Raw genomic sequence first — 72,089 nt, forward strand, 5'->3', positions numbered from 1 at the left:
ATTTCCAGACTTGTAACATAACTGATCCAGGATTTCGTTTTTGTTTAGGGAAAAATAAATGTAAAAATAGTTTCTAAATCTCTTTACCTGAATGGAATAGTAGTAGCTGTAATAAAGAGTGAGTAGCCATTTTGTATTGCCGCTGTATGGGATCAGTAGTTAATGAATGATGATACAATTTAAATAACTGCTGAGACAGCAGGTTCAGCTGATTTCCCTCTGGCAAAATCATGTTTGACTACAGGTGTAGAGGCACATGATATACAGTGCATTCGGAAAGTATTCAGACCCCTTTACTTTTTTAAACATTCTATTACGTTACAGCCTTATTCTAAAATGTATTAAATCATTTTCTTCCTCATCAATTTACACAATACCCCATGATGACAAAGCAAAAACAAGTTCGTAGAAATTTTTGCTAATGATCCACCAGGGAGTCCAGGACCCAATCGCACAGGGCGGGGGTTGAGACCCAGGGGATCAAGCTTAATGATGAGCTTGGAGGTTACTATGGTGTTGAATGCTGAGCTGTAGTCAATGAACAGCATTCTTACGTAGATATTCCTCTTGTCCAGATGACAAGAGGAATGAGATAGGGCAGTGTGATGGCGATTGCATCGTCTGTGGACCTATTGGGGCGGTATGCAAATTGCGGTGGGTCTACGGTGACAGGTAAGGTGGAGGTGATATGATCCTTGACTAGTCAGCATGACGCTGCCATCACCATGCTTCACCGTAGAGATAGTGCCAGGTTTCCTCCAGATGTGATGCTTGGCATTCAGGCCAAAGAGTTCAATCTTGGTTTCATCAAAATCCAAGCAGGCTGTCGTGCTTTTTACTGAGGAGTGGCTTCCGTCTGGCCACTCTAACAAAAAGGCCTGATTGGTGGAGTGCTGCAGAGATTGTTGGCCTTCTGAAAGGTTCTCCCAACTCCAATGAGGAACTCTGGAGCTCTGTCAGAGTGGCCATTGTGTTCTTGGTCACCTCCCTGACCAAGGCCCTTCTCCCCCAATTGTTCAGTTTGGCCTGGCGGCCAGCTCTAGAGTCTTAGTGGTTGCAAACTTCTTCCAATTAAAAATGATGGAGACCACTGTGTACTTGGGGACCTTCAATGCTCCAGAATTTTTTTGGTACTCTTCCCCAGATCTGTGCCTCGACACAATCCCGTCTCTGAGCTCTATGGACTATTCTTTCAACCTTGTGGCTTGGTTTTCGCTCTGACATGCACTGTCAACTTTCGGACCTTAAATGGACAGGTGTGTGCCTTTCCAAATCATGTGCAATCAATTGAATGTACCACAGGTGCACTCCAATCAGGATGTAGAAACATCTCAAGGATGATCAATGGAAACAGGATGCACCTGAGTTCAATTTCGAGTCTCATATCAAAGGGTCTGAGTACTTATGTGAATAAGGTATTTATGTTTTCTATTTTTAATAAATTTGCAAAAATGTCTAAAAACCTGTTTTCGCTTTGTCATTGTGGGGTATTGTGTGCAGATTGATAAGGAACATTTTTATTTAATCCATTTTGGAATAAGGCTGTAACGTAACAAAATACAGAAAATGGAAGGGGCCTGAATACTTTCCAAATGCATATACATCACTGGCTACATATACTTCTCTGCTCTTGAATTCATCATGTGTACATCTACTTATGACTTATGTCAATGGTACTATCATCAAGCTTCACACATACAATATTTGATTTGTCACTTATGAAGGAAGAAATGATATTTTATGGGTTAATGGCCTCTGGATGACTCATTATTTATAGCTGCCTGTATGTGTTTGGATGGATAGTGCAAAAGATCATCAAGGACATCAACCACCTGAGCCACCTCCTGTTCACCCCCCACTATCATCCAGAAGGCGAGGTCAGTACTGGTGCATCAAAGCTGGGACCCAGAGACTGAAAAACAGCTTCTATCCCAAGGCCATCAGACTGCTAAACAGCCATCACTAACTCAGAAAGGCTGCTGCCTATATTGAGACCCAATCACTGGCCACTTTAATCAATGGATCACGAGACACTTTATACAATGCCACTTTAAATAATGGCACTTGAATAATGTTTACATATCTTACATTGCTCATATCACATGTAAATACTGTATTTTATACCATCTATTGCACCTTGCCTATGCCGCTCGGCCATCACTCATCCATATACTTACTGCACATGTACATATTCTCATTCACCCCTTTAAATTGTGTGTATTAGGTAGTTGTTGTGGAATTGTTAGATATCTTGTTAGATATTTGTAACGCTCAATGAGTGAATGTGTGTGGAGTCAGGCGCAGAGAGCAAAGGATGCGGGGAAAACACGCTTTAATGTCCAAAATCAAAAGAACAGAATAGTATTTACCCAACACAGGTGTAACTATTAAAACAAATAGTTCCCTTAGGTAAAATACCAGGACAGCGAAAAAAACAACAACAAAATACTAACACCTCTCACAATTACAGTAGAACAAGGCCGCACAAACAGAAGTGGGCTAAACAAACTTAAATAACCCCACCCTAACAACCTTAACAAGGAACAGGTGAAACCAATTAGACAAAAACAAACGAACACAGAACAAAGGATCGGTGGCAGCTAGTAGACCGGCGACGACGACCGCCGAGCGCCACCTGAACCAGAAGGGGAGCCAACGTCGGTAATATTCGTGACAATATTACTGCACTGTCGGAACTAGAAGCACAAGCATTTTGCTACACTCACATTAACATCTACTAACCATGTGTATGTGACAAATAACATTTGATTTGAATTGATCAGCAGTAAAATTTCAGTTTGGCAATGTGATTGGGTCTGGCATTCCACCCATTTCCTCTGTTGTTATTTTCTTGCTGTCTGAGCGGGTGGAAGGTATTACAGAATGGAAGCTCAGGCGTATAGAGTCAGGACTCTGGGAGAATGGGAGCAAGGTTGGAAAGAGGGAGTGATTGGCTCTCAGTACTCATTTTTCTTTTGATATTACTGAATCTCTAGCTGTAGTTCTCAAGGAATTACAGAGTGTAATAATTCAAGATTTGTCTGTCATGTGAATAGGCTTATTGTGTAAAATGACTGAGATGCCTTTCACTGCCTTTTTCAGTGGTACAACATAGCTAATTTTGTTATGTAATAGGATGTTGGAGAGCTATATTGACAATGTTCTCTGTGAACTGAAGGGAGTCCGGTTTTTCTTCCCACAATGTGGGAAAGCTGTTGATACGAAATGGTAGGTTGCGGAAATTCAACACACACACACGAACATAATATTACACTTCTATAACCGTAGACATGTTTTTTTTATTTTATTTTTATTTAGAAAGAACTTGTACATGCCTGAATGATCTCCTCCTACCTGTTGATACGCAGGCTTGCAGATATGGGACACCCAGTTGTTGATGTGGATATAGCTAAGATGGGTATCAGGCAGTTCTTTGGAGATCAGAAGTTGATCTACAGTGAAGAAGTGGTCCCAGCAATACCTGGTGCCAAGGTTTACAAGGTATGAAGAAGACCATGCACTTCGGTTCGCATTCCTGAGGGCCAATCTCGTTTGCGTTTCCATCCTTCCATCTACTCCTTTTGTGGATCATTTTGATTATGCCTTAACTGAAACGTTCAGATGGAAAGCTATCCTTGTACCGGTGTGACCAATACAAATTCTCCAGGTAAAGATCATTTGAACAGTAACCAATTTCCCCGCATTTCTTTTGTAAAAGGGTAACATAATATTTTTCTAAAACTATTGAACGTTTGTTTTTTAAGTGCCATTGAGTCACAGAGGCTCCTTGGTGGCCATCAATCCACGGGACAAAGAAAAAGTAAGACCATGTGAACTGGACCTCCCTCTGAGATTCAACAGGAAAGCACAGCTTGTTTTGTCTGTAACGGGTATGCAGCACTGATCACTGATCATGTCGTCCGTGGACAAGGACTGACAATACCTCTTGGACACTTAAACAAACAAAAACAAAAAATCTGAATAGTTCAAAGGTAAGATCTTCCCCTGAAATAACAGCTCAAATGATATTTGTCTTCCATTTGTTCTAGATGCACGTGAGGAGCATATTTATTCAAACATACAGTAGAGTATGCGTGTAGTTTATTAACCTTCCATTGTTATTCGTTAACACCTCTCTATATGTCCTCCATTTTATGTGCCTTGTGTAAACAGACTTTCTGGTGAGTTTTATTAATACAATTGTGTTTGTCATTGATAGTACCTTTATTGATATTCCTTTGTATACCTGTCATTGAACTGAATTTGATATTTAACACAAAAACCAATTGAGTGAAATATGAGAATATATTGTAGGAGAGAATTGTGGCAAGGTAGTTGCACAATATTCATTTGATTTGATACGTATTCCAGGGAGGAGTTGTGATATACAGTCTTCAGGTGCTCTCCCAAGCGTGAAGGATAAGGAATGGGGCTTGGATGTCTTCATAGAGAGAGTTCATCTCTTCACCCCAAAGGCCTCATAAACATGATGTCAAGGGCTTCTCTGAGAGGACAGGGAGAGATGTCTGAGCGAAATAGCGCATTGAAAATGATTGTCAGGATATTAGATGTTCTGTGAAGGTTAGCTGTTGTTATTAGCTTTGTTGACAGTTTGGAAATGACCTCATGTCGAAATATGCCAAGTCAATTCTTTCATATGGGAAGTTAACTGAATTTACAGTGTTTTTGAAATGTCTGGCATTTAAAATAAAATGAAATATACCCGTGTGCCTTTGCTTTTTATTATTTGTATCATAGATATTGTGTCCTGTTGAAGAAGAAAACAATTCTCTACAATGAAAGCAAGGAACATGCATTAGATACTCCACAGCAATTGTTATAATAATTCTGACCTGTCTTGAAATGCATAGGTTCCTCATTGTTAACCAATACATTGGATTCTGCACTTCTCTTTGTTCGCGTGCTGTCACGTTCTGCTCCCCACTAGACACCAATTTACTGTTGCCTAGATACTAGGGGTGCGTTCGTAAATTCACTCTGGCTATCTACTCCGATTTAAGAGCACTTTCGTCCGAGTGTGCCAGAGTGCAGAATAACTGATGGATTTATGAATGCTCAACACCCGTTGAATATGGACCGTGTCAGTAAACGTCGGCAAAAAAAAGCATAATCAATTGTTGCCAACAGCACAGTTACAGTCAACAACGCCAACATGAAAACATAAAAAGCTCTGCTAGGGCGAGATAAATGGGCAGAGAGGTGCTATCTCATTTGTGTCTGGAAGAAGACAGCAAGATGTCCAGTTAGCTTGGGTGCTTGACAGCCGTTGTGAACGCTGGGGTCATCCCTACTCCCAGGCCAGAGCGTCCACGCTCGGAGAGCGAAACGCTCGGAATTTACCAACGGTCAATCTAACAACGCATCTGACAACGCTCTGAATTTACGAACGCCCAGTGTGCACTCTGAGCGTCCTCTGAACTCATCTTTCTGAGCGCACTCTGACACTCCAGATTGAATTTACCAACACACCCCTAGGCCTACATTTTTTGTTAACAAATCGGGGGAGTCAGGGACGAAGATAAGCGTTATTTTATAAAGTAGACGTGCCCGAAGCTACAAAAGAAGGAAACGGTAAGTTTGTAAAACGTGACACTGTTGACATAATGTTGCCATTGAGTTTTTGTGAATGTTACAATGTAGCAATTGTACGATGTGCCACAAATAGAACAACAAACTGCCCGAGAGGGCTCGAATGCAACGTTTTAACAAAGCGAGCACGTGTCGCTGCAATAACGACGCTCACTCGTGAACGTGTTAACGATTCATTTTACAGTAATGACAATGGTTATTTCATATGACTAGATCAGCATACATCCACCTGGGCAATGTGTCCGGGTTGATGAAACCCAAGCCCTTGAGGTTAGCAGGTAACAGGCAGCTACAGCAGTAGCAAATGTTACAATCTTTTCTGGACTTATTTTTGTGCACATATTTTATGCACTATTATTTGGGTAGGTGTATATGCATGTATTTTTATTATTATTATTTAATTCACTTATTAATGATTATGGCAGGTCAGTTACCGCTCAGCAAGACTGGAGGGGATATATACTAATTTGGTTATTATTAAGAAGATGCTTAGAGCCAATGCGATTAGCAGTTAAAGCCTATATTCAGAATAATATATGTACGTAGATTATACACCACATCTAATACTTCCAGAAATTGTGTGTAGCGGCCAAACCTCCTCCATGCACAAAACATTTCACCTACTGCGCTAAACTATCACTTTAAGTGCTTTATTTATACAGCAGACGTGGCACTGACCTATAAAGAGGCAGTTGTATGAGGTTAGTACCAAACACCACAGAGTGGGGATTTGACCTTTGCGACTGTATATTCCAGAGGAGATGTTGACTCAACAGAGGCTACTGCTTTGACAGGCAGTACTGTTTAACCAGCGGTGGTGGTATAGTATATCAGGGTTATTATAGGGTAACGTGGCACCCGGTGCGTCTGCATCTAGGACCAGAATAGCTCTTATGACCTTAGTAAATGTCTTTTGAAAAAAAAAATGATGAATGAAGGAATGATGATGTGACACAAACCCAGATTCTGTGTTTTACTAGCACCTTGAAATAGGCTGGCTGGCTGACTGCCTGAATGAATGGATGGATGGATAACAGTACCTTTGTCTCGTGAAGATGGTGCCGACAGCAGTAAACATAAACAAACTAGCTGCACCAATCCAACTGTAGCATTTTTAGCTCTGTTTTTCAGGTAACCTTTACCTTTACCTGGCTATCTGCTCAGTCTGTCCCAGTGTCTGTACAGCTTCTTCTACTACGTTCATTAGGAAGGACCCGAGGGGTATCCAGGAGGAGGTAGGGCTCCTGCTGCGTTCCCCACCCTCAGGAACAGGGTGGAGGCCACAAAGGACAGACCAAAGGTGTGGGGGAGGGCTAGGGTGGTGTGGGTGCGTGCGTGGCTATCTATCCACTCCCACATTGAATGTTGAGTGATTTCTATGTTGCCGTAAAGAACCAAATGGTTTGGTTTGGAAAGCCATCTCTGCTTGAATGATGTCTAGCTTACCTCCCATCCCATAGGACTCATAGGACTGATTGAGACAGATTTAAGACTTGTCAGATATGAGTGACAGGATGTTTAATGTCAGCTCCTATCATCTGACAGACAGTTCTGTAAGTAGTTTGAGGTTTATTGCTGTTATGCTGTCAGGTCCAGGCCAAAACAAATTCATTAAAAATCCTACAATGTGATTTTCTGGATTTTTTTTCTCATTTTGTCCGTCATAGTTGAAGTGTACCTATGATGAAAATTACAGGCCTCTCTCATCTTTTTAAGTGGCAGAACTTGCACAATTGGTGGCTGACTAAATACTTTTTTGCCCCACTGTATACTGTATTTTATAATATTTGTTATTAGAATTACTTTTGCTGGTATTTTAATATAATTTATTTTCTCCTTGCTTAAAACTCTTTAGGGCTGCGATCCCGTTAACGGGATGATATGACAACAGCCAGTGCAGGGCGCCAAATTCAAAACAACAGAAATCTCATAATTTAAATTCCTCAAACATACATGTATCTTATACCGTTTTAAAGGTAATCTTGTTGTTAATCCCACCATGATGCCCGATTTCAAATATGCTTTACGGCGAAAGCACCACAAACGATTATGTTAGATCACCACCAAGCCACAGAAAAACAGTCATTTTTCCAGCCAAAGAGAGGAGTCACAAAAAGCACAAATAGAGATACAATTAATCACTAACCTTTGATGATCTTCATCAGATGACACTCATAAGACTTCATGTTACACAATACATGTATGTTTTGTTTGATAAAGTTCATATAAAAAAATTTGAGTTTACATTGGAGGTTACGTTCACTAGTTCCAGAAACATCCAGTGATTTTGCATAGCCACATCGATTCAACAGAAATACTCATCATAAATGTAGATGATAATACAAGTTATACACATGGAATTATAGATATACCTCTCCTTAATGCAACCGCTGTGTCAGATTTCAAAAAAATTTCTGAGATGGCGCCAGAAAATTAATCAAATTAGCCGCCATGTTGGAGTCAACAGAAACCCGAAATTACATGATAAATATTCCCTTACTTTTGATGATCTTCATCAGAATGTACTCCCAGGAATCGCAGTTCCACAATAATTGCTTGATTTGTTCGATAATGTCCGTTATTTATGTCCAAGTAGCTGCTTTTGTTAGCGTTAGGTACACATATCCAAACGCTTGTGCGTTTGGACAAAAACTTCGGGCAAAAATTTCAAAAAGTTATATTACAGGTCGAAGAAACATTTCAAACTGAGTATAGAATCAATCATTAGGATGTTTTTATCATAAATATTCAATAAAGTTCCAACCGGAGAATTCCTTTGTGTCTACAGAAGCAACGGAACGCAAGTCGATATCATGTGGAATGCGCATGACCAGGAAATGGCTCTCTGCCAGTAAGCTGACTCATTAAGCTCTTATTCAGTCCCACAACATAGCAGAAGCCTCATTCAAGTTTGTAAAGACGGTTGACATCTAGTGGAAGCCCTAGGAAGTGCAACTTTATTCATATCCCAATGTGAATTCAATAGGGCCTGGGTTGAAAATATACCAATCTCAGATTTCTCACTTCCTGTTTGGATTGCTTCTCAGGTTTTTGCCTGCCATATGAGTTCTGTTATACTCACAAACATCATTCAAACAGTTTTAGAAACTTCAGGGTGTTTTCTTTCCAATACTAATAATAATATGCATATATTAGCAACTGAGACTGAGGAGCAGGCCGTTTACTCTGGGCACCTCTGGACACCTTTCATCCAAGCTACTCAATACTGCCCCTGCAGCCATAAGAAGTTAAGGAAATTCTACAGTATGACTCGTGTGATTTTGTCCTCCCACTGTAGGATTGCTCCTCACTCTTATGCCCAAACCCAAACAAATGAATATCTAGTGCCTAGGGAATAGGCACTAGTTTGGAATTGGTCCTCAGTCTTCTGCTTTTCGTCCTCTGACCCTGAGTAAGCTCGTGACCCAGCTCTCCCCAGTCATGGTTTCCCTGCTGCTGTATCCGCGGGAGGAGGCTCTTTACCTGTTCCACCGCAACAGACTCAAGAATCAGAGCCAGGCCACGCTGTGTATCCCAGAGACCCTGATGGAGGAGCTCAAAGAGCAGCTGACCTCTGTCAGGTAGCTAACAGTCACAGCACAGTCACAGCACAGGGAGGGAATAGCCCCATCCCAGGTCTGTTTGTGCTGTCTTTCTGTCTATGGCCATTGTCACTCCAATTGTTAGCAAGGCAGCACAATGACCAGGCTAGGGAATAAATATGTTCGCTATATCAGAAGGTTGAATGGAAGAACAAACTAGAGGTGTAAGAGACTGATAATATGCACTGGAAACATTCTATTGAACTTCTGAATATCTCTTGTACAGTGCATTCAGAAAGTATTCAGACCCCTTGACCTTTTCCACATTTTGTTACAGCCTTATTCTAAAATGGATTTAAAAAAACATTTCCCTCAGGAATCGACACCCAATAATGACAAAGCAAAACTGTTTTTTAGACATTTTTGCAAAGCTCTGTCAGGTTGGATGGGGAGCGGCGTTGCAAAGCTATTGTCAGGTCTCTCCAGAGATGTTTGATTGGGTTCAAGTCCGGGCTTTGGCTGGGCCACTCAAGGACATTCAGAGACTCATCCCTAAGCCATTGTCTTGGCTGTGTGCTTAGGGCCGTTGTCCTGTTGGAAGGTGAACCGCCGCCCTAGTCTGAGGTCCTGAGTGCTCTGGAGCGGTTTTCATCAAGGATCTCTCTGTACTTTGCTCCATTCATCTTTCCCTCGATCCTGACTAGTCTCCCAGTCACTGCCACCAGCATGTTTCACCGTAGGGATGGTGCCAGGTTTCCTCCAGATGGGACACTTGGCATTCAGGCCAAAAACTTCAATCTTGGTTTTTCCAGACCAGAGAATATTGTTTCTCATGGTCTGTAAGTCCTTTAGATGCCTTTTGGCAAACTCAAAGCGGGCTGTCATGTGCCTTTTACTGAGGAGTGGCTTCCGTTTGGCCACTCTACCATAAAGGCCTGATTGGTGGAGTGCTGCAGAGATGGTTGTCCTTCTGGAAGGTTCCCCCATCTCCACAGATGAACTCTGGAGCTCTGTCAGAGTGACCATTGGGTTCTTGGTCACCTCCCTGACCAAGGCCCTTCTCCCCCGATTGCTTAGCTTGGCCGGGCGACCAGCTCTAGGAAGAGTCTTGGTGGTTCCATTTAAGAATGATGGAGGCCACTGTGTTCTTTGCGACCTTTAATGCAGCAGAAATGTTTTGGTACCCTTCCCCAGATCTGTGCCTCGACACAACCCTGTCTTGGAGCTCTACGGACAATTATTTCAACCTCATGGCTTGGTTTTTGCTCTGACATGCACTGTCAACTGTGGGACCTTATATAGACAGGTGTGTGCCTTTCCAAACCATGTCCAATCAATTGAATATACCACAGGTTGACCCCAATCAAGTTGTAGAAGCATTTCAAGGCTGATCAATGGAAACAGGATGCACCTGAGCTCAATTTTGTGTCTCAGCAAAATCTGTAAATAAGGTATTTTTGTTTTTTATTTTGGATACATTTGCAAAAAAAAAAATTAAAACCTGTTTTCGCTTTGTCATTATGGGGTATTCTGTGTAGATGGATTAGGGGGAAAATGTTTTTAATTCATTTTAGTATAAGGCTGTAATGTAACAAAATGTGCCAAAGGGAATACTTTCCGAATGCACTGTATTTCCACACCCGTGAACTTATGTCTGTTATGTGTGTACTTTGATATCTATTTTCCTAGCTTTGGATTTCTAGGGAAGTCTCTGAGCCAGTTCAGCTGCACCACCCTCATGCACAAGGGAGCCAACAACGAGGAGGAGGAAGATGATGATGATGATGAAGACCCCGGCATCCATGTTAGAAGCAGTAAGAACACCGTCAACACAGCAGCCTGAGCCGTGCCAATACAGTCGCCTCACGGGCCCCCACAGAGGGAGTGTGTGACGGAGAAGTCCGTCAGTACACCAACACACACACACATTCATCGCGCCTCCCTGCTCCGTTATTAGCTACATTAACAAAGAGAAGTTAACTCTATCATAGTACATACATTTCACACTTTATTCTTTCCTCCCGTCAGTAACAGTTCATGGTATAAAGAATATACAGACAAGCGTTCATGTTTAATTTTAGCAGAGTTTATTGCACTTATCAATGTTATGGATGAGTGCATTGTTTGTTTGGTTCTGTTCCTCTCTCTCCGTCTCTGTAGCTTCCGGGTATGCTGGGATAAGGACCAGAGCTACGGTAATCGGGCTGGCTTTGTAGTGCCTGTCCCGAATGGCTCGTTCATGTGACTGAGCTTATTGGAAGACTCCATGTCAGTAGGGATGGGATTTTGTAAATGTTATATTGGTATATTGTATCATGAGAAATGTGTTGCAATGTATATCATTCATGATGTATAGCTGAGTGGGAAATGTAGGCTTTGATGAAGGTAATTGCTTAATTAATTAGTGCTGGGTATGCTCTGATGGGAGGGGCTTCCCCTACAAAAAGGAGCCTCTCTTTCAGTTCAAGGGGGGGGGCCATTTTGGATTGAGCTGTTGATGGGGCAGCATTGTTATTTAATTATTATTATTTTTTATTTTTTATAGCTGTCCCGTAATGGATACTACGGCTGATAGTACTGTTGTTTTTCTTCCGTATTCACTATGTAAATAAACACCCAGAAGCACAGAAGTACTTTTGCGGCGCCGCCATCTTTTTATTTGATAGAGGTTAGGTTTTTCAGTTTAGCCTTCTGGCCTACTCTACGTGACAGTGTGCCCTCAGACACAGAGTGATAGTATGTGCGCGTTTGTGTGTCTGCGTGTGTGTTTGTGTGCAGTGGGGGGTATTTATGATCGTTGTGTTTCATAATTTCCCTTCAATTCGCAAGTGGCTGAATGTATCTCACCAGAGAAAGCATCCAACTGAGCGAAACAGCATCCCTCTGTCTCAGTATGTCTGGCCAAAATGAGTATGACATTGTTGTCGCCTGTAGCATTGAATTCATTAGCGAGAGAAGCCAGCAAGCATTTGGACTCCCTTGATAATGTTTAAATAAAATAATAGCCAATCAGTGTTGAGCTAAACTGAGTGAGCTCTACTGTGAATGGTCCTGGCGCACCAAACAAAAGTGTCAAGTGAAGCCATTTTGGATTTGACTTCACACAAATCATATTGCATCAAAAGCACTGATAAAATTTTTAAACATTGTTCCATCTCGTTGTGAAGTTGTCCTCCGGTGGCTAGCTAGTTAGATAAAATTGTCCCTTTCCTAAATTAGCCATGGGTGGAGATAGGGATTTGGACTTGTGGACTTGGTGTAACAGCCAATGATTATAACGGCAATTCTGATCCAACCATAAAGTCATACATTGTGCCCCTGGCCTGAGAGGATGGAAGTTCAACATTTAACTAGATATATTAGGCTAATGTGAACGAGTTGGCTCATCGTCGGCCATGAAATTAGGTTAGGCTTGCTGGCATGCCTTTTAGCCTGGTAGCCTAGTCTAGGACAACAAAGACTAAAAGTAGGTTGGCTACTGTATGACAGAGAGGAAGATTGCATAGGCGTTCCTCTACAAGTAGGGAGAATCAACATGTTTTTTCTACTTGTGCGCGCACACACACACACACAATTTTGAGTAATCAAGGTGACAGACAGTGACACATTCAATACCCCCTTGCACACTCTTGCCTGCATCTAGCTGATCTAGGGTGTAATCATTAGTCCAACAGTTGCAAACAAGAGTTTCTGTTGGACAAATTCAGGTATGTTTATCCCCGTTTCGTTCCATTTGCTTTCGTTTAAAAAATGTTTTTCAACAGAATCGACAGAATGAATACACCCCTGAATACAGTTCACTTTCATAGCAGCCACATAAAAACAGCATGATCACTTTGCATGTTATACATATAATTCCTTCTCTCAACTGTCTACGGGCTCTCCTCTCACCTTTTCCCTTTCCTTGTGGACTTCAGTGCACAACACATTAGCTGTGTGACCAGGCGAAAAAACCTTTCCAAGCCAAACCATATCATGCCCTGTAACTGCTACACACAGCCTACATCTTTGTCACAACATAGTCAACATACCAGAACTAACGCATTGGTAAACCACCTACAATCATGCAGCACAGTGTACAGTCAGAAAGCAGTTTCGTAGTTAGTCTGGTGGCAATAAATTAATACCACCAAAAGCTTACTTTGACTTGGAAGAGGTCCAGTGTTGGATAGCCATAGCCAGCTGCTAGCTAACATAGCATCCCTTTCTGTTTGAGCTGGGTATTTGAGTAAACTAGGTAGTTGCATTCGCTAGCTAAGTAAAAAAAAAAATACAACCAAATATAGCTAGCTTTCTCTCTCTCTCTCTGCCTCTCTTTCTCGTTCTCGCTCTCTTGCTTCTTCTTAATTTTGGGAAGAAATTAATTTGTTAAAAACTGTTTTGTGTCAACTACTCACCACTTTGTATGCACTGCAGTGTTAGCTAGCTGTAGCTTATGCTTTCAGTACTAGATTCATTCTCTGATCCTTTGATTGGGTGGACACCATCAGTTCTTGCTGCAAGAGCTCTGAAAGATTGGGGGACATCCTCCAGAAGTTGTCATAATTACTGTGTAAGTCTTTGGAAGGGGGTGAGAACCATGAGCCTCCTAGGTTTTGTCCTTTGGCTAAAACATGGTGCTACCTTACAGAGTGCTGCTGAGGTAATGAACGAGTATGAAAGTGTATCTATAGGCTTGCGTTGTTGTTGTTATTATTAGCAGCTTGGGTCTTTTTTTTAACATCAAGGAATATTTCACTTTCTCTGTTCATAGGCGTAACAACATGAATTTGTGCTTGAGGCCGAAATAATGTGGTGCAACTCGAGTTTCACGGTCACCTCAGTCTGCTGCTCTCTCCCTCTGCTGAGATTGACCATCAGCCCAGTAAAATCAAAGCTAATTATTTAAATGTATGCTCACTCAGCTGTGCCTCACAAATAAAACAAGGGATCTATTACCGGTGTGATCATATAGCCTACCTCAAATGTTGAAATATAATGTTTTTAAATGTTCTGAACAACAATGCAGAGGCATGGCAATTCAAGCAAAGACAATATGCAGTGATAATGTATTGGGCCTATAGCTGACTGCACAAACCTCATTGCCATAGTACTGTTTTTAATTGGTTAATGTTGCATAGGCTTCCATTTTTTAAGTTGACTCAAAAAGTGATCTTGAAGTTGGTGGTGACCACCGTTCTAGAGTTTTCTCTGTTAACACTATCAACGTTTCCCTTTACTGTGGCAATTGTGATAGAATCAATGCAATATTAGTCACTTTCAATGCAACTTACTGAAACAAAACTAACTATGCAAGATATTTTGTTGTAGACAGAACACATCGGAGTAGGATTCTATTGCATTGACAACTCAGCCGTATTCTACACAGGCCGGTGCCGCGTAAACAATCAGAGCTGCAGTAGGCCTATATGCAAATAGATCCTTGCCATATGTGGATCTGTGCCATTCACTTTGAACTGGACTGTGTTTACAGCATGAGTGGTCGTGAGTAGATGTGCTTGTTTTGAGATCAAAGTGAGAGCTGCATGTAGCCAGGTGTCCACATTTTGTTCATATCCTTTGCTACTTAGTGAGTCCAATTATAGAACATTTGTAGTCAGCAATAGGGGAGTGATTGCTTCCAACAAGAGCACAAAAGGTGTACATTTCTAGAAATCTTTTAAAAGCAAGTCAGGTAAAGAGCATTTCTTTGTCTTAAAGGGGCAGTGTTGTATTTTGAGACAGGCTTGAATAAGCTAAGTAACCAATAGGCAGAGGGTATTATAATTTGGCAGATTCTCTGTATTAATGGTATGGGAATAATAATGCATTTTATTTTGTAAAGTGGTTTCTTGCATCACAAAACAAAACAACATTTTCAGTCACCTTGTTTGAAGGTGAAGTGGATAAACAGGTTAATGTTAAGCCCTGCATGTTTTTTCCCCAAGAGTCATGGAATGTAGGTCAACGTTGAACACCACACCATGGCTGCTACTGTAGGCTGAATGATAGAACAGTTATTTCCATGTTAAAGTGTTATAGGATGCATTTTCTCTATTGTTTTTGATGGTAGGTCACTCTGGTAGGTCTACATTAGGATCAAATAACCACAGTAGCCTACTTGGCCACTGTTAACACTAACCTAAAGTGGGTACAGCCTCAGTGTTCATAGTAAAGGCACGCTGGAAGTTGCACAGAGTTCAACGTTCAATTTTGAGCTCAGCAGAACAGAAATTTGCACCTGGCTATTGATTAATGAACAAAACAAGAACATTCTGCTGTTTGGTTTTCTTAATATAAGGAGTTTGAAATGATTTATACTTTTACTATTACTTTGATACTTAAGTATATTTAAAGCCAAATACTTTTAGACTTTTACTTTCACTTTTACTTGACAGTTGTGTACTTTTTCCACCAATGATTCTGCCCACTGTGTGACTGTTCTTTTCTTGTTGTCTTGGCCTTATATACATCACAGTGGGTTATAGAGGAAAATACGCAATTATCATAACAGGTTGTAAAAAAATATGATGGCTTTTTTTCCTGGCTAGGCTTAACCCAGAAATTTTACCCACACACTGCTACTCTGTGTGTGTGTTGAGTTTCACATTGTAGCCTTAAACCGAGGTGGAGAAAATTACAGACAATAGCTGCTTTTTCCCAAACATATGCCTGCAGGTTTATTTTTGTATTATTTTTCTCAACATTTAAGACTTTTGCCTCTGGGCTATCACTTGAAATATAATTTTTATATCCTGTTTACGGTTTCCCCCAGTAGACTGTCTAAATGCGTTTAGATGTTCGGAACTATTATTATTTGCCACCAGGTGGTGCTGTTGTTTGAGATATAAACGAAATGTGATTTCCTCTTTCAGTATTACTGTACAATCAATCCATCATTGTATATGGTTCAGTTTCAAAGCATATATAATGATCACAAAATACCATGGCATGTATTCAATGCATCACTATCCTCCATAAAATGTATAACTGTTAAGTAAATCTCATGCTACACTATGTAAATCCTGTGTCTTTCATACTGACTTATACATTATATCCATTTGACGTAAGACAGCTGCCATGACTCTTTCTCCCAGGGTGACTTGCATGTCTACCAGTCAGTGCTGCCTGTGTCCTATCCTCGTACAACACAGGGCCATAGCTTCTCAGCATGCTGCGGCTGCACCAGCCACTGTGGCAGAAGGGGCTTTGCCTTCACTCTAATTGGCTGGGTAATCTGGGATGCCAGAGCAAGAGCTCAGCCTGCTCTGGAGACTGGGGGGATGGGAACCAGAGTGCAGGGATGGAAGGGGCCGCTGGAGGGTGATCCCTCCATGGCTCCTCCTTTACACGGGCTGGATCCAACCGGGAGGGCATGATGGCAGGAGCCAAACCCCCTATAGATTTCATTCCACCAGCCTTGGCAATGGCTAGGTTGCGCCATGCTCCAGACTCTGAACACAGAAGATTCCCTTAAGAAGTAAGCATGGGGAAGGAGATACAGGGTCACACTTTATATTAAGTTACACAGATACTGTGGGAACAGGGGCCTTTTATTTATTACAATTCAGTCATTGTTTCCAGCCTGTTATCTGCAGTTACCACGTATAGCTAAGTAATGACATAGTGGTTATCAAAGATGATCAGTTTTATTGAAATAGTAGTAGAGAGAAAAATGACACACGGTATAGGTACTAAATACAGTGTGGCCATTCAACTTGTGGGCCAAATAGTTGCATGGCCGTATGCAAAGTTATCAAAAAAGATAACCCTAAGTTGGTCAATTCTGGTAAGCATTATTATGAGTTCAATATACTCACTCAGAGTTGATGGTGTAGTTAATCTTTCACCATAAAAGATCTTTGTCCTGATACATAATGTATTGGTTTCGTCTTGCTATAAAAAAGCACAACCACATTCAAGAACAACACCCCCAACTTGGAACTATACTCACTAAAAGTTTCTGACAAATAGTTCAATAAATTCCCACAAAGCCTCCTCTATTCTCCATGCATTAGGCCCTTGCTCTGCTCTTCAGAACGTTGCGGTCCTAAAGTCTATGCTCTCTGAAATAGTTTGCGGTTCACGCATGTCACCTCTTGTAAAGGACTAGTCATGCCTGTAATTACAATCCATATTCAACAATGACAGGGGATGTAAAGAGATTTCTGTTTGAAGCAGACGACCAAAAGCAGAGCACCCTGCTCGTGATTAGGAAAGAGGAAAACTGTGTTTCATAAAGTTGAGGGTTACACAGTGCTGACTACGAAAGGGTATAGGTCTATTATACTCCTAATTTAAACAGTGTTATGTAGAAATCCTCCTCAGAAGTTTGCCAGTGTCCTTTCTCAACCGATAGTGAGACTGAGCTGAGAGAAAAGTCTGGCAGCAAGGTGACAAGGATTCTGTTGTCCCAGACGTTAATCCCAACATGTTTCAAGCTGACCACCATTGTCCCTGTTCCCAAGAATTCCAAGGTAACCTGCCTAAATGCTTTGAAAGGCTGGTCATGACACACGTAAACACCATCATCCCAGATACCCTGGACCCACTTCATTTCACATACCGCCCCAACAGATCCACAGATGACGCAATCTCTACTGCACTCCACACTGCCTCTCCTCTTCTGTACTCCCTGTTCACCCACGACTGTGTGGCTACGCACGACTCCCAACACCATCATCAAGTTTGCTGACAACATGACGGTGGTAGGCCTGATCACCGACGGCAATGAGACAGCCTACTGGGAGGAGGTCAGAGACGTCCACATCACTAAGGACTTAACATGGTCCACACACACCTGCACAGTCATGAAGAAGGCACGGCCGCACCTCTTCTCCCTCAGACGGCTGCAAAGATTTGGCATGGGCCCTCAGATCCTCAAAAAGTTCTACAGCTGCACCATCGAGAGCATCTTGACTGGCTGCATCACCACTTGGTATGGCAAATGCACCACCCTCGACTGCAAATCGATACAGAGGGTGGTTCGGACAGTCCAGAACATCACTGGGGCTGAGCTCCCTGCCTTCCAGGACCTCAATATCTGACAGTGTCAGAGGAAGGCCCGAAAAATGGCAAATACTTCAGCCCAAGCCACAGACTGTTCACTCTGCTGCTATCCGGCAAACGGTACAGGAGCATTGGCTCTCAGACCAACAGGCTCCAAGACGGTTTCTACCCCCAAGCCATAAGGCTGCTAAAAATGTAAATTAAAAGGTTACACAGACTATCTGCATGGACCCTATCTTGCATTGACTCTATGCACACTAACAAGACTGAATCCAGTGCCCTCAGAAAGTATTCACACCCCTTGACTTCTTCCTCATTTTGTTGTGTTTCAAAGTGTGATTTAAATGGATTTAATTGTCATGTATTTTGTCAACGATCTGCACAAAATACTCTGTTAATGTCAAAGTGGGTAAAACATTTATGAAAATGTAAACATTAATACATCTTGATTAGATAAGAATCCCCTTTGGCAGTGATTACTGCTGTGATCCTTTCTGGGTAACTCTCTAAGAGTTTTCCACATCTGGATTGTGTAACATTTGACCATTATTCTTTCCAAAATTCTTCAAGTGCTGACAAATTGGTTGTTGATCATTGCTAGACAACCATTTTCATGTCTTGCCATAGATGTTCAAGCAGATTTAAGTCAAAACTATAACTCGGCCACTCAGGAACATTCCCTGTCTTCTTGGTAAGCAACTCCAGTGTAGATTTGGCCTTGTGTTTAATGTTATTGTCCTACTGAAATGTGAATTAATTTCCTAGTGTCTGATGGAAAGCAGACTGAACCAGGTTTTACTCTAGGATTTTGCCTGTGCTTAGCTCCAGTCACTAACTTTTTATCCTGAAAAACTCTCCAGCTTAACAATTACAAGCATACCCTTAACATGATGCAGCCACCACTATACTTAAAAATATGGAGAGTGGTACTCTTCCCTGAACAATCAATAATTTTGTATTCAGGACAAAAAGTGAATTGCTTTGCCACATTTTTTGCAGTATTTCTTTAGTGCCTTTTCGCAAAAAGGATGCATGTTTTGGAATATTGGTTTCTGTACAGGCTTCCTTCTTTTCACTTTGTCAATTAGGTTGGCATTGTGGAGTAACTACAATGTTTTTGAGCCATCCTCATTTTTCTCCTATCACAACCATTAACAGTTTGAAAGTCAACATTGGCCTCATGGTAAAATCCCTGAGCGGTTTCCTTCCTCTCCGGCAACTGAATTAGGAAGGACGCCTGTATCTTTGTAGTGACTGGGTGTATTGATATACCACTCAAAGTGTAATTAATAACTTCACCATGTTCAAAAGGATATTTATTGTCGGCTTGTTTTATTTTTTACCCATCTACCAATAGGTGCTCTTCTTTGCGAGGCATTGGTCTTTGTGGTTGAATCTGTGTTTGAAATTCACTGCTTGACTGAGGGACCTTACAGATAAATGTATGTGTGGGGTACAGAGATGAGGTAGTTATTCAAAAATCATGTTAAACAACCCCTGTATATAGCTTTATTCTTGTGTATTTTATTCCTCAGGTTACTATTTTTATACAAACAAGTTTTACTCGTTGGGAAGGACTCGTAAGCAAACATTTCACTGTAAAATCTACACCCGTTCTATTCTGCATACGTGACAAATCAAATTTGATTTGATTTGTGCGAGAAAGGCAATATTCAAGCATATAGTCTGATACAAAGTATGAATGCGTGGTTACTTGTAAGTTAGAAGCCATGTTTGCTATTCACAGTATGAGAATGTCAAACAATTGAAACAAAGTGCTCATTCAAGATTCAAATACTGTCATTTATGCTTGATATGATTGTAGGATTCATACCGTAGGCCTACTGAAACTGGATCCCATTTCATATCTCTTTAGGAGTGAATTATACCAGCAGGGGGAGACTTTGCATGGAAATTAACTATAGAAATGGACGGACTGGAACATTTCTTAAAATGATCCTCTACTGGACTATCGAGGCCATCAAGAAAAACAGTTAGTAGCACAATTATAATTTCAAGCTGTCACAGTCATTTCAGTAAAGTAATACGTTGTTAAAGGGGAACGATAAGGCCTGACGACATGACTGCAGTGATTTAAAAGATGCAGATAATTATAACCCACAATTTAAGGTGATACATTATATTATAGTTGACTAATGGTAACTGTACTTTTCTGGAACATTAAACAATATTTTATCATTATGTAAACTATTAAGTGATATTCTATGCATATCATGTCCCCGTGTATCTCAGTTGATAGAACTTGGTGCTTGCAATGCTACAGTTGTGGGTTCGACACCCATTTGGGACTTTACTTAAAAGAATATGCGCTCACTACTGAAAGTCTCTCTGGATAAGCGCGCCTGCTAAATGACAGGAACGTCGATTAAGTACATCTAGATGCAACCAATATGACATTTCATTTGATGGCAGTGCGTTGTAGTGATATACAGATAGGCAATGCTCTTGGCTTGAACGATGCACCCATATGGTCGGAGTAACTGTCAATCATTGCACTATCTGTCCTGTGTTTTCTTCCCGACTCTCTCTCTCTGCAAACTGTTGACTTTCTGTGAAGTGTGAAATGGCCGAATCGTAGCGAGTTTAACGGAACTGTACTATAAGTGAATAGAAGTCCGGATTCAACTGTGAAACAACCAAGTCAAATTTCCTACGCAGCAATTTGACTCAAAATATATATATATATATTTTTTTGGTAGGGGAAAAGTGCGTGGCGGAATAAGAAAACGCAACACGTATCCGGTGTTCCACTCTAGAGTGAGAGAAACGCAAAGGACCGGAGCGAGGGTGCAAGGGGAGAGGGGGATAGTCGCAAACAGAAGAGGGAAGGGAGAGAAGGAAGACGATTTGGTATTTTGGCTGTATCTACACATTTCACTGAAGGAATAATGAGGAACATTTGGATAATTTTGACCCTCGGCATGACGGCCTTTCTCTCGGGGGAAAGGGTAAGTTAAAAAAAAAGTGAACCATATCGATTTGCTTGCGGGTAACGTTAGAATGGGGGGGAAACAACGTTGAATCTGGGACCACTCACACTTGTACGTTATACTGTAACGCACTTGAACAATTGTGACTGTAGCCCATTGTTGTCCTGAATGTGGCACATTGTAGCCGGTCATATTACAATTTAGGAGCAATGTGAATTTAATTCCGGACAGAGCTATTTCTTGAACTGTAGTCAATGTTACATTTTTTTTGACCGGTCAAGTTTGTCTATGTTTCAACGTTCAGAGTTTGCTTTGAAGAGATACATCTTCTTCTTTTTTTTCTTCTTTTTTTTAAAACAGTTTGTCTAGTTTAATATCTGTATTTGAACATCTTCCCGAAACTATAATTTCTACGTACGTGGCAGGTTGCTGGTCAAAAATAGTGGAAACCTTTCTTGATGGAAATGACCAGAATCATTTTTATTTTATTTTTTACAAATCACTGCTTATTATAAGCTAACGTTACCTGTTATCAGTTGGCCTTTGGAGTTCATAAAACCCAGCCTGGTTCCATTTACGAAGCTTTTTGTCGTTTAGATGTAATGGCCAATTCATAGGTTATTATTGTGAAATGCAAATAAACGCTATTGCTGCATGCAGCCTTTCCAAAAATCATTTTGGCTGCGTAAACGTGCCTAGCCTACTCAAACACTAAGCCAGGAAAGTATAACCTAGTTATATACATCCTTATGCTACGTTATGTTCCGTTATGTGCCCAGCTCAGTTGACCGTTTTGGTTATCAGAGTGAGACACAACTCCAGGCAACCCAATAAGCTACTGTAATGCTCACAAAGACTTTAGTGAGAGCTAAATAAGTTGTTTATGGCAGTGTAACAATAGGTTGTTTACCTAGTGTATTACCCAAAAGGCTCAGACTTGTCTGTTCCCGTCTACACGGGCTCTATCCGTGTCTCATTGGACCATGACTCCGGCGTGGGGCCAAAGCCAGGCCACTGGTACTTTTCAGCTGGCATTTAGATAACAGTAGCTAACTGTGAGCTTTAACACCTCACACAAGACGTACTGTTTTGATGACGCCGATGCTGTTGATGCTGCTCTTCACTAGTCCTCAAAACACCATTTCCCTATTGCAACATAAGGGTGTTATACACTGTTATAAACAGGGGGGTTCGAGCCCTGAATATTGATTGGCTTAAAGCCTTGGTACCACGGGTATGACAAAATATGTATTTTTACTCTTCTAATTACGTTGGTAACCAGATTACGATAGCAATAAGGCCCCTCGGGGGTTTGTGGTATATGACCAATATACCACGGCCAAGGGCTGTAATCCAGGCACTCGGCGTTGCGTCGTGCACAAAACAGCCCTTAAGACTTAGTATGTTGGCCTTAGACCACACCCCCTTGGGCCTTATTGCTTAAGTGTAACACTGGTGTTACAGTGGAAAGTCAGCATTAGAGCCAAACATATTAGAGACATGTATGGAATTTGTTTTATTATAGATATCCAAACTTACTATTATGTGATCATGCGGTTTCTATATCCTCATGTTTGGTAATATAATTGGGGCCCACTGATTATCCCACAAATTGTCTAGAATGCTGGAATGGACTTGGAAAAATATAATTGAGCATTTGTGTCTTTTGTGTATTTGGGGTTATAACTGAACTCTTATTCAAAGTGTCCCACTGCTTTCTCTGTGGCTTTACAGGTCTTGTCACGTGGCTCCGTTCCTCTCAGAGTGGTTGTCCAATTAGCTGATTCAGCCACCAGGGTTTTAACGAGTCATTGTTTTGCATGAAGTCACCCCCAGAGGGCATGTTTTTAACAGATGAGCCTCAGATCCAGAAGCCCTTGTGTCTGCTTGACTCATAGGGTCACCCTCCATTGGATACTATTGGAGAGAAAGTCAAAGCTCACAAAAACACAAAAGTGGCCATGTTACTTTGTATTTTTGTTGTTTTGAAGAACATTGTCATCAGGCAGTTGTGAAGAGAGCCCCTCAACCTGTCATTTTCTTTGACCCCTTGGTCCTTTGGGCTGTAGCCTACCAAGGTATGATCCATGGCTTTGTGGGCATGGCAACGACACACATACATTGCAACAGCACCATGTATGTTTGACTATCATAAACCCCCTCCTTCTCCCTCCCCCTATCAATCTATCGCTTCTCTCTATCTGTGTGTACCCTGCAGCAGTGAGAGGCGTATATCCGCCTCAATGAAACTCGACGCGTGACATTGATTCTCTATGTTGGCACCCCTGTTGACATGGCAATCAAGTGGTTTGGCTGATAACCACCAGGCAAATCTATGTGTTAATTATAAGGTTGACGTTTATTGTCATGAATCTTGCCCTGGAGGCAGAACTGAGTGAATTCCGCTAGATGTGCCAGCTGCAAAGTCAAAATTGGCTCTATTGTTTAAATTCCTGTGGGGAAATTAGCTTTTTGGTCTTAATTCAAGGTTAGGCATCAGGGTTAGCAGTGTGGTTAAGGTTAGGGTTATGTTTAAAAACAGATTTTATGACTTTGTGACTGTGCCAGCTACTCTACAGAGCTGCCTACAGGGCAAGATTCATAACAAAAAATGCCAACCTGGAGTTAATTACCACACTCCTTCAAGCACAGTTATTACTGTACCCTTCAGATAAGACATTTCAGCTGGGGTCTTTGTCCCAAATTGTCTATTTACATTAACATTTTTGTCCTTTCGCAGACACTCTTATCCAGAGCAACTTACAGTAGTGAATGCATACATTTTCATACTGGTCCCACGCAGGAATTGAACCCACAACCCTGGCGTTGCAAGTGTCATGCTCTACCAACTGAGCAACATGGGACTAAATGGCAACCTATTCTGTGTATAGTGCACTACTTTCGACCAGAGCTCCATGGGCCCTCATCAAAAGTAGTGCACTACGTATCGGGAATAGTGTGTCAATTTGGACAGAGCCGTAGTCGAAGGTGATTTATAATGCCCGCTGGGATTTTCTTTATTTCCAGTAACCCGGATGCGAAGAAGGTTGGGCCCTAGCTATGTTTTGGGTTCCCGCTAGTTGCCAGATGTGGGAGCATGTCAATATTTGTCAGGTATTGGTGGGAAGCGTGGGTGTTCACCTCCTTTCAAATGGATGATTTATGTGAGGCTAGCACTGTCTCAGTGTCTGATGCAGGACCTCAAAGGAATAACTCAAAAAATGGAATTGGCCAAGGAATCTCGGGACATTCAAGGTAAATAAGTGGGAAAAACACAAAAATTCAATTCCACTTTTGAGGTTATCTATACACTTTGTATATAACAAAATATGTGATTGTTTACAAACTGTATATCATCAGGATTTACACATGTATAGGCACACCATAAATGCATACATACTTACATTAAGTTGCAATAATGCTATGAAGCAATAAAGCAATGTTTATGATGTGCTTATAGATGTGCATTGTATGCTTTATGATCCCGTGCCCTTAAATAACACTGGAACGTAAAACAAGGAGGTCAGGGGAGATGTATCCAAGGGTAGAACTCCACAGCACCTCATTTGTTCTATGTTCACTGATTTGAAGTAATGTTGTGCCCGAGTAGCACAGGTTGCTAGCTGACCGCTGGATCACCCTACACTCCTGCCAAGCTCCACACCTGAGGCTGTCTTTGGCTTCTGTATTAAAGAAGACAATAGCAACATCAATACACAAACTGCGTTCACTAGCAGACCCAGAACCACCGATGCCAGGCCTTTTTCCATTTCCTATTCCTCTAGATACGGTATACAATTTTCAACCAACTTTATTGATATACCTGTAGATTCTTGCAACTTCTCTGAATGTTCTGACCTGAATAGCTGTACACCCCGACTCTGCGCAGTTTTAGAACCCGACTCGCAGTCTCTTTTAAAGTGACTATAAGAGGGCTTTATCCCATACTCCTTTTGTAAAAAAAAAAGTGCATCATCTATCATTTAAGAAATATTGAACAAACAAGAATGAACAGTAAACATGTCGCCCCCCACAAATGATGCAGCGCCCCTGTTGGGCCAATCAGTGTAATTTTGTAAATGCCAGATCTCTATGGCAAGACTCATCATTCACCCAAGTTTTGTCAAAATCAGGCCAGCGGTGTCTGTGATATTGCGTGGGTTAGCTCGACTCATATCCCTGAGCATGTGAGCCAAATGTCATCACTCTGAGTCAATATACATTTTGTCCCGTTATAGCACCAGTTATAGTGTTTGCAACTGTGTTGTTACAATATGAATATCCTTGACTGATTTATATGCCAGACCAACCCCACGTTTATTGGTCAATAGTGGCCCTGTGGTTTTAGGTACGAGTTGGAAAAATATTGCATTGAGAGACCTTTTGTCTATAGATGCCACACTTCAAGTTTCGTGCAGATCAGTCATTCGTTGCCAGAAGAGTAGCGTTTTAAAAGTTTAGCCCAAAATTCTAAATGGTGGAAAATCCATCATGGCTGACCTTATGGGTCCCCGAGACATTTGTTCCTTGTAAGGAGAGGGACCTATGTACCTAATTTCATGATTTTAGGTCAAACGGGGTGAGGGGTGTTACCGTTCAAAGTTAGCATTTTCAATCTCCCTATCTGCCAAGCGTTATGCAATCTCTAATGGACTCTGCAGGCCCGGGCTCCTTGGGCCTCTGAAGGAAAGCATCTGTCCACATGCGCTCTTCTTTTGTCATCAGCCACGCACGCAGCCCTGCTTTGTCGACCCCACCCCCAAGGCTAAGACTCTGCTTGTCATTACCGCTGCGTCTTAAGTTACCCTGAGAACAGTTGCATTATTATTCCATATTGAGACAGCGGAAAAGTATGTTGTTGTTTTTTTTAAGACGAGAGATGCAGCACCAACGCTCTGCTTTGCTGACACTCAAGAAGGGAGTGTTTGTGTACGCCTCGCGGACATCTGCAGGACGTGTGTGTGTTTGTTTGAAAGGAACAGCTCCCTCCCCACCCTCTCTTCTCTTGACTTTTTGGAAGGGATTTTTCATGAGGCTGAGGTTGTGTGTGTGTGTGTGTATTAGTTTGTCTTTATTAAAGACAAAGTCCAGCCCTCTAGGCTTGGGGAAACACATTAGAGAGAGGCAGCACATGGACGGTGGTTTAACTATGGCCCCTGCCACCGTGCATGTGTAGACAGTAAGGAGCCACAATTTGACAAACTAGTGACTCCCCACCTTTCTTAACGCGAATGTCAAGTTTTTGTTGAAAACAGTAACTGTTTATAAAGCAGCCCATCTTTCTCTCTCTCTCTCTCTCTCTCTCTCTCTCTCTCTCTCTCTCTCTCTCTCTCTCTCACCCCTTAATTAGCTCAGCAAATGAAAAGTTCCTTCAGAGGACTGTGGTGGAGGTTCTGTGGTTGTGACGAAGAAAAGAAAAGCAGGGAAAAGACCCTGTGTTTAACCTGTCTGCTTCCTTCCTGTACTACCATGCCTGCAGCCTGGTTACACTTTAAATGAAGAGGAGAGTGTGAATTTGGTCTCCCTTTTGGCGAAGGGGGCTCCTTCTGTCTGGTGCTTTACTGCTAGGAATGCTAGAGGATGTCTGACTTAGGGGTGGGGGGTGGGGGGGGAGCAGACTTATGTGCCGAGCAGGATGGCGCTGGATTAGGCTAGTTAGGACAGTAATGAGAGTTAAGTGTTTGGCCTGAGCACATGATCCCACATCTGCCTAACACTATTCCCAGTAAGTCTCAGTTGCCAAGAGAAATACCCATTGTATTGGGTCAAAAAAGCCATTTCTGCTTTGAATCATTCCAATGAAATGACAAATGAATGATCCAAACGTTCAATTGCATGCTCTTATCTCCCGTTGATATTTGGAACGCTATTTGGACTTATTGTCATGCAACGCATTCGATCGTTGTTTTGAGTGAGGTCAGATGAAACCTCAAAATTGTATGTGATTGTCACGTGTGCTCCCTCTCTGGCCTCTTGGTCACCAGGCTGCTCGTTATGGCGCACACCTGTCACCATTGTTACACGCATCTGCACACAATGACACTCACCTGGACTCCATCACCTCCTTACCTGCCCTTTATATGTCCCTCCCTTTGGTTTCTTCCCCAGTCGTCATTGTTCCTGTTCCTGGGTCATGTCTGTCCGTTGTTTGTGTTACGTGTTGGTTTCATTTATTTATTAAAACACTCACTCCCTGAACTTGCTTCCCGACTCTCAGCGTACATCGTTACAGAATGACGACTCAATAAAGGGAAGCATCAGGGAGTGTTTTTTTTGTATTGGAGGTGATGTCAGGTCCAGGTGTTGGAACCGGAGCTACCTGGGAGGTCTCAGCCGGTTTGTCGGATTCCCATGCCTCAGCGGGCTTGATAGGCTCCCATGCCTCAGCGGGCTTGATAGGCTCCCATGCCTCAGCGGGCTTGATAGGCTCCCATGCCTCAGCGGGCTTGATAGGCTCCCATGCCTCAGCGGGCTCGATAGGCTCCCATGCCTCAGCTTGATAGGCTCCCATGCCTCAGCGGGCTTGATAGGCTCCGGGCTCCCATGCCTCAGCGGGCTCGATAGGCTCCCATGCCTCAGCTGGCGATAGGCTCCCATGCCTCAGCTGGCTCGATAGGCTCCCATGCCTCAGCTGGCTCGATAGGCTCCCATGCCTCAGCTGGCTCGACAGGCTCCCATGCCTCAGCTGGCTCGATAGGGCTCAGCCCATGCCTCAGCTGGCTCGATAGGCTCCCATGCCTCAGCTGGCTCAATAGGCTCCCATGCCTCAGCGATAGGGCTCGATAGGCTCCCATGCCTCAGCTGGCTCGATAGGCTCCCATGCCTCAGCTGGCTCAATAGGCTCCCATGCCTCAGCGGGCTTGATAGGCTCCCATGCCTCAGCGGGCGATAGGCTCCCATGCCTCAGCGGGCTCGATAGGCTCCCATGCCTCAGCTGGCTCGATAGGCTCCCATGCCTCAGCTGGCTCGATAGGCTCCCATGCCTCAGCTGGCTCGATAGGCTCCCATGCCTCAGCGGGCTCGATAGGCTCCCATGCCTCAGCTGGCTCGATAGGCTCCCATGCCTCAGCGGGCTCAATAGGCTCCCATGCCTCAGCGGGCTCGATAGGCTCCCATGCCTCAGCGGGCTCGATAGGCTCCCATGCCTCAGCGGGCTCAATAGGCTCCCATGCCTCAGCGGGCTCAATAGGCTCCCATGCCTCAGCGGGCTCAATAGGCTCCCATGCCTCAGCTGGCTCAATAGGCTCCCATTCCCCAACTGGCTCGATAGGCTCCCATGCCTCAGCTGGATGAACAGGTTCCCGTGCCTCGACCGAGGCAACCGGGGAGGTTTCAGCCAGCTCATCAGGTTCTCACGCCTCAGCCGGTACGTCAGGTTTCTGGCGACCAGTTCTCTCCAGATCCCCAGGTCCTGTAGCTGGAGCCGAACGCGCCAGGGACGGGGTACTGTCAAGTGTGCTCTCTCCGGAGCTCTAGGTCACCATGGTCCCGCGCCTCAGCTGGATCGACAGGTTCCCGCGCCTTAGCAGAGGTGACCAGTCCGCTCCTGATCCCCAGGATCGTCATCTTGGTCGGCGTCCTGCGGATTGAGAAACCTTTGGTTTCCTCCCCAGTCGTTATTGTTTCTGTTCCTGGGTCATGTCTGTCCGTTGTTTGTGTTACGTGTTGGTTTCATTTATTTATTAAAACACTCCCTGAACATGCTTCCCGACTCTCAGCGTACATCGTTAGAGTTAATTATTTTTATTTTACCTTTATTTAACTAGGCAAGTCAGTTAAGAACAAATTCTTATTTTCAATGACGGCCTAGGAACAGTGGGTTAACTGCCTGTTCTGTGATGGTGTACACATCATATTTTATGTGGCACGGAGTTACTCTCATGTCACTTAATTAAAAACAGAAACTTTGACCAACACTCTCCATCTCCTTGCTCGGACTTGGGCACACGACCGCCACACTAAGTTACAGAAATCTTAATGGCGCAGAGTTTCATAGTTTGTGGTCAAGCTTGTTGTGTATATCTGCTGCCCTATGAAACCTCTCCTTCTCCCTATTGGCTCTGTTCTCCTGTATAGACAAGGATCCGAGTGGGAATGTGCTTCATCTGTGGGGTGTTATCTACAAATGGGGGATATATGAAGAGGTCGTGATATCCTGCTCCCAAGATTGCGCTGGAAAACAACACGCCGCATTTCCCACGTCTGTTCTCACTCATATTTCCGAGCATGTTTTATCGGTTCTAAAAAAGCACCTAATTGAAATCTGTACTGTGCTCCGCCGAGCAGAAAAAATGCACTTTAATATCTGGTGTTTCCATTATAAACCCTGACTTGATTCAGTGCAACACTGTAATTTCATGTTGTTTTCATGAGAAATCTCCCAGATTCCAGAGGGTTTTGAGGCACTTCCGTAAAGATTCGTTAGAGGCTTTCGAAATAGCACCTCGCATCCAAATGCTGAGGTCATGTGTAAACGTTTCTACTCATTGCCATTGAATTTAATGGAGCAGTCATGAATATTCAGCAAAGAGTTGTGGTTGTCATAGGAACAGTTTGACAAAAACAGGAAGTACTTTAGTTCTCTGTCTAGGTACACCGTACCGTAGGGAAATGTTTTTCAAACTAATAATTGCCCTCCAAGGCACAGCTATGTTTTACTCTCTTGCTCTCCAGAAAAATGCAGCCTATTCAGATTTGGTTCAGTTGTACAATGACGTTTTAAACCTTTTTGTGTTTTGTAAAATAGCTACATTCAATTATCCTCAGTCTTCCTGCGTCTCCTGTCATGACTGAAAGGCCCTTTTCAGATGTGCTTTAGTTTGATTCTCCAGGCCAGTGGTGGCAGACACACTGTCCAAATAGTCCAGTAGATAAACTGGAAAATTGTTCACGCTGGTATAGAAGCATGAAAAACGGTACACTTGTATAACTTATAGAGCTGAACAAAACCTGATATAGTGCCATCTCTGACTCAGGTGTCCAGCCATGTCCAGTGTCCCGAAACGCTCCCGTTACCGAGAGAGAGAACGAGGGCACTTTTATTAAACGGGGGGAGGAGCCGTTAAAGAACCGTGTGAGATGGAATCCATTTTGATTTTAAATGCAAATGCCACTGACACGCTAATTTTCTCACTCTCCTTTTGAGGCAACGGCAAAGTCTTAATGGGTGGAACATTTCAAGGAAAGCCTCCAAAACAAACAAGACTTTTGTGGATGGCGTTCCACAAATTCTGGCCCCCAGTGACCTCATTGAAAATCCACTTTCCCAATCTGTCACCTTTGATAGTGTGTATATCATATCTCCGTTTTCTCCCATCCCTGACTGGGCCAAAGGTCATTTATTTTTTAATCTTGGCATTGTCATGCTATGCTTAAACCGGTTAGCCCGGAGGCGTGAGGCTTGATGACTTTGATGACAATAATTTGTTTAATCAAGTGATTCATTGGCTGGCTGGAATGATGGCCGACTTCCCAGACTCCAGAGCCAGGATATCCTCTAGAGAAAATAGAGCCTCGTGGCTGTCTCCCAGAACGCATCCAACACCAAGGCTTAGTAAAATACCAGACATGACCTACCCTACCAGCCAGTTGCCCGGGCCTGGACATTACGTACAGATATACAGTCTTCCGAACCTCCTCGGAATGTTCTGGAGTTCATGGCATCTTTTGAAGCAGTCTGTTACCCTTTTGTCTTTTTGTGTGGCTTCCCATCACTATGTGTGAGTTATTGACCACATAAGGCATCTTGACAGGTTTTGTTGGGGTCTAGGCTACAAATACTTTAAAGACATCTGTACTTGTGTGGGGTATAGTAGCATCTCCCCTTTAGTGTGGTGAGTACCACCACAATCTCTGCTCTCCAGCTTTTCAGCGCTCTACATATCTTCTGTTCCTGCTTAGAGGACCGCCATTTCAAAGTTGTTCCACCTACCAGCTACCGAGACCCATTCAAAGGCTCTAATGTTGTGTTTGAACTTTCTGGTAACCAATGAATACAGGCGCTCGGTGTGTCTCTGGGACCAATCGTAATGCTTCTTCTCCCGTATCCTCAGCACCTTCTGCCTGTCCATATGGAGGCAGTAAGACAGAGGGTGGAGCACGGGGTGACCTTGTGTTGTTTCAGGAACTCAGGGAGAGTGAGACGGCGGACTTCCGAACCGCACATTCCTCAGGAATTACAGCAGAGGGATGTAATTGGGCTGCGTAGCGAGAGTGAGGTTTGGCAGATACATGAAAGCTGTTTTTAGCCGCACAGTCTTGTCAGCGATGACTATCAGTGGTTCCCGACGGAGGACAAAACGGTCCTTTTTGGAAGTTCTGGCTGTGTGTGCGTGCGTGGGTATGTCTCTTGTCTCAAAAGTGTGTTTTATGTCTTGATAAAGTGGGCTTCTCCAAGGGGCCCTGACGGGGGAAAATGCTCTTTCTGCCACATAATCATTAAAGATTGAGAACGAAGCCAAGCCATGGTTACTCACACAGGACCTATTTCTGTAGCCACAAACTCAATTATTTACACAGAATGGAATATGAATGAGACCTTTTGCCTCATCTTTCTCAAACATGAGCTCAGGGCTAAAGCGCTGCTTTGAACAGTCACATAAAAGCGCCATAGAATCCAAGCCAACCTGCTTTTTTTGTAAAAGCCCTGATATTTACAGTCCGAGGGTAGCTTCTACGCCTATGGCCTTTGTCATTTGATAATAAACTGAGACCGGAAAAGGCTGGTCTATTGTGGCTGCTTTACAAAAGTTGTCTACATAATGTGTCGATGATATTGTCCAGAGCCTTGTGAGTCGTTTACCCCTTGCTTTGTGAACTAACTGTGGCTACATTGTTTTCCTGTTGACTCCCAGCAGCTGGGTTGCACATGTAAAACACGGGGAGGAAATGATGTCCCTTTTGTTGTGGAGCAGTTTGTTTCAACAAACGTGGAGACCGAATCGGATGGAGCGGTAGTGCTCTGTCAAGCGTCACACACACATTCAAATGGCTTCCTCTCTGTGGAGTGGTGTTTGATCTCTTCCTGTGAGTCGCTCCCTGAACGCTGGCTATAGCAGCTAATCTTCAGCATGTGCCACTATACCCCGGGTGACTTCCTAAACTGATAATCCACCCAGTAATTGTGTAACTGTGTGAAAGGGTAGTAGGTGTGTCCCCAGCACCGCATAGTTACCAAAACATATTTAAAGCTGTTGCATTAGAGAGCAGCTTTGTTCTACGAGCATCTGGCCATCGGACGTTTAGGTCAATGCTTTAATGTCTCTATGATGCACTGTTGAGCAGTCTGTGACTGCGCAAACCCATAAGGCCACTATCCCAGCTCCCAGGGCCTTGCTGGGATCATGCCTCATTAATCGGCTATTACATTAATATTGGCTTCCCACTCTTCATAAGTTGCCGCTTGACTTGAGCATGCCTTTAAGGTTGTTATTGTTTCCCATCTTAACTCATAGTACGGTCAACATTTGTAGCTTGCGGTGAGGTCTGGTGCCTCAGTGTGAAACTTTAGACCTGTCTCTGGATCAGTGTTTAAACGTAGCGACGGGGCATGGCTACCCCGACCAGGTAATTACTAACCCCCTGGTCCTGGATCACTGTTCTTGCAGGTTGTGCTGAGACCGGGTCGATGCTCCAGTTATTTTTTTTATGCCAGCGCCAGTTTGTGTCCTCTGCTGGTATTAGCCCTGTATACTGTGATCAGAGATCACCACCTGACACCCTTGCTCTGAGTCATCCGTCCCTCCCGTTACACCATTAGTGTTTCCTCCTGCTTCTTGTCTCCTCCCTCTGCCGGTACTGACTGTGTGTCCTCGCTCCCTTCATCAACCTCTCGCCATTTATTTTCCCCTTCCTCTTCATAGTCAGCATCATAGTCAGCATCATAGTCAGGATCATAGCCAACATCATAGTTAACATCATAGTCAACATCATAGTCAGCATCATAGTCAGCATCATAGTCAACATCATAGTCAGCATCATAGTCAACATCATTGTCAGCATCATAGTCAACCTCATAGTCAGCATCATATTCAACATCAAGGTCAACATCATAGTAAGCATCATAGTCAGCATCATTTTCAACATCATAGTCAGCATCATAGTCAAAATCATAGTCAGCATCATAGTCAACATCATAGTCATCATCATAGTCAGCATCATAGACAGCATCATCGTCAGCATCATTTTCAACATCATAGTCAGCATCATAGTCAACATCATAGTCACAGCATCATAGTCAACATCATAGTCAACATCATAGTCAGCATCATAGTCAGCATCATAGTCAACATCATAGTCAGCATCATAGTCAACATCATTGTCAGCATCATAGTCAACCTCATAGTCAGCATCATAGTCAGCATCATTTTCAAAATCATAGTCAGCATCATAGTCAACATCATAGTCAACATCATAGTCAGCATCATAGTCAACACAGCATCATAGTCAACACCATAGTCAGCATCAGCATCATAGTCAACACCATAGTCAGCATCATAGTCAGCATCATAGTCAACATCATAGTCAACATCATAGTCAACATCATAGTCAACATCATAGTCAACATCATAGTCAGCATCATAGTCAACATCATAGTCAACATCATAGTCAGCATCATAGTCAACATCATAGTCAACATCATAGTCAACATCATAGTCAGCATCATAGTCAACATCATAGTCAACATCATAGTCAACATCATAGTCAGCATCATAGTCAACATCATAGTCAGCCTCATAGTCAACACAGCATCATAGTCAACATCATAGTCAACATCATAGTCAACATCATAGTCAACATCATAGTCAGCCTCATAGTCAACACAGCATCATAGTCAACATCATAGTCAACATCATAGTCAACATCATAGTCAACATCATAGTCAACATCATAGTCAGCCTCATAGTCAACACAGCATCATAGTCAACATCATAGTCAACATCATAGTCAACATCATAGTCAACGTCATAGTCAGCATCATAGTCAACACAGCATCATAGTCAACATCATAGTCAACATCATAGTCAACATCATAGTCAGCCTCATAGTCAACACAGCATCATAGTCAACATCATAGTCAACATCATAGTCAGCCTCATAGTCAACACAGCATCATAGTCAACATCATAGTCAACATCATAGTCAACATCATAGTCAACATCATAGTCAACATCATAGTCAACATCATGCTCGCGTCATCACCCCTATGGCAACCCTATCTCCACCTCCTTTCCCCCCTCCCTATTCCTCGCAGCCCACCCTCTTCGTACTGCCCCCCCCCCCCCTCCCCCACCCCATCCACCAGAGTGCAGCGCCCTCCTGATTCCCCTGAACTCAAATCCTCTTAAGGGAAGGGTTGGATGGGAATTCAATTGCTGTGCTGTGAGGGTTGAAGTAGATCAGCCACTGAAGCAGTGAAATCGCCCCTCCCACCCGTCCACCCTCCCTCATACATATGGCTTTTATTTCTCCAGATAAAGGCCCATTTGCAGCAGTGTGGCAGTGAGAGATAGACTGAGCTTTGGCAGGTCATAATTTTTTCGGCACAAATAGATAAGTGGGTGGGGAAAAGGCCATATGTGTAAATGAGCTTGAGTGTGGGTGAAAGTGCATGAACTTTTCCACATCCCACCGGTCCATTTTTAAGTTTCTTACGGTAAATGAAAGGAATAAGATTGGAAATGACGCTAAACTCTGAATGCTAAATACATTTGGAAAATAATCTTATGTCAACACAAAACTTGCCTGTCCATGCCTATAAAATTGGATGTTTTCAATTAAAAAGACAAAAAAAAGTTGAAAAGACAAAAAAACTCAAAAGTCACATGCAATCTCCATTGCGCCTTGACTACCAAGAGACAAGGAAATCCCCCCCCCCCCCCCCATTGAGCCACTCTTCTGCTTTATGTTGTGAGGAAGACAATATGACATTGTGGTCAGGTCACCTTTGACCCATCGCTCCTAGAAGCTCTTTCATGTCACGGCCCTTCCTGGCTGCATGGGGTTAATGAGCTGGCTCTGAAGAACTCATGAGTTTCCTGTTAAGAAAAGGTTTAAAAGCCTGGATGGAAGCCAGACAAAGGCGCATACAGCTACTTTTTTCACCACTCTGGCCGAGGCTTAGAATCTGGATTCAATTCAACTTTGAACCAGCAGGTAATTTATCCATCACGCCCCCCTCCCTGGATGCCATAGCTCTTTTAGAGGCCCGGGGGAACCCGAACACAAAGGCTTTGAGCGATGCTGATTGAAGCCATGCCTTTATCCTGACACGCTGAAGGGGATCGCAGACTGTTTGAAGCGTGAATGAGAAGTGCCTTGTGACACGATGGCAACAGTGGCATGGATCAGAGGTAATTTAATAACCCTGTACAGTAAAGACCCATGAACAAAAATCGGAGTGCACACGCGAGGGAGCGCGTGTCCCTGTTCTTATGTACATGTGAGACCGCATGCCGCTTCATGTGTTTGTGCCTCTCCGCGTGTTTGGAGGTTTGTGTACCGTGGCAGTGCACTGTAAAGGTCTGCCCCCCCCCCCACGGCCCAGGTGTTAGCTCCTGTTTTACGTAACTTGTTTTCATGTGAACAGTTTGAATCGAGTCCTTGGAATATAAAGCTGAATATTTTTGAGAGGATTTGGTCCAGTCGCTGTTCGTGTCACAGTCAAAGTACACACCCCTCTTCTTATTCCAGCAATGCAGTAATCAGGAATGAATCTTTGGTGAAAAGTATCCATCCACATCCATTCCCTCCCTCTGGCTCATATTAAGATATAAGGAAAAAGCGAAGACCTGTTTTCCCTCTCCGAGAAGAGGACTTGGCAAGTCCTCTCAGCAGTCATCCTCCGATAGCTTTTCATCAGGCAGGAATGCCTTACAGTCGTTGACAGCTCCCGGCGGAACGGTACGGCGCTCCGAATCTGGACCACACGCGGGCCAGCTGAGCCTGGGAGAGCCCAATCGCGCTCGAGTGTTGCATATCAAGCCAAAGAGATGAGCGCTTTGAACAGAACCCAAGGCCTGTTTCCTGCAATATCCATCCTGTATACTCTGACTAATGTGTACAGGCCCCATGATGAAGAGCCAATTATACCTGCCTGGGAGCAAAAGTATTAATTTCCTTATTTTACCAGAAAAAGCAGTCCTCTCTTCCACCTGTAGGCTAAAAGCTAAGTAAGACAATATTAATGTGCTGCAGGAGAAGTCAGAAAGGTGTAATCTACGTCTTTGAGGCCAGAAGGCAAATTAAACATTTCCCCCCCAACCCGGGCCCCCAGGGATTTTACTACAGGAATGGAAATCCGATCTGTTTTATATTAAGATCAATGAGTCATGGGAAGGTTACTCAGACTTGGGGAATGAGCTCTTGGGAAAGTGCACATTTTCTTCAGCGGGAGCGTCTAGGGCCGACCGCGGGGCAGGCCTTCTCATTTTCCCCATGATTGAGATTGAAAGCGCCTCATCTTGCTTTAATGTGCCTCTAGCCAAAAGTGCATCAGTAGAGGTTTGGTCTGGCTATTAATTAAAGGTGAAACTGATGACGCCTGTGGAAATGTGTGTGTGTGTTCAAATGTCTCCTCATATTCCTTCTCTTTTGTGCTCTCTCTCTCTCTCTCTCTCTCTCTCTCTCTCTCTCTCTCTCTCTCTCTCTCTCCCCTCATCAACCTCTCTTTAGGTGATATGAGCCAATGATGAACTGGCTGGAGGACTAATTCAGTCTATATAACCTTTTAAAGTTCACATTTGTTAACCGCTCTTCCACTCTCGTCCTCATGCTCATTTCACTGGAGACGTTTGAGGACCAGCGGTCATTGCCTTGTCGCTGATAATGTGTTACATTTCGGCGAGCTGGAATGTGAAAGGAAGGACCGTTCAAACCTTTACTGAAACGTCCCTTTGTGAGAAGGAATGTGTTGCTGAGTTAGTCAGGGATGTGTGATATGAACACTAGTGCGCCTCCAACGTCATTCAGACAAGTCAGAACCGGCCAATTGGTGAATTTGCGAACACGGTACGCTACTTTTCCACTTCAGACGATATCAATTAGAGGGTCAGTGGTTTGCTGAGGATTGAAACTTTTCTAAGCCCCCCTTCAACCTTTCTCCCTGTTGAACAAGCAACATCCTTCCCCTCACAGAGCTGCCCCCTGAAGAGACGTACCATTCATGTTGATACGGGCACCATTTTGACTGGCCCAGTGGTATTTGTGAGGGTCGTGGACTTGATGTATGGTAGTCAAGCCAGAACCCCGTTCCTGGATGTAGGAATTCTAGATTACTGATACCTTTTTTTGTTATAGCTAGAGGTCTTAGGGCTACTGAATATGAGACTTGTTTTATACAGGCCCAAGCACTTAAAACTACCCCGTGCTTGTTTCTGTTCAGCCAGGCTTGTTACAGCCTCCTATTTCCACCATGACTTGAGGGAAGGAACCTGTTGTGCTGCAGCAAATCTTTCAGTTTCCCTCCTCACAAAAATGACTCGCAGGTGAAGCCCATTTCCCAGCGTATTGGGTTTCCGAGCTGACAAAGAACCTTGGGTTTCCAGTGCATATCAAAGCTGTTTAACGGGGCTGAGGAATTTCCCAATTCCCACCCGGGGGCAGGTAGTATACCGAACGGTGGATTTGGGAATCCGTAGAGGGCTGTGTGCAGAAAGAACTCTTGTCACGGACTACGGGATTAGATGCCACAGAGCTGAGGTATTCACTGAAAACTCGACATGTTGAAACCACATGAGCCACGTTGTTTCTTATTATTTTATGGGTGCTGTGTGTGTGTGGGGGGGGGGGGTTCACTGAAGGGTTACATTAACTTTATATTAGGCTCATCAGGTGCCTCTGCGGATGAGTCAAGTAGATAGGCTTTAATTGGTATTCTGGTAAACTATTTCATGGTCTGAGATGGAAGTAAATGAGCCATAATGTGTCGCAGCGTGTGAGCGCTCGCAGGCACACACCGAGACGGCAGCGAGATTGGGGCACATTGGGCTTTTCTTATTTTGTCATGCCGAACGGCGTAAATAGGATTGCACAGGTAGGGGTGAAAGCGAAGTTTACTCTATTGTCCCGTGGCCAAGCTATCAGTGCGCATCTGTTTTTCGTTGGAAACCATGCAATTGACTCTCTTCCACTCAGGAAGCAGGGGAAGCCATAGCTGGAGTGTGTTGTGTCTTATTGGGCGTCTGTAGGAAAGTATTTTGTCTGTCTCTGTGTTATCGGCTTCTTTATGATTCTTGCCTCACGTGTTATTTATGCAGTCTGAGGTAGATGAATTCTCAGTGTATGTGAGGAGGGAATTAGTCAAACTCTCTGTTCTCCTTTGTGAGACTGGCATTTTTGCCAAAACTCCCGAGGCAGGACTTATTTCAGTCAAACTGTAACAAATGTTGCTTATGCAGCTTGTGTTTGTTCACATATGGATGTAGTTTGAGGTGGTTTGAGGTGCTTGACTGGACTTGGACACGTTTGTTAGGATGACTAAATCAAAGCTTACGCTGAAACTTTTTAATGCCCCCGTGTCGGAACTCGAAGGCCCTTTTGAGGGTATCGAATGTCCTACCTTTTGTGGCGAACTGAAACGGGTCAAATAGTTCTGAAAGTACTGAGCGTATTTACCCAGAAGTATGGGGTGAACTGATCCAGGTCCATAGAGCAGCAAGGTCTGCTGTTTTTCCATTTCAGCGCAGTCTCAGACCGTTTACTCAATCTTTACGAGGACATAAAGATCTGCTAATGAAGCCGTAAATGTCTGCTCTCCGCCGTCCACAGCACCACAAAATAAAAAGGTAAACCCTCATGTCAACGCAAGTGTGGCACCGCTTTGAAACAGGAAAGAGCACCTCAGCTGTGTTTACCTTTCAGTTTATTACGAGTGATAACGGTGTGGATTCAAAAGGTATATACTGCATATACTGTCAGCACTCGTCTGTCGAGCTCCTCTCAACTGGGTCTTTCGTTTTCCAATTAGGATTTTAAAGTCTTTATATTAGAGGTCGACCGATTAGGATTTTTCAACGCCGATACCGATTATTGGATGACCAAAAAACCCGCTGCCGATTAATCGGCCGATTTTTTTTTACATTATTTTTTTTGTTTTGTTTTGTAATAATGACAATTACAACAATACTGAATGAACACTTATTTTAATTTAATATAATACATCAATAAAATCAATTTAGCCTCAAATAAATAATGCAAAAACAAAGTGTTGGAGAAGAAATATGCAATATGTGCCATGTATGTGCCATGTAAAAATGTGTGCCATGTAAAATATGTGCCATATAAAATAGCTAACGTTTAAGTTCCTTGCTCAGAACATGAGAACATATGAAAGTTGGTGGTTCCTTTTAACATGAGACTTCAATATTCCAAGGTAAGAGGTTTTAGGTTGTAGTTAATATAGTATTTAAAGGACTATTTCTCTCAATACCATTTGTATTTCATATACCTTTGACTATTGGATGGTCTTATAGGCACTATAGTATTGCCAGTGTAACAGTATAGCTTCCGTCCCTCTCCTCGCCCCTACCTGGGCTCGAACCAGGAACACATCTACAAAGGCCACACTCGAACCAGCGTTACCCATCGCTCCACAAAAGCCACGGCCCTTGCAGCGCAAGGGGAATAACTACTTCAAATCTAAAAGCGAGTGACGTTTGAAATGGTATTAGCGCACACCCAGCTAACTAGCTAGCCATTTCACATTGGTTACACCAGCCATTAGGCTGATAGGCTTGAAGTCAAACAGTGCTGTGCTTGCGAAGAACTGCTGGCAAAACACCCGAAAGTGCTGTTTGAATGAATGATTACGGGCCTGCTGCTGCTCAGTCAGACTGCTCTATCAAATCAGACTTAATTATAACATAATAACGCACAGAAATACGAGCCTTTGGTCATTAATATGGTCGAATCTGGAAACTATCATTTCAAAAACAAAACATTTATTATTTCAGTGAAATACGGAACCGTTCTGTATTTTATCCAACGGGTGGCATCCCTAAGTCTAAATATTCTTGTTACATTGCACAACCTTCAATGTTATGTCATAATTACGTAAAATTCTGGAAAATTAGTTCGCAATGAGCCAGGCAGCCCAAACTGTTGCATATACCCTGACTCTGCGTGCAATGAACGCAAGAGAAATGACACAATTTCACCTGGTTAGTATTGCCTGCTAAACTGGAATAGTAGTTATAACTATTGATTATGATTGATTGTTTTTTATAAGATAAGTTTAATGCTAGCGAGCAATTTACCTTGGCTTCTACTGCATTCGCGTAACAGGCAGGCTACTCGTGGAGTGCAATGGTTAGAGCTTTGGATTAGTTGTACGGTTGCAAGATTGTTGCAAGATTGTATCCCCCGAGCTGACAAGGTGAAAATCTGTCATTCTGCCCCTGAACAAGGCAGTTATCCCACCGTTCCTAGGCCGTCATTGAAAATAAGAATTTGTTCTTAACTGACTTGCCTAGTTAAATAAAGGTATAAAAAATTAAAATATATTTTTAAAAAACGGAAATCGGCGCCCCAAAATATCGATTTCCGATTGTTATGAAAACTTGAAATCGGCCCTAATTAATCGGCCATTCCGATTAATCGGTCGACCTCTACTTTATATACTTTTTAAAAAGAATAAGAAGTTCAATCATTAACCAGAAATCCATCATGAATGCATTATGTTGTGCTATTATGCGTGATGCAAAAAGGAACATGTGGCAAAGTGAGCTGCTAGCAACAGAGCCAGATGAACTGATTCTGTTTCCTGGATTAGGCTGCTTTTCATGGTAAATGTCAACCCCCACGCACACACACACACACACACACACACACACACACACACACACACACACACACACACACACACACACACACACACACACGCTACAAAGCTGCCCCCCACACTCCTGGAATAGCTCTAGGTCACACAGTCTGGTTTTAGGGAGAGTTTGATTTGTGTCAACTTCCTGCTGTAACAGCCCCTGCCCTCCAGTGTCTCAAAGACGATCGATTAGTTCCTTATTATGATCCCCGGGAGGGCAATAAAAGTTGAAGGTTCTGAAGAGCGGCTGAGAGATGTCCCCCCCCCCCCCACCCTACTCACCCTCCATTCCCCAACCACCACAAGCATTTAGTTTATTTTGTGGGTCAATCTTTGAACTCTACCTCCATTGGTGCACCGTTGGTATTTTTCAACTCATTTCTCAACCCCCAAATGCATTCGACAAATAAATCCTCACCAGCAAACATACATTATGAAGCTAGCTTCCTGCTGGTTTGTTTAGTGTTAGCAGGTTGTAGCGTTTCCTACAAAATGGCCACGACCGATGCCAACCTAGCAGTCCGTTGTTGTTGTCGGTATCTCTTAAGGCAAGAAGTTACACACTAAATTCCACATAGGACCAATAGCAAGAGTCAACTCTTAACTTCTTGAAACACTTCACTATTGAAACACTGCATCTTGAACCCAGCCATTTCAGCCCACGCAAGCTAATTGCTCTTGCCCAGTCACCCCCCAATCTTTTCCTCCCAGCCAGGTCGGCCACAGGGAAAACCGTAGCCGTCCATCCATTCAGGGCCGATAACAAACCCAAAAAACCTGTAAACGTGCCAGTGGGTGAGAGACGGGAAGGAGGCCAGAGTGGTGGCAGTATTGAGCCATATGGATCTGCGGCTCGCTGAGTTTACAGAGAAACTCACAGCTACCTGCACTTTGTTATTTAGAGATTCACACAGAGACACCCAGGCCTTTTCTCATTCAGAAAGTCATCGACGTTCAGCAGGCCCTACTTTTATTTGCCATGAGAGGAGAGAGGAGACCGATTTCTTTTGATAGTACAGCTGTAGCCAATGGTTTTACAGAAGAGGACAATACTGACCAATGACCATTGAAGGCTTAATATAGCCTGGACACTGTATTGTGAGGTACCATAGGTGGCATGAGTGGACATTCTTATGAAACATGAAAGGACGGCATTGCAAGTCAAGTGCTTTCTGATGTCATGGGCGTCGCTCGCCCTCATAGTTCATTTGAGGTACTCTTAAGGAAATATTTTAGAGCGGGAGCAGAGCACCAGACCGACGAAGAATGTCTGAGGCAGTGTCTGCCCCCTGTCCCCTGTCTCTTGATTCCCACTCCTGTGAAGCCTTACTGTGTGTCCGTGTGTGTGAGCCCATGCGTGTGAGTGTATTCATGCGTGTCTGCATACCTTTGAGGAACACTCTTTTTCTCCCCCGTCTCCCCCGTCTCTCCCGTCTCCCCCGTGTCTCTCCCGTCTCTCCCGTCTCCCCCGTCTCTCCCGTCTCTCCTGTCTCTCCCGTCTCCCCCGTGTCCCTCGTCTCTCCCGTCTCTCCCGTCTCCCCCGTGTCTCTCCCGTCTCTCCCGTCTCTCCCGTCTCCCCCGTGTCTTTCCCGTCTCTCCCGTCTCTCCCGTCTCCCCCGTCTCTCCCGTCTCCCCGTCTCTCCCGTCTCCCCGTCTCTCCCGTCCCTCCCGTCTTTCCCGTCACCCCTGTCTCTCCAGTCCCTCCCGTCTCTCCCGTCTCCCCCGTGTCTCTCCCGTCTCTCCCGTCTCTCCCGTCTCCCCCGTCTCTCCCGTCTCCCCCGTCTCTCCCGTCTCCCCCGTCTCTCCCGTCCCTCCCGTCTTTCCCGTCTCCCCCGTCTCTCCCGTCCCTCCCGTCTTTCCCGTCTCCCCTGTCTCTCCAGTCCCTCCCGTCTTTCCCGTCTCCCCTGTCTCTCCAGTCTTTCCCGTCTCCCCAGTCCCTCCCGTCTTTCCCGTCTCCCCCGTGTCTCCCGTCTCTCACGTCTCCCCCGTGTCTCTCCCATCTCCCCCGTGTCTCTCCCGTCTCTCCCGTCTCTCCCGCCTCCCCCGTGTCTCTCCCATCTCCCCCGTGTCTCCCCCGTCTCCCCGTCTCCCCCGTCTCTCCCGTCTCTCCCGTGTCACTCCCGTCTCCCCGTCTCTCTCCCCGTCTCTCCCGTCTCCCCCGTCTCCCCCGTCTCTCCCGTCTCTCCTGTGTCTCTCCCGTCTCCCCCGTGTCTCTCCCGTCTCTCCCGTCTCCCCGTCTCTCCCGTCTCCCCCGTGTCTCTCCCGTCTCCCCCGTGTCTCTCCCGTCTCTCCCGTCTCTCCCGTCTCTCCCGTCTCCCCCGTCTCTCCCGTCTCCCCCGTGTCTCTCCCGTCTCCCCCGTGTCTCTCCCGTCTCCCCCGTGTCTCCCCCGTGTCTCTCCCGTCTCCCCCGTGTCTCTCCCGTCTCTCCCGTCTCTCCCGTCTCTCCCGTCTCCCCCGTCTCTCCCGTCTCCCCCATGTCTCTCCCGTCTCTCCCGTCTCTCCCGTCTCCCCCGTCTCTCCCATCTCCCCCGTGTCTCTCCCGTCTCTCCCGTCTCCCCCGTCTCTCCCGTCTCCCCCGTGTCTCTCCCGTCTCCCCGTGTCTCTCCCGTCTCCCCCGTGTCTCCCCCGTGTCTCTCCCGTCTCCCCCGTGTCTCTCCCGTCTCTCCCGTCTCCCCCGTCTCTCCCGTCTCCCCCGTGTCTCTCCCGTCTCTCCCGTCTCTCCCGTCTCCCCCGTCTCTCCCGTCTCTCCCGTCTTTCCCGTCTCCCCAGTCTCTCCCGTCCCTCCCATCTTTCCCGTCTCCCCAGTCTCTCCCGTCTTTCCCGTCTCCCCCGTCTCTCCCGTGTCTCCCGTCTCTCACGTCTCCCCCGTGTCTCTCCCGTCTCCCCCGTGTCTCTCCCGTCTCTCCCGCCTCCCCGTGTCTCTCCCGTCTCCCCCGTGTCTCTCCCGTCTCCCCCGTGTCTCTCCCGTCTCCCCTGTGTCTCTCCCGTCTCCCCCGTCTCTCCCGTCTCCCCGTGTCTCTCCCGTCTCCCCCGTCTCTCCCGTCTCCCCCGTCTCTCCCGTCCCTCCCGTCTTTCCCGTCTCCCCTGTCTCTCCAGTCTCTCCCGTCTTTCCCGTCTCCCCGTCTCTCCCGTCTCCCCCGTCTCTCCCGTGTCTCCCGTCTCTCACGTCTCCCCCGTGTCTCTCCCGTCTCCCCCGTGTCTCTCCCGTCTCCCCCGTGTCTCTCCCGTCTCCCCCGTGTCTCTCCCGTCTCCCCCGTGTCTCTCCCGTCTCCCCCGTCTCTCCCGTCCCACCGTGTCTCTCCCATCTCTCCCGTCTCCCCCGTCTCTCCCGTCTCTCCCGTCTCCCCCGTCTCTCCCGTCTCCCCCGTCTCTCCCGTCTCTCCCGTGTCACTCCCGTCTCCCCCGTGTCTCTCCCGTCTCTCCCGTCTCTCCCGTCTCTCCCGTCTCCCCCGTCTCCCCCGTCTCTCCCGTCTCTCCCGTCTCCCCCGTCTACCCCCGTCTCTCCCGTCTTCCCTGTCTCCCCCGTCTCTCCCGTCTCTCCCGTCTTCCCTGTCTCTTCCGTCTCCCCCGTCTCCCCTGTCTCGGGGTGAGTTAATATTGACCGTGCAAGAAGTGAATGCAGTGTGTCAACGCGGATTAGAGATGGGGCAAGATGGCTCATCCAAGCTACCCTACACTACCCCCACGACCCTTAGCCACCCATCCCCTACTCTAACTACCCCCCCCCCACACACATACATACAATAGCGCTAGCTCACAGCTAACTGCCCAAGCCATCGAGAGAGCCTCTTTGGCTTCCAGACACCGCCAGGCATAGGTTTGGTGGTTTGACAGGCTTTTAGCAAAGCAACCTGCTGGCAACAGATTGTCTACTGCAGCACATAATCTCTCTCTCTCGCTCTCTCTCTCCTCTTTCCTCTTTCTGCCTCTCCTCTCCTCTCTCCTCCCCCTCTCTTCTTCCTCCTCTTGTCTATTATGTTTCTTTCCCTAGACAAGGTCTCTATGGAGACCGACTGCATCACCACCAAGCCTCCTGCTGGCCTCTAGTTGTTCATGAGGAGCAGACAGACAGTAGGAACTGCTGTAGTTCAGTTCTAATAGAAGCCACAGTGCTGCTCAACCCTTGTTATCGCAGTCTCTCTGTCAGTCAGTCAGTCGGTCAGGCGCACGACTAGGTGCTTCTCGTTGCTTGTTAGGGTCTCGGCTAAGGCTCTGATTGGCTGTGTGAATTCTCTACGGGCTTTCTCCCCTTTATTCATACCAGTGGAGAGGGATTGCATGTTTTGTATCCGACCGCTCTCACTCTCACTGTGTTAGTTAGGGTCATAGCTGGAGGTGGAGAATGACTACGTCATTAACACTTTTTTTGGGGGGGGGGGGTGCATGTGCGTGTGCTTGAAGCATTAACCGATGTCTGTCCTTACTCTATAGAGACCTAGAATTTTTTTTTTTATACAAATTTCACATAAATGAATGCAAGGGAAAAGAGGGGAGGAAGGTTCCACTAGCCATGGACACCGAGGACAACTTCCTGGAGTAATGTCAATGGGAAATTGGACACTCGCGCTGCGGGCTTTGGTGTCTGGTCAGACTGTCCTGACCTCAACCTGACCTCAACGACCTGTGTAACCAGACTGGAGTGGAGCTCAGGTGGACACGGACTGATGTGCAAACTGAGCCAGTGACGGCCTCTGATGCAGTTGTGGTGAGATCTCGGCGTTGTCGTGGAGGCTTCTGTCACCCATGATGGAACATCTCATCCAAGGCGAGGCTGCAAGTCCTACCAACAAAATATAATCTACCACTCTGGAACCCTGCGAACCATGACCCATTTTGTATTCTACATGAGTCAAATGTAATGGAGTCCGTTGCCCATGTTGTGAATGGCTGCTGGTCATTAAAGGATTGGTGCGTTGCTAGACATGACCGCCTTGTTGACCTGATAGCCAGAGAGGTGAAGTAGTCTCACCACCAGCACACATACAGAAACATTCTTGTGTACTGGGAAGATGGTGTGACGATGATGATGATGATGATGATGTGTTCCTGTGTGTCAAATATTGTTGTTGTGGGGAGAGGCCAGGGGGAAGGGCTCATTCTGGAAGTGGGCTGCTCTTTTGGCGGCTCCATGGAGCAGGCCTTTGCCAGAAAGCTTCTTAAATACCAGCCCCGCGTGGCACGCTTGGACAGTCTCGGGTGGAGGTGCAAGCTGGTGGGGCTGATATTTGGCAGTCTCGGCCACGGACACAGGCGTGCGGCGCGTGGCCTCCATACTGTGGGCCTAACAAAAACTAGGGCAAAGCATTTGGCTAGGTACTGCTCTGCTTCAGCTGTCGTGGGCAGCCTGGCTATTTGGAGAAGGATGTGCTTTCTGTACCCTTGAGTGTCATACATACAGGGACCTTTGAAATGTTTGGATCCTTTTTTAAATGCAAATTTGATTGGTGGATTCAAATAAAGTATTTCAAATGCGCGTGTGTGTGTGCGTGTGCGTGTGTGTGCGTGCGTGCGTGCGTGTGTGCTTGAAGCCTTAACAGATTTCTGTCCGTACTCTAGAGCCCTCGTCTTTGTAAAGTAAAAGCCTGCTTGGATGAAAGCCTTTATGTCTTGAGGTGAAAGAATGCCAGTGCGCAGTAGTCAGATCATGTGTAGAGTAGGCTTTGTTTGTGAAGAGCACCACGAGGGGGAACAGCATTAGGCTGTAATAGCCTAATTGCCATTTAGTTGACGAGCTGAAAGAGAATCGGTGCCCTGTCTGGCCTCTCACTTTCTGTGGAAAGAAAGTAAACAAACACAGAAGACACTATCTGGAAGGAGAAGAGGGTTTCCATACACGAGAGAATGGCGTAGAAATAGAATTACTAGTAGCCTAATGTTTCTATGGGGATGGCACTTCTTTGTTATGGGGTTCAAGGCTTGGAACTCCCAGCTTGTGAGAATAATTCAAAGGCAAGTCTTCCTGGAAGGTTCAAAATGTCAATAGTGATAAGGGGGCAGGAGTTTACTGACAATTTCCGCTCTAGAATTAATATCTGACTTGATTCACTGTGTGCTTGCCCTTTGTACACTATAGCAGTGTCATTGTTTAGTGTTTTTTCTTTATATTTGTGATGTATTGAATAATGTGTGCGTGTGTGTGGGTGTGTGTGGGTGGGTGGGTGGGTGGGTGTGTGTGTGTGGGAGGGTGGGTGGGAGGGGGGGTGGGTGTGTGTGTGTGTGTGTGTGTGTGTGTGTGTGTGTGTGTGTGTGTGGGTGGGTGTGCTCAGTTGTTCATCTATTGCAGGCATAGTAAAAAAGGCAACCTTGCAAGGACAGACAGACAGACAGACAGACAGACAGACAGACAGACCAACAACACAAACCTACTACTTTTCTACCTTTATCACAGCTTCCTTCCAAAGAAAAGAGTAATCTCTTATGTCAAGCCCTCCGAAACGCTTTCTTCCCCGGCCTTTTCTGGAAAAGCACCGAGTGTAAAATCGAATCCCAGTTCATTTCGTTTCAGGTTTATCAGCACCTAGCACCACCACCACACAAGCACCTTAGCAACGCTGGGATGATTTATTGTTGGCCCTCTTTTGTGGCCCTTTTCTTAAGTAGCATCAGTATGGAGGGGACAACACACCCGGGCTCTGAGTGAGGTTGAATGGAGGTTGGTTGGAGGTTGCCATGGGGCCTACCCAGCTACCCAGCTATTCCATATGCACGCACACAGCAATGGCAATGTTTTGTCCAATGTGCAGTCATTACACAGAGTTTCTATGATGTTGTGTGTAAAGTAAATTGAGGATGGATGACATAACATTTTATTAACTAGCATGCTATAGTCTCGAGGGGGTTGATGCCTTTGCAAGTCACACAAACAGCATAGTTCAATTTCAGCTTCCCTATTGGCTACTCCGTTTCAGCTGTAAGACAAACACACACACTTCTATGGACTTTCACTCCCCGGGAACGATGGCGGGCGGGGCTAGACGTCTAATTTAATGCTCATCTGTTAGAGAGGGGTGTTATGTCTCTTGAGACAGTGATATAATCCAGCGCGGTTTGTGGAGACAAGTTTCCTCGGAGGTACACGGACTACGATGTTCAAGCATATAACAATGGTCCTACCTGGCAGAACATTCTGTCGTTCCCGAAACTACCAATGCAACTCTTTTTGGGGCAACAACGGCTTTGAGTCCAGTGATAAGAGCGTTGGCGTTCACTTTTCAATGAAACTCAGTGCCTCCTACCAAAGGTGAGACCGTAGTATCCATGAATGTGTTCAACGCGAGAATTATTTTCCAAGACAAAGTGGTGGCTACAGGAAAGTTATGTCAGACTCGCACACTGAAAAGTGGTCTCTTTACAGTCTAAATCCTCCAACACTTAGTCTTATGTTTCTGTTGTTCTCCCTTTCAGATAGCGGACGCGGCCAAGTCGTCCTCCGAAGTGGACGAACTTTTCATTGACGACACAGGGTCCGGGGGTTACTACCCCGAGGACGACGACGACTTTAACTCGGGGTCAGGGTCAGGTAAGAGTCTGGTCACCGTAGCCTTCAACTGGGTCAACACGCACAGGGAGGCAGGCTGGCGGACACAAACAGTCACTGCTGTATACTGTGTCTTTCACCCAGAACAGGCATGTCTGTCGAAACTGAGGTTTCACTTAGGTATCGAAGCACCTTTTACGAAACGTTTTAACGACATGCAGGCGGCCAAAGCAAAGCAGGCTGTAACAAAGTGCTATGACAACTGTAGCGAACTCTTGTTTTTACCTCACATTAGCTCCACCTCATCCCATTCGAGAATATCAGGAGGTGGCTTTTGTCTGTTGCAATTGAATTAGGAATGCGAATGTAACGTACTTCTAAAAACAAAGGTCTTATGAAAAAGCAGGATTTCACTTAAACACAGACTCAAACGACCTTTCACCCTCAGCAGACATTAAAGTGACATTAAAGTGAAAGTGATTGAGTTCCGGGGAAGTAGTACAAACAGTGCTCTCTCTTCATCTTCCTCTGCAGGCATTGGCGAGGAGGTGTTCGAGGAGGCGGTGACCGTGAGCACGCTGTACATTGCCCCCAAAGCAGAACCTACCAAGGACTCCACCAAAGACTTCACTCCTAGAGTGGAGACAGCCACACCCAGAGAGGACCTGCCAATGCAAACGCCCAGGAAGCCAGTCCGAACAGAGGTGAGGGAACAGAACAACCAACCCATACACCAGACTATTTAGACCGGCCCACTGAGCTAAAGATGGACCAGCCCATTGAGCATTTGCCCGAACTGCCTTATGACCAGTCCTTATCTGCTGCATATGGTAGATATTCCTTTGTACAATCAACGGGTTGACAATTGACTGCTATTTTCTTTGAGGGCCTTTCAATTCACCACCCCCAGATAATAGTTGAACATGCATTGACCCCAATGCTGGAATTCTAGGATCAATAAGGATCAAGTAGTCATCTAGACCCCTGATGTTGATCTGGTCTGTGGTACGTTATGCTGGATTACTGAACCAACAGCCATAATCTCACATTTTGGAACACAATCAACTCCTGGACCCACCATGGTGTATAGGGGAATTATTTCCTAGGTAAGGGCAGTCACTTCCTCTTAATTAAGCCAAGTCAAGGACACAGGTTTGTTGCCAATAGTAGAGAGACTAGGGATGGATAGTTTTGTTTTATTTATTTTATTTCACCTTTATTTAACCAGGTAGGCTAGTTGAGAACAAGTTCTCATTTGCAACTGCGACCTGGCCAAGATAAAGGCCAGTCAAAATACGACCGTGGCCATTTGCATATCCAAACAACCCAAATTAACCAAATATGGTCAAAATATCACCCATTTAAAGCCCGTGGGTAGTATACAACGCCGTACCATGAAATACAACGTCGCAAAAACAACAACAAAAAGCAACCAAAAGGTTTTATTTGGCTCGTTCAGTTGTGGCTTGACCGTTAGAAGTAAAAACACAGCTATAAAGAGATGACCATTAGGACAATTAGTTGCTTTTAGCGATGGAAAATATACTCACCAATAAGCCCCTCATCCTCAACAGCGCCCTCCTGTAGGCGTATAGGCCGACATCGCTGTCGTGCCGAATGAACGAGTCGTGCGTACCACCTGGGCACCTTGTGCCACCATTTTCAGCAGCGTCTTTTGTGCATCACTGAACTGATCACCTGCACATTAAGAGTGGAAGCCTTTTCTGTTTCACAGAGTTGAACTCGTTTTGGGATGGTGCTTTTATGGCCAGGTGGGTGCCCTCTATTGCTCCGGTCGTATTTTGGAACCCATTGATGGTAAAGAAATCCCTCTTGACTTCAACCTGTTGTGCGATGGTGTCTGGAGATTGTACATTTGTTTTGCTGAGAATTGCATCCAAAACATTGGCTCATCGAGGGCTGAAAGATGCCGATTGGCAAGCGCTCGCTGAATAAGTGTCCGCTGCCAAAAACACAAGGGTGGATAGCACGTCTCTAAAAACGCAATCCCTGCGAAATGCAGCGTGTGCTGAATCTTCCAACAGAGCAAGATTAGCCTCTCATTCGATTCCCCATCATCTTAGACTTTTATAATGTTTCAACAATAGTTTCACTTTCACACGTGCCTCTAATTTAACAAATTACTCTACTTTATTTGGATTGTTATCGTACAAATGCACTGACATGGTCAAATGTAAATACAATGACGTTTTCTTGAACGATTACTTAATATGACATTTTCAACCTTCTACGCTTGACAAGCAGTTCACTTATGCCACCACTTGGCACTATGCGTACACATGGTCACGGTTGTGCGTAAACGTACGCACACTGTCAAGGAAACGTTGCTAAATCTCGCACTTTGCGTGGAAATGATCCCGCGCGGCCGATTTACGCCCAGACTTGTGCCTACGCACGATTGACAAATGAGGCTCCAGGCCATTATGTTGGTACATAACCCGTATGTATCCCTCAATCTGTAACTCTTTCATTCTCTCCTCCCAGCCCCCTGTACCCGTCACAGAGGACGAGCGTAAGAACCAGATCACCAGCACCACCGGCGTCCCCAGCTCCCCCCTGGAGCCCATTGAGGTGCGTTCGGAAAACCTCTTCCAGAGAACAGAGGTACTGGCAGGTATGTACAGAAACCACACTGGGGTTTGGTGGTTTGGACAGTGGACACAGGATGCAGTCCTTGCACCTGCGTCTACACATCTACACTAGACTACTGTTTGTGATAGACTAGAGGTTGATTATGAGTTGTAAGCTTTTAAATAGGAAATTAGGTTGAATTTCTTATATGACCAACCAGGTTTCCATCTAACCTTTTTATGCGCCTAAAGTACTTAAGCTTTATGCTATTTTCAAATATGTATATCGAGGGTCTTATTCGGGTGACATGGCGATCGATACTTGGCTGCTGTTTGACAAATACAAATAATCTCGCTCTTTTGTATTTTTTTTGTTTTCACAGCCCCTTTACTTTTTCTCCATTTAGTTGTGTTACAACCTGAATTTAAAATGGATTAAATAGAGGTGTTGTGTGTCACTGGCCTACACACAATACCCCGTCATGTCAAAGTGGAATTATGTTTTCAGAATGTTTTACAAATTCATAGAATTGTTTTGATCTGAAATGTCTTGAATCAAGTAATAAATCTCTTCATTATGGCAAGCCCAAATAGGTTCAGGAGTAAACATTTGCTTAACAAGTCACATAATCAGTTGCATGGACTTACTCTGTGTGCAATAATAGTGTTTAACATGATTTTTGAATATCTACCTCATCTCTGTACCCCACACATACAATTATCTGTAAGGTCCCTCACTCGAGCAGTGAATTTCAAACACACATTCAACCACAAAGACCAGGGAGGTTTTCTAATGCCTAGCAAAGAAGGGCACCTATTGGTAGATCGATAAACATGAAAAAGCAAACATTGAATATCCCTTTGAGCATCGTGAACTTATTAATTACACTTTGGATGGTGTATCAACACACCCAGTCACTACAAAGATACAGGGGTCCTTCCTAACTCAGTTGCCGGAGAGGAAGGAAACCGTCTCAGGGATTTCACCATGAGGCCAATGGTGACTTTAAAACAATTACAGAGTTTAAACTGTTGTGAACTGCTGTGAAAGCTTAAAACTGAGGATGGATCAACAACATTGTGGTTACTCTACAATACCAAAAGAAGGAAGACTGTAACAGAATAAAAAATATTCCAAAACATGCATCCTGTTTGCAATAGGGCACTAAAGTAAAACTGCTAAAATTTTGCAAAGAAATCAACTTTTACTGAATAAAAAGCGTTATGTTTGTGGAAAATCTAACACATCACTGAGTACCACTCCTCATATTTTCAAGCATGGTGGTGGCTGCTTCATGTTATGGGTATGCTTGTCATCAGCAAGGGAGTTTTTTTAGGATAAAAAAACGGAATAGAGCAAAGCAAAAATTCTTAACCACATATGACAAGCCAGCTAGAGTCATAGTACGGATGAAGCCTGAGCTAGAATGTGAAGCTAACTGAAGCTGGCTTTATAAAAGTAGTATACTCAGTGCTTTCCAACAGACACTGGGAGACAAATTCACCTTTTAGGAATACAATTACCTAAAATACAAGGCCAAATAGACACTGGAGTTGCTTTTCAAGACGACATTAAATGTTCCTGAATTGCCCAGTTAGTTTTGACTTAATTCGGCTTAAAATACTTGAAAATGGTAATTTGACAGAGCTTGAATCATTTGTGTGAATACTTATGTAAATGAGATATTTGCTCAAATAAATGTAAAAAACATGTTTTTACTTTGGCATAATGGGGTATTGTGTGTCGATGGTAAAGAAAAAATGAAAGAAATAAATGGATTTAATCCCTTTTGAATACAGGCTGTAACATGACAAAATGTGGAGTAAGTCAAGGGGTTTGAATACGTCCTGAAGGCACTGTAGGTAGCCTATCCGCACTGTATCTGCGTGCTGTTGGCTAGAGGGCATTTGCCAAGTCCAGAGTGAGCACATTCGCTGTATAACACAATTGTTTTTGTGACAACACCATTAGTAGAGTTCAAAATGCGATGGAAACTCATTTCACTTCCTTTTTAATTCCATACATGTTTTTATGCAGATTTTTGAATACTCACACTAAAATCTGTCTCCAATTGGATGGAAACCTAGCTACTGTCAGGTAACTGGACTGCCGTTTGAATTCTCCACTGAGTTCTTGAGTACGTCTTTGATTATGAAGTAGGTCAGGTGCCATGCTTGGATCGATGCCAAAATGTGTCAGCTTGATGTCAGGCACATTTAGTTGGTTGCATCTTCGCTACATCTTTATCTTTAGGCACTTGTGAAGCAACTTCATCTATGCTCTGCAAAGGGACTCTTGACGAAAACACCTAATCATCTATAATACAGTCGTTTTAACATTGATGTTATACATTTAGTTTATTTTCTGATCATTCCTTAATCGTGCTGTTAATAGGTCAGGGTAGTAATGGTGCAGTAACACACATCTAAGGGCAAGGGGGATTTCTACCCACGTCTGTCAAGCTCTCTAAGCTCTCTACAGCTCCTGAAAATATCCTGTTTAATATATAAACTAAATTACCCCCCAGTGGGACCTTCCAGAGTTCATAATGCGGTTTGCTCCAATTTAGTGTTAATTCCCCGGCTCTAGCGAAATGCGAACAAGGGAAATGATCTGACTGGAAATCACACTCACTGATGCAGTTTTCCCTTCAATGTCAGAGATACACATGTCGTGTGCTACAAATGGGATTGCTACTTTAGTTCTGTTTTGTTGTGACAGCCGTCTGTTAGTTCCTGGGAAGAAGTGAAATGGATGAGGATGAATTCGGACGTCAATATAGTTGTGCTGGAAATACACTACATGGTCGAAAGTATGTGGACACCCCTTCAAATGAGTGGATTTGGCTAATTCAGACACACCCGTTGCTGACAGGTGTATGAAAATCAAGCACACCGCCATGCAATCTACATAGACAAACATTGGCAGTAGAATGGCCCGTTCTTAATTGCTCAGTGACATTCAACGTGGCACCGTCCGTCATGGGATGCCACCTTTCTAACAAGTCAGTTCGTCAAATGTCTGCCCTGCTAAAGCTGTCCCTGTCAACTGTAAGTGCTGTTGTTGTGAAGTGGAAACATCTAGGAGCAGCATCTGTCCTCGGTTGCAACACTCGCTACAGAGTTCCAAACTGCCTCTGGAAGCAACGTCAGCACAAGAACTGTTCGTAGGGAGCTTCATGAAATGGGTTTCCATGGCCGAGCAGCTGCGCACAAGTCTAAGATCACCATGCGCAATGCCAAGCATCGGCTAGAGTAGTGTGAAGCTCACCGCCTTTGGACTCTGGAGCAGTGGAAACGCATTCTCTGGAGTGATGAATCCCGCTTCACCATCTGGCAGTCCGACGGATTAATCTGGGTTTAGCTGATACCAGGAGAAGGCTACATGCCCCAATGAATAAAATTTGGTGGAGGAGGAATAATGGTGTGGGGCTGTTTTTCATGATACGGGCTATGCCCCTTAGTTCCAGTGAAGGAAAATCTTAACGCTACAGCATGTAATTACATTATAGTTCATTATAATTCTGTGCTTCCTTCTTTGTGGCAACAGTTTGGGAAAGGCCCTTTCCTGATTCAGCATGACAATGCCCCCACAAAGCGAGGTCCATATTGAAATAGTTTGTCGAGATCGGTGTGGAAGAACTTGACTGGCCTGCACAGATCCCTGACCTCAACCTCATTGAATACCTTTGGGATGAATTGGAAATGCGACTGCGAGCCAGGCCTAATCGCCCAACATCAGTGCCCGACCTCACTAATGCTCTTGTGGCTGAATGAGAGCGTCTGCTAAATGACTTAAATGTAATGTAATGTAAATGAATGGAAGTAAGTCCTCGCAGCATTGTTTCAATATCTAGTGGAAATCATTCCCAGAAGTATGTGGAGGCTGTTATAGCTGCAAAGGTGGGATCATCTCCATATTTATGACCATGATTTTGGAATGAGATGTTCGACGAGCAGATGTCCACATACTTTTAGTCATGTAGTGTGTATCCCACAAACATCCATCCAGTTAGTTGCCTTTGCGCATTTGGATGTTTATGTTTATTCCAAAGTTTGACATTCCTAAAAGTTTCACCCAAACCTGAATATTTGTCTAACTAGAGTTTTTCAAAAGTGTTCAAATGATCTACCCTGTAGACATGTGAGGCGCTGACTTTTCAAAGTCTGTCTGCTAGGTATGCTACTTTTTTCATTTGTTTTCAATTACTGTCACGTTGGCCACATCCACTGAAACCCGGGCCTTGACAAGCCTGTAAATACTATGGATTAACTCAATGTAAAACCCAGAGACCAGAAGGCCAAGCCCACTGTGCAAACAGACGTGGCTAGCTAACCTCCTCCTGTCCTCGATACCTCTCATTTTCCTCTTCCTGTCCCCCATGGCTCCCACAACTCTAATTGTCGTCATTTCATGTACGTTTATCCGCTCCACACCGAGGCACTGCACGGTTCCCATGAGGGTAATTTGCTGTAAGAGTGGCAGGTTTCTTTTTACCCATGGGGCCAAGGGGCCAGTCCAAGATGTTGAAATAAAACTGAAGCAGAGGGGAGATTGTTTCGTCATGAGGGCCCTAAAACAGATTAAGGACTATAAAGAAACCTCATACAGGTATTAATGGGACAATTACGAAAGCCTATGTGAAGAATTAGCACACAAGAATAAAGGGCAAGATCTGGGAGTAATGTTGAGTAGTTTGACAGGTATATTACTTACGAAAGGGTACAGTGCATTCAAAGTTCCCTCTCTAGATGCTGTAAGCTTCAGTGTCCTCTGAATAGCCTTTGACCTCTAACCTCTGATCTCTCCTGCTCTCTGTCCACAGCTGTCATTGCGGGCGGAGTTATTGGCTTCCTCTTTGCCATCTTCCTCATCCTCCTCTTGGTTTACCGCATGAGGAAGAAGGATGAGGGCAGCTACGACCTGGGAGAGAAGAAACCCTCTGGGGCAGCATATCAGAAGGCCCCAACCAAGGAGTTTTATGCCTAAAGCCCCGCCCCCTCGCGAGAAGATTGACAAATCACAGTGACAGTTTATGGCAGTCCATGACAACGACAAAAGCTGTTAAATTACAACAACAAAAAAAGTTAAACATTTATTGACGAAAAAATACATAAAGGAAAGCTTTTGCATAGAGTATTGTAATTAAGACATTTTCTTTCTTCTTTTTTTAAAATGAAAAGCCAAGCATTGCTTATTTTATGGCAAATCTCAGTGTATTTAAACATTTTGTGTATTATTTGAAAAGGCTGAAAAAAACTAAACAAAAAACACAATCTGTAAAGGTGAGAAAAACTGATTCCATCTGTCTTCTGTCAAAGGAGCTGTTTTTAGTCACTGACTACTATTTAACTGTAGCAGTATGTATTTGTAAAGAATATTTTTAAAAGTGGAAATAATTGAATATAATTATTCTGTATCAATCCTACTTCATATTTTTTTTTCATTTTTGTCCTAGCATGTCTGACATTGATCTCTAAAATGTGTATTTCATTAATTTATCTTTTTTTTCTTCTCAGATGTAAAAAAAATAATGCCTTTGTAGTTTTCATGAAGTACTTTCGTCTTCATATTAACGCTGATAACGGTCAATGTAAATGTTCTCCCTTCAGGTTACAATGTTTATTTTCTTGCTCTCACACCCATCTAGTGGAAAGTGAGCATTTAATTTAATTTTTGTTTGTCTTGTTTTGTTTTCTTTCAATGTTTCTCTTGGTCAAAACCATTTCTTATACAGTGTACGTGTTTATAATCGGGAATTGGTCTTTAAAAGCGAAGATGTGGCAGGGGCTCAAGAAAAAGATATAAGATCTACTTTACAGTGTGTCTTGTGGATGTTTATTTCATTTTATTTAATTGCATACAACTTTTCACATTGCACATTCACTGCATTGCTCCTCTGCTGGTCTCGTTCAGCTCAGAGTGTTTAGTATATTTGGGGTTAAATTTGGCTCAGGGGCGTTGGCTCCCTTCCACCCCCAATATTTCCCCCTTGTTTACTTTGCCTGTTCCACCTCTGACTCTCACCCCCAGCACTCTCTCCATCTCCTCATGGTAATCAGATTGGACCAGAGCCAATGGACCTGTCGGCCCCTCCCCTTTGTCTCACCCCACTGTGTTGCCAGCGCGCCCAGTGTTTTTGTCTCCCCGTGTCGCTGGTTTAGTCAGGAGATCCTTTCTGGCGGCCTGTTATGTACTACTGGACACGCACCAGCTGCCAATTGAAATGAGTCAGCTCTGTGCGGATGGCGGCGATGTTCCCAGTGGTTCAGTACCAGTTGTTAAGAGTGAAATGGAACTTTGGATCCTTTTTCTAAAGCTTCTAGTGTTGTGGTCAGTCAATGCATCTCGATTTGAGCTAATCCCAATACAGGTGCTGGTCCGCAGAATTGCTCTGTTTACCGGGGAAGAGCTTTCCTGAGAGCGATTATCAGACAGTGTGAGGTTGGTTACCAAGCACAAAACATGTACCAACAAAGGTACAAAGGTACGGGATTGACCTGTTGTTGCTGTCACCCTTTCTCATTAAAACGGTCTCCTCTGCATGAACCTGCAACGAGGAGAAAGGTACAACAGATAGTGAAGTTGCCTTTTGAGATGTTGAGCTGTACGGTAATGTGAAATAGACGTTGTCATCTGAACTCCTACCACCAATCTGAGGCCATCCTCCTCCATGCAACCCTTCCTCCTCCTCCTTCCCCACTCTGCTATACCCTCACGCTTCTGCCCTCTACCTACAACCCCCCCCCTCTCTCTCTCTCAGCTCATCATAGAAAGGAAGGTACTGAACTGCATAAACAAAACCCAAAGACGGTATTCTCACCATCACTATACATATTCCCATTATGGCCACATTTCTTTCTTTGTTTTTAAAAATATATATATTTTTATTTCTATTAGAGCTCTGACCATTGAGTCCAATTGCTTATTAGTATATGAAAAGATATATTATATATACAAATGTATATTCACCAATGTTTTAAACCTTCAAAGTGCCTACCATTTGGAAATGTACTCGCTCTCTTGGAGAGAATAGGGAGGTGCGTACATTACACCAGGGGGGTGATATGATAATGACTGGCATTTTTTTTTTTTGTCTTACAAAAGCAGACAGTATTGTACCTATACGTTGAAACAACACTACTGAATAAACATTGTGGCCTAATATCGATCTCAGTGTCTTTTCTCTTCACTGTTTTTCCTCCCTCAGGCCACAATCAATGACCGAGGAATACTGTATACTGGTTTCCCAAGACGCCTTTTTACAGGCGTCTAGGCTGACATCTAGGTAATGAATAACACCAACTATATACCATAAAAGCATACATTACTTACCCGTCAGCACATATATCGCCACCCAGTAATCGATAAATAACCATTTGGCTTCGATTTGGGATTATCAGTGTGATGACTAATCTTTATGAGCGATGAACGGAGCATTATCATTTTACTGAACTAATCTGAATGGGCTCTGGATTGAGATTAGTATAATGGGGATGTAAAGTGCTAACTGTGGGATTATCCTGCATTTGGTTTCCATATCTGTTACAGTAGTGACATAGTGCTCCTGAGGCTTCCGGATCCGTCATAGATGACAGGTTAAAGAGCATCTGAAATCTTGGCTTAGAGTGCCAGCGCACTACAACTAGCATGCGATCAAGGTTAGCTCATTCAGAATGGGGCTACTCACGCTCCAGTTGAATAATGGCTGCGAGGACCTCCATGCTTCAAAGTGTTGGGATTGAAGAAGCCATTTGTATTCTCTTTGAAGAAGTGGGAGGATGCGGGATGTGGGTGTGCTATAGTTGGTAGCGTGGGAGAGTACAGTATGTGAGTTTGTGTGTCCTTTCTTGCTTGATCAATGGGTCAAGGAAGACATGCTATCACTGGTTGAAGCGCGGGTCGTTTCGCTGTACGAATACGCTTCTCTATACAGGACAATGTCGTTATACGTCAGTATGTGATATTTGCCCCGAAAGCATACATGTACACCACATCGCAAAGAGAGGCATCTCAATAGAATAAAGCAGAGATCCAATAGGATCTCCGACACATCCATCCAGTTTCCCCACTTCTGTTTGTGTGCGACCACAATGTATAACCCCCTGAATGGTTGACTCTGTTGATGTTTGTGTTTGGTTTAGTGTCCCCGTGCATATGTCAGAGTGTGGAACATACATTCATGACCCTCTCAGTAGGAGAGAGAGTAGGGAAAGGGGTTTAGGTGGATGTCGAAAGAGGACAAAAGCCACTCCGTCTCTCTCTATCTCTCTCCCTCTCTCACTCTCACGCGCTGACACAGAACTAATTCAATAAAGAGGCCGGCCATCAACTGTTAGTGAGCGCCAAACCATGCAGAAACTTCTAGGAAATGGCATCCAAAGTAAACACGCTGTCAAGCCTCATAAGGACTCATGGCTGGAGGCTAAGCCAGGGCCGGTGTGGACCCATAGCACCTCAGTGAACCAAACACAGCCAACTGACACACCACTGGGCCACTGCACTGTACTATACAGCCATCTGTATGGCCACAAACAGGGTCAAACACCACAGGAACCTTACTGGACAACACCTATCATTGCCAAACATCTGTGCCAAGAAGAGGTGGTTCGGATGGTTGGATGGATGGATGGATGGATGGATGGTATTATTAGGCATCAGTGGAAAGAGTTTAGTTCTAAGCTGTTCTGTGCCAAATTGCAAGGTAGCTAAATGACTGCATTTCTGGACTGATTCTGTCACGTTCTGACCTTAGTTCCTTTTTTATGTCTTTGTGTTAGATTGGTCAGAGCGTGATTTGGGGTGGGTATTCTATGTTATTTTTTCTATGTTATATTTCTATGTGTTTGGTTCAGAGAACAACTGAAACAGTTCTGTCTGGTGCAGACACAAAAACAGAAAGCAAACACCCACAACCAAAATGGGGAAAACAGGCTACCTAAGTATGGTTCTCAATCAGAGGCAGGTGTCGTTCGTTGTCTCTGATTGAGAATCATACTTAGGTAGCCTGTTTTGCCCATTTTGGTTGTGGGTGGTTGCTTTCTGTTTTTGTGTCTGCACCAGACAGAACTGTTTCGGTTGTTCTCTGTGTTTTTGCTCATCAGTGTTCAGTTCCATTATTAAACGTATGAACGCGTACCACGCTGCACCTTGGTCCTCACCTTCTTCCACCTACGACAGCCGTTACAGATACTTCATCCGAATTGACCAGACAGATCTAAGACCAAAGTCAGCTGAACATGGTGTAACGAAGTGTGACTGCACCACAGCCACACTATAAAGCGCACCAAGAAAACTAAGGCCCCTACAATTTATGTACAAAATAGTTTTCTTCTGGCTTAAACTCCCAACAATACCGCCTCCGTTACACCTTCAAACCCGCCACTTCTAGCTTCACGCCACAACAAGTACCCTAAAGGTCAGATAACACGTTTGTAATGCTCTGGGCGTAAACACTATTTACCCACCCTTTTTTGTTGTTGTTGTTGCCGCTACATCACTCATGCGGTCAGCATGTTTCTCTCGATTGCCCACTTTTCTTCATTCTCAGGATTGCGAGAAAGTCATTCAAAGAGCTGTTCATTTGTTGAAGACACTTTATTGGATTCAAGTTTTGACAGGCGAGGAAGTGAAAAGGAAAAGAAAAGCCGTCTCCGCCCGCAAAATGGCCTGATACTGTAATTGGCCCCTGTGGGGAGGTGAACTACTGTTTCCTCCCTGTTGATTGTACCAACGAGGCACAAGAAATGTATGGATACGGCAAATGTTGTCTAAGGTTTTGCGCAACAATTTCTATAACACATACAGTGCCAGTCAAACGTTTGGACACACCTACTCTTTCAAGTTTTTGATTTTTTTGAACCTATTTTCTACATCAAGACATCAAAACTATGATATAATACATATGGAATCATGTAGTAACCAACAAAGTGTTAAACAAATTCTTCAAAGTGTGTGCAAAGCTGTCTTGATGACAGCTTTGCACACTCTTTGTCATGCATAGGTGTAATAGGTGGCAGGGAAGTCAGGCGCAGGAGAGTCAAACTGAGTGTAAAATGGAGTCTTTTAATAAAGTTCCACGAGTATGCTCCATAACAATAAATGAACAAACAAACCAAACATGGGTACGAGGACCCGACGCGCACCTATGCAACAATCACACTATACTGACAATAAAACAATCTCTGACAAAGACATGAGGGGAAACAGAGGGTTAAATACACAACAGGTAATGAATGGGATTGAAAACAGGTGTGTGGGAAGACAAGACAAAACCAATGGAAAATGAAAAAAGGATCAATGATGGCTAGAAGACCAGTGACGTCGAACGCCGAGCACCGCCCGAACAAGGAGAGGCAACGACTTCGGCAGAAGTCGTGACACTCTTGGCATTCTCCCAAGCAACTTCATGAGGTCGTCACCTGGAATTCATTTAAATTAACAGTTGAGCCTTCTTCGTTTGAGCAGTCCAATTGTGTTGTGACAAGGTAGAGGTGGTATACAGAAGATAGCCCTATTTGGTAAAAGACCAAGTCCATATTATGGCAAGAACAGCTCAAATAAGCAAAGAGAAACGACAGTCCATCATTACTTTAAGACATGAAGGTCAGTCAATCAGGAAAATTTCAAGAACTTTGAAAGTTTCTTCAAGTGCAGTCGCAAAAACCATCAAGCGCTATGATGAAACTGGCTCTCATGAAGACCGCCACAGGAATGGAAGTTGCCGCGTTACCTCTGCTGCAGAGGATAAGATAATAAGATAAATTAGAGTTAACTGCACCTAAGATTGCAGCCCAAATAAATTCTTCAAGGAGTTCAAGTAACAGACACATCACAACATCAACTGTTCAGAGTAGACTGTGGGAATCAGGCTTCATGGTTGAATTGCTGCAAAGAAACAACTACTAAAGGACACCAATAAGAAAAAGAGACTTGCTTGGGACAAGAAATAAGAGCAATGAACATTAGACCGGTGCAAATCTGTCCGTTGGTCTGATGAGTCCAAATTTGAGATTTTTGGTTCCAACCGCTGTGTCTTCATGAGAAGCAGAGTAGGTGAACAGATGATCCCCACATGTGTGGTTCCCACCATGAAGCATGGAGGAGGAGGTGTGATGGTGTGGGGGTGCTTTGCTGGTGATACTGTCAGTGATTTATTTAGAATTCATGGCACACTTAACCAGCATGGCTATAACAGCATTCTGCAGCGATATGCAATCACATCTGGTTTGCGTTTAGTGTGACTATCATTTGTTTTTTAACAGGACAATGACCCAAAACACACCTCCAGGCTGTGTAAGGGCTATTTGATCAAGACGTAGAGTGATGGTGCTGCATCAGATGACCTGGCCTCCACAGAGTGAAGTAAAATCAGTCAACAAGTGCTCATTATATGTGGGAACTCATTCAAGACTGTTGGAAAAGCATTCCTCATGAAGCTGATTGAGAGAATGCCAAGAGTGTGCAAAACTGTCATCAAGGCAAAGGGTGGCTACTTTGAAGAATCTCAAATATAAAACATATTTTGATTTGTTTAATACTTTTTTGGTTACTACATGATTCCATATGTGTTATTTCATAGTTTTGATGTCTTCACTACTATTCCAAATGTAGAAAATAGTACAAATAAAGACAAACCTCTGACTGGTACTGTATATCATGCACTGCAAGACATTTATCATCATTTGAACAGTTAGCTACTTGAAACTACGTTTAGTGTCAGAATCCCGTGAAAAACACACTTTGTGATCTCTGAAACACTTAATAACCCTTTAGTTTTCAGATGAACGTATGGTAATGACACGATTTATGCTTACAGATTTAGCTTGATCAGGTTTTGAACATTTCCGATGCTCAGATGAGAATGGTGTTAATGTATCACATACCTGGCTGTAACTCGTTTAATCATTGACGAAGCCAACACAAACTATAAAGTTTCATAGTTTCCTTTGCGTATTAACTTTTGAGTTAAAACTAAAGGGATGTTACATGGATCGTTGGACAGCAAAACCTACATTGGGGCCATTTTTTTCCTTTAAGGTGCAATATGCTGAAATCGCTCTTTCATTTCCTTGTTGATAAAATTCAAATAGTTATCCTAATTTCAGTTTATGTGACAAAACAAGCAAACTAAAGTGTAGAGAATAATTGTACAGTCTAAACAGCTATAAAATATAGAGTTGAAGTCAGAAGTTTAAAAACATTTAAGTTGGAGTCATTAAAACTTATTTTCAACCACTCCACTTATTTTTTGTTAACAAACTATAGTTTTGGTAAGTCAGTTAGGAGATCTACTTTGTGCATGCCACAAGTAATTTTTCCAACAATTGTTTACAGACAGATTATTTCACTTATAATTCACTGTTTCACAATTCCAGCGGGTCAGAAGTTTACATACACTAAGTTGACTGTGCCTTTTTAAACAGATTGAAAAATTCCAGATAATGATGTCAGGGCTTTAGAAGCTTCTGATAGGCGTACTTTGGTGCAAAAAGTGCAAATCAATTCCAGATCAACAGCAAAGTACCTTGCGAAGATGCTGGAGGAGACAGGTACAAAAGTATCTATATCCACAGTAAAACGAGTCCTGTATTCCTCTGCAAGGAAGAAGCCACTGCTCAAAAACCACCATTAAAAAAAACAGACTATGGTTTGCAGGAAGTTAAAGCTTAACCCCAAGCATACCTCCAAAGTTGAGGCAAAATGGCTTAAGGACAACAAAGTATTGGAGTGGCCATCACAAAGCCCTCACCTCAATCCCATAGAAAATTCGTGGGCAGAACTGAAAAACCTTGTGCGAGCAAGGAGGCCTACAAACCTGACTCAGTTACACCAACTCTGTCAGCAGGAATGGGCCAAAACTTATTGTGGGAAGCTTGTGGAAGGCTACCTGAAATGTTTGACCCAAGTTTAACAATTTAAAGGCAATGCTACCAAATACTGTATGTAAACTTCTGACCCACTGGGAATGTGATGAAAGAAATAAAAGCTTAAAATAAATGATTCTTTCTACTATTATTCTGACATTTCACATTCTCAAAATAAAGTGGTGATCCTAACTGACCTAAAACAGGGAATGTTTACTAGGATTAAATGTCAGCAATTGTGAAAAACTGAGTTTAAATGTATTTGGCTAAGGTGCATGTAAACTTCCGACTTCAATTGTATTTTCAATAACCAAAAATATTGTATTTTCAGCTATTTGAAGCGGGTGTACAAAACCGGAAGTAAAAAACAACATAGGAACAGGATGTGTAGAAATTGCGCATATAGAACATATCTAACACTTCTTAGACTAGCTTTCAATGAGAATGACAGACATATAACTCACATTTCTATGTGCATTTGGTTGGGTCGCCCAAACAGTTACATAATGCAGCTTTAAACGGTGTCTCAGTTTGAGCAAAGCCGTAAATCTGGCAATCACAAGTTAGGTCAAATGTCAAACAAAATGGTAAAAAAATAATTTAGTTTTGTAAAAATAACAGAATTAGAATCTTACTCATTAAATGGCTGTGAGATGATAACGAATAATATCCCTTGCTCACACACACAACAAACTCAATTTTGAGAAATGACAAGCTCCTCAACTTGCTACTTAATCACTCCGGCGCTTGATTAAACACTGACTGATAATAAATGCCAATGTGCCACCGTAGTACCCCCTGATAGGATTTAGAAATCATCACGGCAGCATTCTCCTCTTCCCTCCACCAAGGAACACGATAGTGTGCTTAATTTTAATACCACCAGCTCATTGGAGGCCTATTTTGAAAAATGAAAGTTTTGTTTTGATTAAGGCCTTTCTGATAGGACCGTTTATAATCATTATATTCTAATTAAGTTGGATGCTCAGGAGAGAGAATGAGTCATGGATTTGAGCTTTGAGCCCATGGAAATTCGTTGTATAAATCAGTGTTTTCCTAACGCTGGTCCTCGAGTACACCAAACAGTACACATTTTTTATTGTAACCCTGAACAAGCATACCTGATTCAACTTGTCAACTAATCATCAAGCCCTCAATGAGTTGAACGAGGTGTGTTTATCCAGGGCTACAAGGAAAATATGTAGAGGTAATGGTATAAGTCACACTTGGTAATTTTGTCATCAGGGTTTAGTAAAGTTATGGGTCTCTAGTTCTGGTATCTGAAGCAATATTGGAACTATGCTGTACCGTGTTCTTCGGCAACCGCAGCATGCAGACTGGTCTCATAAACTAGACATAACATAGTAAACATCAATCTGAGACACTCCAATTAGTATGATAGGTTACTTAGGCAAAAACGAAAGGAAGGTAGTTGGTCGGGTGGATGAGTAGGCGTAGAACGCAAATGTCTCGCAAGCCAAATTGTTGCGTGTTCGAATCTATATATTTGTGATCGTTGTTGAGTGGTCCCTGCAGCATGCCTCTGCAAACATGTGATTGGAACAATAGCAACAGAATGTGTGATGCAACAAACGCGTCTAAACAGCATTGTTGGGTGGAAATGGGGGAAGGTATTGTGGGGGGATTCATCAATAAATATGGGCCAAATACAGGAGAAGTTTACAAGATAAACAAAAATAATACCCCTGGAAAGAGGGGTCTCATCTGGCAACCCTGAGGAACAACAGTTACAATCTAAGTCAGTCAAGTGAACCATCCCTTCATCTCGTTTTGTTACAACATCTTTGGTCTGACAGACGTTTACGTGACAAGCGGAATGCATTGTGTAATATCAACAAACATGGCGCCACACATACCTGGCATTTAGCTCATCATAATCAGTACAATCTTCCAAAAAGTATTTTACACACATCATATGTGTCCATTACAATCTATGCAAGAAGCAGAATGCATGATTTGTCACCAGTACTTGAAAACATGTGAATAAAACAGTAAATACATTATGCTCCATGCATACATACAGTGCTTTTGCTACAGTAGAAATGACAACCCAATATACAGAAACTATATTGATAACATAATAAGGTACTTACTTTGATAGGAACACACACATGTCCAAAGTTATTATTAATAAGGAAAACAACAACGAAACGAATGCGGGCGACAGCCTGAAAATGTGCCATGGGGACACAGTTTCTGTTCTGACAGGAGATGCTCAAATGTCTACATACTTGATCTGGGGAAACACTGGAGAAGTGCTTGGGCTCTTGTCGAAGAGAGATGTTTGTCCGGCTTAGTAAAAGCCGCAAACATAAATTGTTTGTAACAGTGAAATGGGCTCCTTCTATGTGAAGCACACCTCAATTCAAACTGTTGTTAGAAAATAAAACTTATTGGAAAATAATTTGAAATTGACAAGTTGCAACATAGCCTATATATAATTCGCAGGCAGTGTGCCTTGGTTTGAAGGCGGCTTGGGTTAACTGTCCTGTTGCGTAACAATCACATTCTGGAACTTCTCCCTCACGCTGGTGGTGACTGTAAGAGATATTTGGAACTCACAAGTGAAAGGTTAACACCTTTGCAACAACATAGCTACTACTTTTGAACTACTTTGCAACTACTTAGCATTTTAGCAAACCCTTCCCCTAACCTTAACTGTTTTTTCCTTTCAATTAAGACCTAGACAACCAGGTGAGGGGATTTCCTTACTAATTAGTGACCTTAGTTCATCAATTAAGTACAAGGGTTGAGCGAAAACTCGACACTCGGCCCTCCGTGGAATGAGTGATTTAACCTAACTCCTAATCTTAATCCTGACCTTAAACCCTAACCCCTAGAGTGAGCTAACGTTAGCGTTAGCCGCCTGGCTAATGACAGCCACAACAAATTGGAAGTCGTAACATATCATACGTTTTGTGCTGCGGATAGAGATGAAGGGGAAGGAGAATCAAAGCTGCATCAGATACACTTTATAGTGTCGACCCCCCTCACAGAGGCAATGCAATGAGCGGGATAAGTGTAACATGCTGATCCCATCTTTGCTTTGTTTCTCCCCATGTATAATTATCTATTCATCACAAACAGTTTTTGTGAGCTCCGGACCCCTGGAGATCTCATTACCTTAGCAACAAGACATTTCTCTCAGAAGACATAGGAAAATACATCTTCATTCTCACAAAGGACACGTTATCTACTGCCCAGAGACACTAACATTGGATTATTTTTTTAAACAAACTTTTAAAACATTTTCAATATTCTTCTGCCTTAATCATGTCAAAGAGAAGGATACAACGTCTCTCCAAAAATGGTGATTCGAAGTGTCATCCGTTTTCTCTTCCACACATCAATATATGAGACGAATGAAGCTGTCGTGACACTTTTTTTACTGACTTTTGTCACCAAGCTGCTTTCATCGCATTCGACAATTCGGCCGTATCATCGAGTGGTGACAAATATCCGTGTGCCGCTAAGTGACGAGCAACTCCTGCTTTCATTACCTCCCTCTGGCCGATGTCCACGTCCAAACGTCTAATCAAACTGGAGTCTGCTGTACTCTGATGAATTACCAATGGACTGAGTCACTGATCTTCCACCAACTCTCAGGAGTACACCTCCATCATGATGAGCAGCAAAATGCCTGCTAACAAATCATGGAAAATGAAACAACGTTTTTCATGCCGATTATAATTTCAACTGATCTAACCCGCGGCGATATACATCTGAAGACTGCTGTCAGGAATAGTAGAACAGGCATTCACGTTATAACGACTATAATGCCATATTCATCAGATATTCATCAGATAAAATGTTGAACCCGATGGTAGGAAAGGTTTTTAATACTAAGAGTAGTGTGGATGAAGGAGTTATTAATATTGTACTGTTTGTGGGCGATACTTTACTGTCCTCTTGTATGGTGCATGGTCATAACAATATCCTGAAGCTAACCCTAATTCTCTCTGGCACCTACTACCATACCCCCTTCAATGGCCCATGTGCCTTTTGTCTCGCCAATTCACCCTCTGAATGGCACACATACACAATCCATGTCTCAATTGTCTCCAGGCTTAAAAATCATTCTTTCACCAGTTCTCCTCCCCTTCATCCACACTAATGTAGCTAGTGACATCAATAAGGGATCATAGCTTTCACCTGGATTCACCTGGTCGGCCTATGTCATGGAAAGAGCAGGAGTTCTTAATGTTTTTTTTTACACTCGTACCAGACAAGCTACAGTAGGCTCCGACAATCCTTAGCCATTGGCATTGGTCCCATTTGAATTCTTCACTCAAGCACATGCACACATATTGTTCTCTCTGTAACCTCACCATAGAGAAGAACAAAATAGGATTCGAAAGGATTCCTGGGCATACATGAGCAACCACAAGAGAAAACAGTCCCTAAGAAAATACATTATCCACTCCAAAGACCCCGTTTTGTTGCCTCGCTGATCTCTCTCTTATCTCCCTCTCTCTCTCTCCTCTTTGTCCCTCCCTCCTTCACTCCCTCTTTACCTGCTGTCACTGCAGCTGAGGAGAGGAGAGAAAGAGGGAGAGAGAAGAAAAGAGGGAGAGAAAAGTGGAGAGAAGGAGCGGGGGTTTCTGGTCTCCAGGCAATGTTTTAATGAAGGCTGTTTGAAGTATGCCATGATTGTGCAGCGCCCGTGTCCTCTTCAAAAAGGTCTCCCCGAAATGCTTTCTCTCCTCTTCCCACCCTGCTCTATCTCACTCCGTCTCACTCTCCACCCTTCTTTCCCTCTCTCTATCTCCATCTCTCCATGATCAGGTTATGGATAATGTGCACACTTAACTAGGCATGCAGGACCCATCTCATTACCTACAGGGGGGGCAGAAAAGAGAGATGGAACCCCTATAGGATTCTGGGAAAGTGCTCCGATTGGCTGTTGCCCCAGGTGATAGCGCTGCGGCAGTGGCACTCTGTTATCTTAACAAAGTGGGTCCATGGGCTATTTTACAGAAAAACCTCCTCTCTCCATCACTCCCCTCCTCCTCTCTCCATCACTCCCCTCCTCCTCCTCTCCATCACTCCCGCCCTCCTCCTCCATCACTCCCCTCCTCCTCTCTCCATCACTCCCCTCCTCCTCTTCCATCACTCCCATCCTCCTCTCTCCATCACTCCCCTCCTCCTCTCTCCATCACTCCCCTCCTCCTCCTCTTTCCATCACTCCCCTCGTCCTCCTCTCTCCATCACTCCTCTTCTCCTCTCTCCATCACTCCTCTTCTCCTCTCTCCATCACTCCCCTCCTCCATCACTCCTCCTCCTCCTCTTCTCTCCATCACTCCCCCTCCTCCTCTTCTCTCCATCACTCCTCCTCCTCCTCCTCTCTCCATCACTCCTCCTCCTCTTCTCTCCATCACTCCTCCTCCTCTGTCCATCACTCCTCCTCCTCTTCCATCACTCCTCCTCTCTCCATCACTCCTCCTCCATCACTCCTCCTCCCCTCTCCTCCTCCCTCCCCTCCTCCTCCTCTCTCCATCACTCCCCTCGTCCTCCTCTCTCCATCACTCCCCCTCCTCTCTCCATCACTCCCCTCCTCCTCTTCCTCTCTTCATCACTCCCTCGTCATCCTCTCTCCATCACTCCCCTTCTCCTCCATCCTCCTCCTCTCTCCATCACTCCTTCTCTCCATCACTCCTCCTCCTCCTATCTCCATCACTCCTCCTCCTCCTCTCTCCTCATCCCTCACTCCTCCTCCTCCTCTTCTCTCCATCACTCCTCCTCCTCCTCCTCTCTCCATCACTCCTCCTCCTCCTCCTCTCTCCATCACGCCTCCTCTTCCCCTCTCCATCACTCCTCCTCCTCTCTCCATCACTCCTCCTCCATCACTCCTCCTCTTTCCATCACTCCTCCTCCTCTCTCCATCACTCCCCTCCTCCTCCTTTCTCCACCACTCCCCTCTTCCTCCTCCTTCTGCTCCTCTCTCCACCACTCCCCTCTTCCTCCTCCTTCTGTTCCTCTCTCCATCACTCCCCTCTTTCTCCTCCTCTCTCCATCACTCCCCTCTTCCTTTGGTGTTAAGAAGCAGTAAATTCAATGAATAATGTATTCTGTGAGTTTTTGTTCTCCATCGAGTGTCCACGTATCGTCATGTGATGTTGTGTTAAACTGGCTGGGGCTGGCATGCGTAAATTTAACACTTGGTTGCGTTGTTTGGAAGGGAGACTGTGCAGGGTTCGAGCCAAGACTGGTCTGTGTGATTCTAGGCCCCTCTCATCCCAACCCTGGTGTTTGTTGGGCACCCACTGAGAGATTAATGACTTGAAAGAAAACACTAGTGCAGCAGCATGGTTTAGTCTCACCTCTTTACATCGCTCTCTCTCTCTCTCTCTCCCCTTTCCCTATTCCTCCCCTCCCCTCTCCGCTGCTGCGTAGACACAATGAAGTCAGCACCGTGACTCTGTGTACGAGGTGTTTTTCCACGGGTGGTCGAACAGAAGGTTTCAGGCACTCGCTTGGAACACCTCACACTTCCCAGCAATCCAGGAACACTGAACAAACAATCTGACTCAACGTCCAGTCAGAGAGGGGAGAACGTGAGAATGTTTCACAGGAGAACTATATAAGAAAGGGATATATCGGCATTCGTACTGTATTATATGATGATGGTGATAATTGTGATAAACATAAAGTATGCATTCATAACCACATTGCAATATTGCACTCGTATACCGTATGCAAATATATAGAATTATAACAATCACATTCCACATGCAATTTCACACGAAGTATAACTCGAAGCATCTTGACATTCAATTTAACAAGGTTGTCCCTAGATAGGTCTATTATTCCCATATTGCCTCTGTCCAACTGCTACAACTAGCACTTCTTCATTTAATCAAAAACCCTATTCTGTAACTCTAGTCTTTTCCCAAGTAGTTGTACTCACATGGCTAGTGCTAGAATATAAAGCTGTTCTGTGGGAGCAGTATAATTTTCTGCACCAAATAGCTCAGTCAATAGCTAGGTTATGAGATGGCTGGGCGAGTCAATAATGACTGAGATCAACACTTATTCCATATAGGCAGTGTGGAGAGAAGAAAAGAAAAGAGTGTTTTCAGTCTGAGTATAGCAGAGCGTCCCGTAATGACTTATTCCCCCTTTCTATTGCTCCTTTTCTTGAGCGGCTTGCCAAAGCAATTTCAGAGGTTTTTAAGTCCTGTGGAGCTGCCATATGCCTTGCGAACAAGCCCGATATTTACCCCGTAAATGATTTATTGAGTCATATTTTTAGGGTCCGACCGTTTTAAATGATGTATTCATCAAATGAGCAGTTCGGCAGGCATTCGTATGCAAGTTGGCATAAAATTTGTAATTTAATTAAAAACATTTTTTTTAACTATGATTGGTAATATACATTTAACGTATACATTTAACAGGCTTGCTTTGGTGCATTCCAAAAGACTGAAGGGCTTTTTTTGTTGACTGTCTTTTGAAAGGTAAATGAATGAAAAATAAAACTCTTGATTGTCTATTAAACTCTGGTCTGTTGAGATAAAGTAATTATGTAGAAAAACAGTCAAATAAAGTAAGAAAACAGTGTTGATATAACTTGTGGGTACGCACACTACCGTTCAAAAGTTTGGGGTCATTTAGAAATGGCCATGTTTTTGAAAGAAAAGCACACTTTTTTGCCCATTAAAATAACATCAAATTGATCAGAAATACAGTACAGACATTGTTAATGTTGTAAATGACTATTGCAGCTGGAAACGGCTGAATGGAATATCTACATAGGCGTACAGTGGCCCATTATCAGCAACCGTCACTCCTGTGTTCCGGTGGCACGTTGTGTTAGCTAATCAAAGTTTATCATTTGAAAAGGCTAATTGATCATTAGATAATCATTTTGCAATTATGCTAGCACAGCTGCAAACTGTTGTGTTGATTAAAGAAGCAATACAACTGGCCTTCTTTAGACTAGTCTGGAGCATCAGCATTTGTGGGTTCGATTCCAGGCTCAGTCTATTCTTGTTCTGAAAAAAGAAGGCTGCTCCATGTGAGAAATTGCCAAGAAACCAAAGATCTCGTACAACACTGAGTACTACTCCCTTCACAGAACAGCGCAAACTGGCTCTAACCAGAATAGAAAGAGGAGTGGGAGGCCCTAGTGCACAGTTGAGCAAGAAGACAAGTACATTAGAGTGTCTAGTTTGAGAAACAGACACCTCACAAGTTCTCAACTGGCAGCTTAATTTAATAGTATCC

General features: G+C 44.0%; 1 protein-coding gene and 1 pseudogene across 1 annotated transcript; both read left to right on the top strand.

The window, feature by feature from the left end:
* The first annotated feature begins 2,883 nt into the window (after window positions 1-2,883).
* Window positions 2,884-3,958, top strand: LOC135549104 (probable thiopurine S-methyltransferase; annotated as a pseudogene).
* A 16,590-nt stretch (window positions 3,959-20,548) lies between these two features.
* On the top strand, window positions 20,549-58,141 carry LOC135550063 (syndecan-2-A-like). The gene is made up of 5 exons (XM_064980524.1): window positions 20,549-21,109; window positions 48,312-48,426; window positions 48,919-49,088; window positions 50,890-51,019; window positions 55,802-58,141. Exons 1-5 carry the CDS (start codon window positions 21,050-21,052, stop codon window positions 55,963-55,965), a joined length of 639 nt encoding a protein of 212 aa, XP_064836596.1. The 5' UTR covers window positions 20,549-21,049; the 3' UTR covers window positions 55,966-58,141.
* The last annotated feature ends 13,948 nt before the right edge of the window (window positions 58,142-72,089 follow it).

This window comes from Oncorhynchus masou, chromosome 12 (genome assembly GCF_036934945.1).
Source record: "Oncorhynchus masou masou isolate Uvic2021 chromosome 12, UVic_Omas_1.1, whole genome shotgun sequence".
NCBI lineage: Eukaryota > Metazoa > Chordata > Actinopteri > Salmoniformes > Salmonidae > Oncorhynchus > Oncorhynchus masou.

Excerpts from the sequence above, each read along its gene's own strand:
- LOC135550063 (XM_064980524.1), top strand. The coding sequence starts at position 21,050 with ATGAGGAACATTTGGATAATTTTGACCCTCGGCATGACGGCCTTTCTC. Across the intron at positions 48,427-48,918 it reads TAACTCGGGGTCAGGGTCAG|GCATTGGCGAGGAGGTGTTC; the intron begins GTAAGAGTCTGG and ends CTTCCTCTGCAG. Across the intron at positions 51,020-55,801 it reads GAGAACAGAGGTACTGGCAG|CTGTCATTGCGGGCGGAGTT; the intron begins GTATGTACAGAA and ends CTCTGTCCACAG.